This window comes from Nicotiana tabacum, chromosome 2, assembly GCF_000715075.1.
Source record: "Nicotiana tabacum cultivar K326 chromosome 2, ASM71507v2, whole genome shotgun sequence".
Lineage (NCBI taxonomy): Eukaryota > Viridiplantae > Streptophyta > Magnoliopsida > Solanales > Solanaceae > Nicotiana > Nicotiana tabacum.
This window is the reverse complement of record NC_134081.1, coordinates 54,029,401-54,101,489: the sequence shown is the minus strand read 5'-3', so window position 1 is coordinate 54,101,489 and position 72,089 is coordinate 54,029,401. Positions and strand designations below refer to the sequence as shown.

Genomic DNA, 72,089 nt, shown 5'->3' with positions numbered 1-72,089 from the left:
ATTCATATGTCTCATCTCTGTTTGCTCATTCCTGGGTGTTACTCAAGAGTCCTTGAGTACTCTTGTTTATGTGTCCACTCCAATGGGCGATTCTGTTGTTGTGGATCGGATCTACCGGTCCTGCATGGTTACTTTCTATGGTTATGAGACCCGGGCGGATCTTCTGTTGCTTGATATGACCGACTTTGAGGTCATCCTGGGCATGGATTGGTTGTCTCTATATCACGCCATCCTTTATTGCCATTCCAAGACTGTTACCTTGGCGATGCCAGAGTCTTGTTTGGAGTGGAGGGGTTCATCCGCCAGTTCATCTATTCGGGTTATCTCCTTTCTAAAGGCTCGACACATGGTCGAGAAGGGGTGTTTGGCTTATCTCACTTATGTTCGGAATACTACTGCAGAGACTCCGGCGATTGATTTAGTGCAAGTGGTCCGGGAGTTCTCTGATGTGTTTCCTTCTGATCTTTCAGGCATGCCACCAGATCGTGATATCAATTTCTGTATTGATTTGGCTCCAGGTACCCGGCCTATATCTATTCCACCGTACCGCATGGCTCCAAAAGAGTTGAAGGCGTTGAAGGAACAGCTTGAGGAGTTGCTGGCAAAGGGGTTTGTCAGACCGAGCGTGTCGCCTTGGGATGGACTAGTGTTATTTGTGAAGAAGAAATATTGGACTATGCGGATGTGCATTGATTACTGCCAGTTGAACAAAGTTACCATTAAGAACAAGTACCCGTTTCCGCGTATTGATGATCTATTTGACCAGTTACAGGGTGCTAGGGTGTTCTCCAAGATCGACTTGAGATTGGGGTACCATCAGCTGAAGATTCGGGATTCGGATGTTCCGAAGACGGCTTTCCGTACTAGATATGTCCATTATGAGTTTCTAGTAATGTCTTCGGTTTGACTAACGCCCCGACGGCGTTTATGGATTTGATGAACTGGGTGTTCAAACCATATATCTATTTGTTTGTCATTTTCTTCATTGATGACATTTTGATCTACTCACGTAGCATGGGGAGCACGAGAAGTATTTGAGAGTGGTGCTTCAGACCTTGCGGGAACAGAAGCTATATGCTAAGTTCTCCAATTGTGAGTTCTGGTTAGATTTTGTGGCATTCTTGGGACATGTTGTATCAGGAGAGGGTATTAAGGTAGATCCCAAGAAGATCGAGGCAGTTCAGAGTTGGCCTCGTCCTACTACATCGACTGAGATCAGGAGCTTCCTGGGGTTAGCAGGTTATTACCGTTGGTTTGTGGAGGGCTTCTCATCTATTGCAGCACCTTTGACTAGATTGACCCAGAAGGGTGCTCAGTTCCGATGGTCCGACAATTGCGAGGCGAGCTTTCAGAAGCTCAAGACTGCATTGACTTCAGCACCGGTGTTAGTGTTGCCTTCAGGTTCGGGGATGTATACCGTGTATTGCGACGCTTCACGCATTGGTCTAGGTTGTGTATTGATGCAGGAGGGGCGAGTTATTGCATATGCTTCACGTTAGTTGAAGCCCTATGAGAAGAATTACCCGGTACATGATTTGGAGTTGGCCGCGATTGTTCATGCTCTTAAGATCTAGAGGCATTATCTTTATGGGGTGTCCTGTGAGGTTTACACCGATCATTGTAGCTTGCAGCACTTGTTCAAGCAGAGGGATCTCAATTTGAGGCAGCGTAGGTGGCTTGAGTTACTAAAAGACTATGACATCACCATCATTTATCATCCAGGCAAGGCAAATGTAGTTGTAGAAAGGCAGAAAGTATGGGTAGTTTGGCCTTTATTTCAGCAAAGGAGAGACCATTAGCTTCGTACATTCAGTCCTTGGCTAACAGACTTATGAGGTTGGATATTTCAGAGCCCAGCCGAGTTCTTGCATGCATCGTTGCTCAGTCTTCACTATTCGAGCAGATCAAGGCTCGTCAGTTTGATGATCCGTACTTGTTGATTCTCAGAGAGACGGTACTATAGGTGGTGCCAAGGAAGTTACTATTGGATAGGATGGTGTTCTATGACTCCAGGATCATCTATGTGTTCCTAATGTGGATGGATTGAGGAAAAAGATCCTAGAGGAGGCACACAGTTCTCGATATTCTATTCATCCAGGTGCTATGAAGATGTATCACAACCTGAGACAGCATTATTGGTGGCGGTGGATGAAGAAGGACATAGTTGAGTATGTAGCGAGGTGCCTTAATTGCCAGCAAGTTAAGTATGAGCATCAGAGGCCAGGTGGCCTACTCCAGCAGATGACTATACCTGAGTGGAAATGAGAGTGCATTACTATGGACTTCGTAGTTGGGTTGCCGCGAACCTTGCGGAAGTTTGATGTAGTTTGGGTTAGTGTCGATAGGTTGACCAAGTCGGAGCACTTCATTTCGATTGTGACCAAGTATTCTTCAGAGAAGTTGGCCCAGATTTATATTCAGGAGATTGTTCGGTTGCATGGCATGCCTGTATCCATCATATCGGATAGAGGCCCTCAGTTTACTTCACATTTCTAGAGGGCAGTGCAGAATGAGTTGGGGACCCGTGTAGAGCTCAGCACAGCCTTTCATCTGCAGACCGACGGGCAGTCGGAGCGGACAGTTCAGATTTTGGAGGATATGCTCAGTGATGGGCAGTGTTTAAAACCGAAGGGTTTCGTGATTTCTCTCATTTTGGACTTTGAAAACTCGGTCTAAGGCGATATTTGAGAGGATTTTCGAGGGATTTATTGAGGTAAGCCACTTATGAACTTTTTTTTCAATAATCTTGTTTCCCCATTGAATTTTCCACCTAGTTGGTGTGTATTTAAGGTGGAATTTGGAAGTTTGAGGCTAGGGATTTGGAGAGTTTATTTTTGGGGATGAGTGGCGATTTGGTGTCGAATTTTGGTAAATTTGGTATGGTTGGACTCGTGATCGAATGGGTGTTCATATTTTGTGACTTTTACCCGATTCCGAGACGTAGGCCCGGGTTGATATTTTGGGGCGATTTTTCAATTCCTTGTTAAAGTCATAATTTCATTATTTAGATTAGTTTCTTATAGTTATATTTATAGTATGTAATTGCTTTTGCCTAGATTTGAGCCGTTCGGAGTCAAAAAGTTTAGGGAAAGGCATTCTATTTTACTGATTGAGCGAGATTAGAGGTAAGTGACTTGTCTAACCTTGTGTGGGGGAAACTCCCCTTAGGTTTTGGTACTGTTATGGCATTTTCAATACGTGAATGCCATGTACGCGAGGTGACGAGTGCGTACTCGGGTTAAATGTTTAAAAATCCAGTTCTTGCTGAGTAGTTTTCTTTTAATTCCTTAACCGAGTTGATCTAGCATGTGTACTCATCATTTTAGCCTAATGTCGCATGTCTACGTGTCTTAACTCTTACTTGCAATTCGTGCAACGTGCTTAGTTAAATTACCTGCATCCTTAATTTTGTATTCAGTTTTTAACTGTAGGATTCCTTTTAGTAAATTTGTTGCTCTATAGGTTATGAGTTGTGTATTTACTTTTGGGACTACTAGGCGATACCTCGGGAGCGCCCCCTGTTGCATATTTACTTTTGGGACTACGAGGTGGTGCCTCGGGAGCTCCCCTATTGTGTATTTACTTTTGGGACTACGAGGCGGTACCTCGGAAGTGCCCCTATTGCATATTTACTTTTGGGACTACGAGGCGGTACCTCGGGAGCTCCCCTGTTGTGTATTTATGTTTGGGATTATGAAGCGGTACCTCGGGGGCGCCCTTGTTGTTTACCTCTATTTGTTGTGTTGTTACCTTTCGGTAATTTCTCATTGTTTCAGATGACCAGGCACCCACACCCCCTGTTGGAGCGGCGAGAGGCTGGGGCCAGGGTAGAGGCCGAGGACGTCCACGTGGTGCAGCCAGAGCACCCGTACGAGCTGCTACAGAGGAGCCACCAGTAGCTCCAGTTGGAGGGCAGGCACCTGAGATGCCTGTTACTGCACCATCCCTCCAGGAGACTCTCGCCCAGTTTCTGAGCATGTTCAGCACGTTAGCTCAGACAGGGTTGATACCACTTGCTCCTGCCACATCTCAGGTCGGGGGAGGAGCACAGACTCTTGTCACCCGTACCCCAGCAGAGTTGAAAGAATTAAAGGAACAGTTGCAACAGTTGCTCGATAAGGGCTTTATTCGGCCTAGTGTGTCACCTTGGGGTGCTCCTGTCTTATTTGTGAAGAAGAAGGATGGTTCTATGCGGATGTGTATAGATTACCGCCAACTAAACAAGGTTACAGTAAAGAACAGGTATCCATTGCCACGTATTGATGACCTATTTGATCAGCTTCAGGGTGCTAGAGTGTTCTCTAAGATCGACTTGCATTCAGGCTATCATCAGTTGAAGATTCTGGAGCCATATATCCCGAAGACTGCTTTCAGGACTCGGTATGGTCATTACGAGTTCCTTATAATGTCTTTTGGACTGACCAACGCCCCCGCAGCATTCATGCACTTGATGAACAGTGTATTTCAGCCCTATATCGACTCTTTTGTCATTGTGTTTATTGACTCAGAGCAACGGGCCTAGGTCGACCAGGTTCCTGAGGTCATACCGATGCAGCCGGTAGCTCCTGTTCAGCCCGAGGTTAGGCAGCAGTTTCTGAGGGGGGCATCTCAGGCTCGAGAGGTATAAGAAGTACCACCTTCCTACTTTCAGTGGCTTGGCGTCAGAGGATGCCCAGGGTTTTCTTGAGGAGTGCCACTGTATCCTCCATACTATGGGTGTTGCGGAGTCTAGTAGGGTTTCTTTCACTACGTTCTAGCTTAGAGGAGCGGCTTATCAGTGATGGTGAGCATATGAGTTGGGTAGTCCGGCCGAGGCAGCTTCACTCACTTGAACTCAGGTCTCAGATATATTCTTGAGGGAGTATGTCCCCAGAGTCTTAGAGATGCATGGCGCACAGAGTTTGAGCAGTTGCACCAGGGTTCTATGACCGTGTCAGAGTATGCGGTCCGGTTCAGTGATTTGGCTAAGCATGTACCAGCCTTGGTTGCTACTGTTCGGGAGCGGGTTCGTCGATTTATTGAGGGGCTCAACCCCAAAATCATATTTAGCATGGCCCGAGAGTTAGAGATGGACATCGCATACCATCAGGTGGTGGGGATCGCCATGGGATTGGAGGTTATGTTGACTCGGGAGATAGAGGAGAGGGAGGCCAAGAGGTCTCGAGAGTCTGGAACATATAGAGGTACTCGTGCCCCAACTGCAACTCGTTAGGGTAGGGGCTATGTGGGTCGTGCTTTTCATTCAGCACTTCCAGTCGCCAGCGGTACTCCGGCCACTCCTAGGCCCCAAGTTCCTTATTATGCACTGCCATTGTCTAGTGCACCTCTTGTATGGGGTGCTTTCAGTGGTCAGTCCAACCGATCAGGCTCGAGCCAGTCGTAGCAGCCACGTCCTCTGAGAGCTTGTTTTGAGTGTGGGGATACTCGTCATGTGGTGAGGGATTGCCCTAGACTCAGGAGGGGTGCACCTCCACAGACCACTCAGGCACCGCGTGCTCCACCGGGCCCTCAGGCTATGGTTACAGCACCAGCTATCACCCCACCTGCACAGCCAGCTCGAGGTGGAGGTCGGACAGGTAGAGGTTGCCCTAGATGCACTTGAAAGCTTTTGGTTACGTGATTTTACATCACGTTTTCTTCTGATTTGCATAACTTTGGTTTCTTTTCTTTGCAATTGGTGCTCACAGGCTTGCAAGGAAAATTTTGAAATCACATTGCAAGCTTCTTTCTGATTTCTTCTCTTTATTTTTCTTTTTCTTTTCTTCTTGATTTATTTGTTTTCTCTTACTTATTTATGGTATTTCCTGCAAATAAAATATAAATATTAGTATTTAAATTAAAAGTAATAGTTATGTATACGTGATATTTTCTTCCTATCGAGGGGATTAAAGTGGATTCAAAGAAGATAGAGGCGGTTAAGAGTTGGCCCAGACCGTCTTCAGCTACTGAGATTCAGAGTTTTCTCGGCTTGGCCGGGTATTATTGTCGCTTTGTGGAGGATTTCTCGTCCATTGCTGGGCCTTTGACATAGTTGACCCAGAAGGGTGCTCCGTTCAAGTGGTCGAATAAGTGTGAGGAGAGCTTTCAGAATCTCAAAACCGCCTTGACCACAGCTCCAGTTCTAGTTTTGCCTACAGCTTCTGCCTCTTATACAGTGTATTGTGATGCTTCTCGGATTGCTATTGGGTGTGTCTTGATGTAGGAGGGTAGAGTGATTGTTTATGCTTCCCGTCAGTTGAAGCCCCATTAGAAGAACTACCATATTCATGATTTGGTGTTGGCAGCCATCGTTCATGCATTGAAGATTTTGAGGCACTATCTCTACGGTGTGTCTTGTGAAGAACTATGATATTACCATTTGTATCATCCCGAGAAGGACAATATGGTGGCCGATGCCTTGAGTTGAAAGGCGGTGAGTATGGGTAGCCTCACATTCATTCCTATAGGTGAGAGACCACTTGCATCAGATGTTCAAGACTTAGACAACCAGTTCGTGAGGTTAGATGTTTCGGAGCCCAGTCAGGTTCTAGCTTGTGTGGTTTCTCGGTCTTCCTTATATGATCGTATCAGAGAGCATCAGTATGATGATCCCCATTTGCTTGTCCTTAAGGACACGGTTCAACATGGTGATGTCAAGGAGGTTACTATTGGGGATGATGGAGTATTGATGATGCAGGGTTGGATCTGTGTACCCAATGTGGATGGGCTACGTGAGTTGATTCTTGAAGAAGCCCACAGTTCGCGATATTCCATTCATCCGGGTGCCGCAAAGATGTGTCAGGACTTGAGATAGCACTATTGGTGGAGGAGGATGAAGAAAGACATAGTGGGGTTTGTAGCTCGGTGCCTAAATTGTCAACAAGTGAAGTACGCGCATAATAGACCGGGCGGATTGCTTGAGAGGCTTGAGATTTCGGAGTGGAAATGGGAGCGTATCACCATGGATTTTGTAGTTGGGCTCCCACGGACTTCGAGAAAGTTTGATGTTATTTGGGTGATTGTGGATCGGTTGACTAAGTCTGCGTATTTCATTCCAATTGGGACTACCTATTCTTCAGAGTGGTTGGCTACATCCGCGAGATTGTTCGCCTTCATGGTGTGTCGGTGTCTATCATTTCAGATTGGGGTACGCAGTTTACATCGTAGTTTTGGAGAGTAGTGCAGGGAGTGTTGGGCACACAGGTTGAGTTAAGTACAGCATTCCACCCTCACCCTCAGACGGACGGACAGTCCGAGTGCACTATTCAGATATTGGAGGATATGCTATACGCTTGTGTCATAGATTTCGGGGTTCTTGGGATCAATTTCTGCCACTTGTCGAGTTTGCCTACAACAACAGCTACCAATCGAGCATTCAGATGGCTCCGTATGAGGATTTGTATGGGAGGCGGTGTCAGTCTTCGATGGGTTAGTTAGAGTTGGGTGAGGCTAGGCTATTGGGTACTAACTTATTTCAGGATGCTTTGGATAAGGTTAAATAGATTCGGGATCGGCTTTGCACGGCGCAGTCTAGACAGAAAAGTTATGCCGATCAAAAATATTGTGATGTTGCTTACATGGTGGGGGAAAAGGTACTACTAAAGGTTTCACCCATGAAGGGTGTTATGAGGTACGGGAAGAAGGGCAAGCTGAGCCCTCGGTACATTGGTCCGTTTGAGATGCTTAAGAGGATTGGAGCGGTGTCTTACAAGCTTGCATTGTCGCCTAGTCTGTCGAGTGTTCACCCAGTGTTTTATGTTTATATGCTTCGAAAGTATGTCGGTGATCCGTCTCATGTTTTAGATTTCAGCACGGTTCAGTTGGATGGTAATTTGACTTATGATGTGGAGTCGGTGGCCATTTTGGATTGGCAGGTTCGAAAGTTGAGGTCAAAGCACATAGCTTCAGTCAAGGTGCAATGGAGAGGTCAGCCAATCGAGGAGGCTACTTGGGAGACCGATCGGGAGATACAAAGCAGATATCCACTCCTATTTGAGACTCCAGGTATGATTCTAGACCTGTTCGAGGACGAACGTTTGTTTAAGAGGGGGAGGATGTAAAGACCCGGCCAATTGTTTTGAGTGTTATAGTCCTGTTCCCTTATTTACTTTTTATTCTTTACTCAATTGTTTTTATGTGACTTGCTGGGGAGTTGGTTTGGTTTCGGAGATATTTCGAAGTGAATTGGGATACTTAGTCCCAAGGTTGGAAGCTTAAGTTGAAAGAGTTGACCGGATGTTGACTTATGTGCAAACGACTTAGGAATGGATTTTTGATGGTTCTGATAGCTTCGTATGGTGATTTTGGACTTAGGAGTGTGTCCGGATAGTGATTTGGAGATCCGTAGTTGATTTTGGGTTGAAATGGCAAAAGTTGAAAAATTAAAAGTTTTGGAAATTGAGAAGTTTGACTGAGAGTTGACTTTGTGGTTACCGGGATCGGATTTTGGTTCCGGGAGTTGGAGTAGGTCTGTTATGTCATTTATGACTTGTTTGCAAAATTTAAGGTTGATCGGAGTTGATTTTATAGGTTTCGGCATCGATTGTAGAAGTTGGAATTCCTTAGTTTTCGTTAGGCTTGAATTGTGGTGTGATTTATATTTTTGATATTGTTTGATGTGATTTGAGGACTCGACTAAGTTTGTATCGTATTTTTGGACTCATTGGTATATTTAGTTAAGGTATTGGGGGCCTCGAGAATGATTCGGATGGGAACCGGAATGAAATTTGGACTTTGGATAATTTCTGGGCTGCTGATGTTTGGTGCCATCGCACCTGCGGAGTTTTGGTCATAGGTGCGTGACCGCAGAAGCGAAGGAATGGTTGTAGATGTGGTTTGGGCAAAGCTGAGCAGTGGTCGCAGGTGTGAGGGAATTTCGCATCTGCGATCGGAGAGGGATCGCAGGTGCAAGGTTTGGAAAAGGAGCCTGGGGATGCATGCTCAAAAAGTTATCTGCAGATGCGGATGCGCATTTGCGGATGGGCGATCACAAATGCGGAAGTGGACTTGATTCCTTGGATCGCAGAAGCGATGGGAAATTCGCAAAAGCGGAACCGCAAATACGGTTAAATAGAGCATAGGTGCGAAAAGGCCTGGCAATGTAAAAGATTCAAGGGTTCCCAGATTTTATCATTTTTGGACTTTCCAAGCTTGGATTAAGGTGATATTTGTAAGGGATTTCGAGTGATTTCTTGAGGTAAGACACCTTTGATCATTTTTATGCAATAATATTGATTACCCATTGAATTTTCCACCTAGTTTATGTATTTTACAGGTGGAATTTTGGGAGTTTTGAGCTAGGGATTGGAGAATGAAATTTGGGGATTTGAGTGACGATTTGGTGTCGGAATTTGGTAAATTTGGTATGGTTGGACTCGTGGTTGAATGGGCGTTCATATTTTATAACTTTTGTTGGATTCTGAGATGTGGGCCCAGTGATTGACTTTTGAGTTGACTTTTTGACTTTTGAGCTTAGCATTTTCATGTGGAATTGATTCCTATAGCCCGTGTTGATTGTATCGAATATTTTGTGGCTAGATTTGAGGCGTTCTTAGGCCGATTCGTGAGGCATGGGATTGTTAGCAGAGTGATTCGATTTTCTTGATGTAAGTATCATATTTAAACTCGATTAAGGCACTAGTTGCCTGAATTGTTGTGATAGCCACGTGCTTTTGAGTGTGTACATGCATGGGGATGAGATCATGTGTGGGCACCAGGGTTATATATTCATATCTGGGTTGTGCTCGTGCTCTTATAAGCCTAGAATTGACTGTTAAGCTTTAAGCTATGATATCTCACATAGTGTAACAGTTTATGTGATCTATTTGAGCCATGTTGAGGCTACTTAGAGGTTTAACCCCTGAACGAACTTGATAAATGCTTTTCAGTGATGAAATTGCCGGTTTCAGCTATGATAGCACACTTTGCACATGCCTACACTTTAGCATGTCATTTATACCAGCCCAGGAGCATTATAATCTTATTTCATGCATCATATACATGTATACTTATTTTATTGTTTCTGTATGATATGTTTGGACTGGGGGCATGTGACTATGCCGGGCGGATTATGTTATTGATACGTGAGTTGTCCGTGCAGCATGTGAGTTATCCGTGCGGATTCATATACTGATATTATTGGCACGTGAGTTGTCCGTGCAGCACGTGAGTTATCCGTGCGGATCCATATATTGATAATATTGATACGTGAGTTGTCTGTGTCGCACGTGAGTTGTCTGTGTAGGTTTTATTGTTAGCACGTGAGTTGTCCGTGCAGCACGTGAGTTGTCCGTGCAGTGTGTGGAAATTTGTATCTTCTTGATCATTTATCTGATTTAATGGTTTCCTTCCCCTACATACCATAATACTGTTTGAGCAGGGTATTTGAGAAACTGTGCACATGCACACACGGATATTCTTCTCACGAAGCATAATGAGATAGTTTTAAATATTATGTTGTGTTGGTTTAAAAAGGCATAATTACACCGGAATAACTAGTATCCTCAATAATTTAAGTTACTCTTACCTTGCTTTGTTTATTTATGATACTTATTAAGTTGGTTGCACTCACACAACATCATTCACCGCGTGTGCAGATCTAGGCATTTCTGGGCATGGTGGTTGTTGATCGTGGAGTTTTACCTGTTTGGAGATTATCGAGGTAGCTGCTTTAGCGCCCTTATCTCTCAGTTTTACTTATTTTGTTCTACTTTCTTAGATAGTGTATCAGACTACGTCATTGTATAGATGCTCATGTACTCAGTGACACCTAGGGTTTGGGAAATTCTGTATTGAGTTGTGGCATTTTCATCCAGTTTTATGAGATTTTTACTTACTTAAACCTATTTCAGTATATTTTGAATTTAAAAATGTTGGTATGTGTGAGTTGTCGGCTTGCCTAGTATCATGATAGGCGCCATCACGACATATTGAGTTTTGGGCCGTGACATACGGGTGGCTATTGATATATTGTCTGGGCAGAGTGATATGGATGGCTATTGATATATTGTCTAGGCGAAGAGATACGGGCGGATATTTTATTTATTGTCTAGGCGGAGCGATATGGGTGGCTAATACAATATTGTCTGCGTGGTGGGATAAGGGTGGCTATGTCAAGGTTGATACGTGATGGCTTGGGGGCATATTATTGATGATATTCGTGTGATGGTATGGTTTACCATGTGTGGGTTATGCACATTACGTGACTTGTTGTGTTGTTTCCAATGAACTACTCGATGTCTTTGATATTACTTGTTGACTTGGATTGTAATAGTACACTCGCACATGCATTAATCGCCAAAATTTAAAACATAATAGCAACCTGATGTTAAACAAATAAACAACATAAAACAGTGAGGGAAGCAGAGAAAGGGAAGAGGTTCGCCGATAACAACCATCTCCGGCTAGATTTGCACATTTTTCGGCGTGAGAAAACAACAAGAACAACCAAACAATTCCAAGTTCAGAGGTGTTGCTTCAACGGCGCTAACACCAGAACAACGACAAGACACGAGGCTCAAATAAGTCGCCAGATCTAGATCTAAAAGATTCAGCCAGATCTATTCTTTACAGTTAGTCGTTCGGCGATGAGGAGTCCCAACAGTAGCAACAACACCACGAATGGTCGAGAAACAAAGCATCCAGAAGGCAAAGCAAATCGGCCAGCAGTCACCTCCGGCGGGGGCTTTGTAACGGCAGCCGTAATGGAGCAAGAGGGGACGGGGAGAGAGATGGAGTAAGGGAGACAATGGCTGGCCCACCAGTGGTCAAATCCGTCAGTTGGCTGGTAGTAGTGTAGGGAAAAGGTGGTGGGCGGCTTCCCTTCTCTCAAGGGAGAAAGATTAGTGTAAAAATATGAGAGAGGAAATTGCTTGTAAAAAATGAGAGAGTCTAGGGTTTTTTAGACTCTTTAAAGATCTAATCTATTTTGTGTAGTGTAGTGTGTATTTTATATAATAAGTATATGATAAAATGTGTGGACCTAATCATTAGTAAAAATCAAGGAAAATTTAAAAATAAAAATATGTGGCTATAATGCAAACCCACCAATTCAAAATCCATGGGCCGAATACCGGTTCCTCTTTTATTATATTCGTATGCATGTATGTCAGTGTAATTTATTTAGCTTTCAAGAGAATACAAACCAACATTCTTTACCCATTGGGTAGAAAATTTACCCATTGAATGAAAGGGTGTCAAGTCAAATCATATGGCATGTCACATACGATATTTACAAGAATATGATTTGACTGGATTTGATCTGTATTTTAAAATAAATTCTACCGGCTTCCATATAATTACTAGACTGTGTTCTAAATTAAAAGATGATTATTTAATTAAAAAATATGGCATGTAGTATTTATTAAAATGCTAACTACTACAATAATATTGTAGTAATTATTATTTTATTTTTTGAAGGATAACAAATTGATAGAAAATTTTTGTTTTTGAGAATAAGACAATTATCAATAAATTATCTTAAATTTTAGAAAAATACACGAAAATAGTAGTATTGTGCACGAAAATACACATCCCGGATAAAATTATCAATAAATTGCATTAGAGTTAAGAATTGTGCAAAAATGCTATATTTTAATAATTGGAAAGCATGCAGAAGTTAATTCTATATACAGAGGGTCAAAACTGAGTGTCAACAGCTGCCCCTCATCGACCGGAGATGATGTAAGAGTCTTCAGGCAAAGATATTGATGTAGTACTCAATTTTGACCTGACATGACAGAATGGGGAATGGGGAGGTTTCGAAGATTGTGACCGAACTGTGGTGTTTGAGTTGCCTACATATCTTGGGTTGCACGAGAATCAGGTCGTGTGTAGTTCTGGGAAGCGATTGAGTACTACTTATGAATCGTAGCCTCATGAAGTGGAAGACAAAGGTTCGAGGGCGAAAAGGTTCGTGTGATATCGACATTTTTTTCCAAGACTGTCTCATTGTCGAATTGTGGTAATATTGGGACGTGGATGTTGGATGACAGGTAGATTGGTTTGGATGAATTTTGACATGGTACGGCCGGACTCCGTGTCGAGTTTCCTACATATCTCGTATGTAACGAGAATCAGGCTGATTGTAGTTCGAAAAAGTGATGATATGATTTGATTTTTTATTTTTAAGGTTGCCCCAGCATCAAGCTGTGATAACATTGGATTTTATTCTGACTATAGAGGTTCGGATTGCCTACATATCCCATGTCAATGGAACGTAAGATGAACGACATTTGGGACATGCCACCGATTGTTGTTGGAAAGCTCGACGTCCATCCTCAAAATATGCCCCAGTTTATTTGCTAGAAGATAATTCCACGTTGTTTCGCGTCTTTGATTAGGAGAGTTGAAAAAGTGTGGAGTATGCTTCTATTTGACTTGAGAAAACTGGATTGTAATGGCTTGCATGATGTATGTGGATTTGATGCAAGAGTGATGTGATTATTTTATTTTGAATAAAATAGGGTCCCAGGTTGGAACTCTAATTCAAAAGAGATATGGGCTAGATAGAGATCCGAAGTGATCGGAGTACTTTTGATTTTGAAGGAAATTCAGGTTGGGTACCGGTCCGGAGCGATCAGAGCACTTTGGATTTTGATGAAAATCCGAGATGTATATCAGACCGAAGTGATCGGAGCACTTTGGGTTTTGAAGGAAATCTGGTTTGTGTACTGGTCCGAAGTGACCGGAGCACTTAAATATATAAAATCGACTGGTAGTTACGGTTCGTAAGAGATATCGGAGTATTTTATTGTTAGACGAACTCTGTTATCAATTCGATGCAATATTGGAGCATTTAAAATCTAAAATACCCGTATTAGATGGTGGGCGCCTATAAAATTTAATTTTGAAATGAAATGCCCATTGTTCAGGAGGGCGCCTGGAAAAACAAGAAGTTATTTTTCTTATGCGAGAAAATTGTTGAAAAGGGTATTCTACTTAACTCATTTTGTTGTTTTCTGCATTTTGTTGTTTTATAGCTTTGTAGATAATATTTGAAGATTTGAAGAGTAAATAAAGACTGTGATTTATTGATCGATCATTTATTGACTTCAGTTGGTGCCAACAATTAGTTTTGTGCATAAGAATTTCCAATATATACCTTCCAGCAAACCGAGATCAGCTTATGAGTAATTCCTATAGCTTCGAGTGGTACCTCATGTATACCTAAGTCCGACAAGATTTGTTAATCTTGCTTCAATCAAAAGTTTTGAATTCTGCCTAGCCCCATGTTTCGAGTGCCCTCACCACAAAGAAAGTTCTAGTTTACACACATATTTGAAGTATTTATGTTTTTTAGGATATTTTTGAAGTATTTTGATTTTTAGGATATTTTGAGAAGTACACTCACACTTAGAAAGATGTTCAATGCGTGCAATTGAGATACCATATGCTTGGCCTTTATGTGAGTATCCACTAATGTAAGAACACTCGGAATGGGATCATTTAGGGCTTGTTATTGGCTTGTAATATAGGCTTGGGGACGGGTAGGATATTTATTTGGGATGAAAGTGACTAATTCCTCCTTGAGCACTGCACTGTATCCGTGTCTTCGGCATTCAAACCATGCTTTGGCGTTTGATCTTGTTTGGCTCGATGACCCTTTTTTTTGCTTTGACTTCTTATTGAACTTGGAGGAGGTTCTGCTTCCTTTTTTGGATATATGAGACCAAACCCGAGGAAAGGTTCCCCCTATTTTTTGTTTTGTTTTTTTATTATCATTTTTTTTGTTTTATTTTTTTTTTAATTTTTTACTTAATCAATTTTTTGTGATTTTTGATAAAGGGAATTGAATGTAAAACGGGCTTTGTACTTATCGTTCTTAAGCGATGCCGGAGCATTTGAATGTTAGTCGGGCTTTGTAGTTACCGTTCCAAAACAATATCGGAGCATTGAACGTCAGACGGGCTTTGTGGTTACCGTTCCGAAGCGAAATTGGAGTATTTGAATGTTAGACAAGCTTTGTGGTTACCGTTTGGAAGTGATATCGGAGCATTGAGTGTGTGACGGGCTTTGTAGTCACAGTTGCGAAGCGATATCAGAGCATTGAATGTTAGACGGACTTTGTGATTACCGTTCCGAAGTGATATCAGAGTATTGAATGTTAGGGGGGCTTTGTGGTTATCGTTCTGAAGCGATATCGGAGCGTTGAATCTCCATGCGATTGGTGCATTTGACTAGAATCGAAATCTCCACATTATGGGAGTGACTGCAATATAAATCTCCATGCTATGGGAGTAGCAAGAAAGTAAATCTCCAGGCGATGGGAGTGACAGGAAAGTAAATCTACATGCGATGGGAGTATTTTTTTTATTTTGAATTTTTGAAAGATGAGATCAAACCCGGGAAGGGTCCTTGATTGAATTTTTTTTTTGATTTTATTGAAAAATGAGACTGAACCCGAATGTTGCCTACGTATCTCATTGAAATGAGAATCAGGTCAAGCGTAGTTCATGAAGATTAGAAATAGGAGGAGAACATTTTCATATTTTCATTACATTTATTTTGAATTCCCTTAAGGGAGGCTTGTGAAGAAGAAAAAGGAAGATATTTTTGGGATTTTTGAGTTTCCTCAAGGAAGACTTATAAAGGAAAATATTTTGGATTTTGAATTCGACGTCTCAAGGAAAGACTTCTAAGTAAGAAATGGAGGAACATATGTATATATTTTGAGTTTGTTTGACTTTTGGGAGTGATCTTTTGTGAAGATCTCCAGTTAATTGTGCCCTAAGTGGCCAAACTTGACCGATTCGCCTAGCTAAGGACGAGAAAAATCGGACCCATTACATGTTGCCTACGTATCTTGACACAAGGTTAAGAATCAGGTACGCGTAGTTCGTGAATAATAGAGATAAAGGAAATTATTTTGGATTTTTGAATTTCCTCAAGGGGGAAATTATACAGAAGAATATATTTTGGATTTTGATGTCTCATGGAAAAACTTCTAGAGAAGCAACTGAGGAAGATATATACATGCTTCATTTTTATTTTTTTACGTTTTGGAATGATCCTTTCGTAAGGATCTTCGATCAACTCTGACCCAAGTGGTCAGACTTGACCAATTCGTCCAGCTAAGGATGAGGAAACGGACCCATGATAGGTTGCCTATGTATCTTGACACAAGGTCAAGAATCTAGTGCGCATAGTTCGTGAAGGGTGGAGAGTATGAGATATATGGTTCTCAACATTTCTTTTACTCTTATATTTCAAAGATTGCAACTAACAATATTAATGGCATCAGATATATGTACGAAATGCAAGGGTATAGACAAACTCAGGGCGATGCCTCATTGTGTCCGTGGTTGGACGTTGTATCCTCTGAAGTTGAAGAGTGACTCTCTCCGGAAGATGTGTCCCAGTTGCTCTTTCGAACAATTATTTCGATGCCCCTGACTGTTTGCGAGATGGTCATTGTGGTTTTCTCCCGCTTGAATACAGGGAGATCATGTTGCGACCTTCCCACTGTTCACAAGAACCATTTGGTGATTGTCCCCGGTTGTTAACCGGGGCGATTATCCTATCAAGATATTGAAATATAGTGTAAGGATCCGATCGGTCATTTTACTTTCTAGATCCCCGTTCTCCTAATTAAGACTCCCCGTATGTACTTTTACTGTTTTATGACTTGCGGGGATGGTTGGTTTATTTTTAGAAGGGTTCAGGATGAAATCGGAACACTTAGTTCCTTAATAGTGTCCTAAGATGGCTAAGTTTCACTTGAGTCAACATTTTGAGTAACTGACCTCGAAACCGATATTTGATGGTTCCAATAGGTTCGTATGATGATTTTGGACTTGCGCGTGCATTTGGATTGAGTTTCAGGTGATTCGGGGGCGTTTCGGTGCTTAATGTTGAAAGTTGGCTTGAAGTAGACTTTGGTGTAATCCATATCCGTTTAGGATTCTGAGCCTAAGAATAGGTCTGTATGGTGATTTATGACTTGAACGCAAAATTTGGCACCATTCTGAGTTGTCTATGTATGATTCGTCGCATTTGAAGCTAGTTGAAGAAGTTTAAAGTTCATAAGTTGATTAATTTGGTTTTAGGGTGCGATTCTTAGTTTCGAGACTTCGAGGAGGTCCGTATTATGTTTATGAACTTGTTGGTATAGTTGGATTAGGTCCCGGGTTACTCGGGTAAATTTCGGACCACCCAGAGCTAAGTTCAAATTTTTGAAAATTCGTTGTTCTGGTTTCCTTCTTCACGAACGCGGAGAAGACCTCGCGTTCGCGATGAAGGAATTGGGTTGGGGGGAATTTTGTTCTATGCATTCGCGATAAAGAGCTCACGATCGCGATGCTCTGGGCCAATGGCCATCGTGTTTGTGTTCGCGTTCGCGTAGGGTAAGGCCAGCTGGGGAGGGGTCAGGTTGTTGGTGTTCACGTTCGCAAAGAGGCTCACGCATTCGCGAAGGGTAGGTCAGGCAAGACTCCGCGTTCGTGAGGCTTGCTTTGCGTTTGTGAAGTGCATTTTTTTGGGGTAGTAGCATTTTTAAAACACAGGACTTAGGCTCATTTTGTTCATTCTCTTAACTCTTGGCCGATTTTAGAGCTCTTAGGAGAGGGTTTTTTACCTAGCACCTTGAGGTAAATAATTTCTACATAATGTGAGTTTAATACATATATTATGGGTAGATTTTAACATGTAAATTGTGAAAAATTTAAGATTTTGTACCTAGGTTTGAAAATATGGGATTAGACCACGAAAATAATTATGGAATTGAGTAAAAACTATATATTTGTGTTTGTGACGTTATAGGTAATATTTATCTACAAAATTTTTTGGAATCCGGGCACGTGGGCCCGGTGGTGACTTTTAGAAGTTTTCCAAATTGGGTTGGGTAATTACTCTAATAGTTAAATTATAAACTTTTGAGAATATATTGATTAGTTTGTACGACCTTTGGCTAATTTCGGATTGCTTGGCACCAATTTGAGGCAATTAGTATGGTTGAAGAGCCGAGTAGTGAACTTGAAAGCGTGGCAAGTCTCTTGCCTAACATTGTAAGAGAAAATTATCCCTGCAGGTGTTTAAATTGATTATTTGATAATAATTGTGGGTTCTACGTACGCACGAGGTGACGAGTGTCCGTACGTAGCTAAAATTCATGCTTATATCCTTGCAGACTTAGGACTTTACCATGCGATACTTGTATTATTTGAACCCAACTTGTTAGTTTAATTACTTGAATTTATAATTGAAATTGGATAGGGATTTTATGAGACCGAGCTTCATTATCTTGAGTTTTGGCAGAATACTTGATTGTTAGTGGAAATTATGCCTTCTTTGAGTAGAATTCCTATGTGGTAGTCGTTGACCGAAGTTGTAAATAGGTTGGTTATGCCAAATACCTTTTTTGGAGCCATAATTTAAATACGAAATGTAAAAACAAAAATTAAACACACAAATTAAATGCGAAAATGAAACACGAAAAGTAAACACCAAAATAATACGCAAAAATTAAATATAAAAATTAAGAGATGGAATGAGCGCACCGTGATTAAATATTAAAACTTGAAGAAATTGTCCATTAATTTAAAGCTTGAAACTTGCTCCAAATATTTGCCGAAATGCTTGAAACGTAGTTAATTATGAGAAAATTGAGAGAAGAATATAGATAGAAAGTTAGAGATTAGAGAGAGAATGATAGAATTTGTGTGGAAAAATGAAGAAGGATGGAGAGTATTTTTAGTTAAAAATAGGGCCAAAGTATAATTTAATAAACTTAGGGGTTAAATTAAAAGTTTAGGAGTGGTAGGGGTATTTTTGGTTGTTGCCAACGGCTATTTTTAAAAACAATAGCCGTTTTGGCTGTTGCCAACGGCTATTTTAAAAAAAATAGTTGTTGGCTAACGAATACTTTCATTTAAAAAAAATTCAATGGGTTGTCGAGTCGGGACCAGGCCATAACTGCGCCGGGCCGTCGGGACAAAATGGCCATCCCATCCCATCTCGCGCCCCTTGAACCCCCCCCCCCCCCCACACACACACACAACCCATCCCACCTTCCCCTGCCGGTCCGGGATCAGGTCGGGTCTGGCCGCCCCGTTGCTTTGGACACCCATATTCTTGATACTATTGAGCCTCAAAATTTCTCTACTTGTTCAACTACATATTTATCTTAGCCTCATGAAGGGCCCTCGATTAACGGTGCCTATTTATTATGTATAGCTTGAGAAAGAATGAATATTTAGGTTGATGTTGCACAATTTCTAGGTATATAAGAGATCAATATTGCAGGTTTAAAAGTGGGCTTAGAAATAACAAAGCTTTAACATGGTAATAGTGAGCTGAGAGAAATTGCTAGTTAGAGCAGTTCGAGAGAATACATCTTGTAAATTATCGTGATTGATCGAGAGATAAATGCGGTAAGTTAAGGAATCCAATAATTGGGGAAGTCATAACTCTAAACCTCCTTAATCTTGCATATAACTTTGTTAATTAGTTGATAATTTTAGTATATTTCTTTAGTTGCAATAATTTTAGTTTAAAAACTCGAAGTCACCATTTGATAAGCTGGAAAATTGGTTTACTTGACTTCTTGGCGATAGTAAAATTTGTGACGGATACGTTAATTTCCTGTGAAACTCAACCTTGGACTCATAAACCAGGTTATATTTATAGCGATCACTTAGTCCTTTTTATATAGCATAGCTGGGCTTGATCAAAATACATGTTATTTTGACGTGTAACTTAAAATGTAATCATTTTAAAACGGCAGAATTAGCGAAACTTTGATATTAGAAGTGCCAATATAAGCAACCATTTAAGGATCAAAAGAGAGGTACCAATGAAGTTAAACATACCAGAAACTCTAAACGTGTTAGTATTACATATTATCCGGTATGACTTATGCAGAAAGGCTACAGGAACTTGTAAAAAATAAAAACAGCAATAGCAAAAGACTCTGAAAGGTGACTGGTATTTACATTGTTTGGCACTTCTTATAGTGAAGAAAGAAACTGGGATATGGTACTTCCATTCCCTCGTTTGATAATGAAACACTATAACCTATCATAGACCTATCCATCCTTTTACACTGATGAAGTAAACAAGAAAAGAAACCACCTAACCTAAAAAAAAAAGAGACAAAAATCTAATCTAAGTGGAATCATCAAAGTTTACTCTCAACCCTGTAGAAAATATATTCCAGAAGACAGCAGCAGAAAAATACAAGAATGCTGTAAGCAGCAAAAATCCCTTGAATGATCCCACCAGTTCAACAAAAAATCCAGCACCAACAGTTCCAATTATCGCAGCAAATGTACCAGCAGTGTTTGATAGACCTATACAGCGAAAAAAAATAATCTGGTTAGCTCACTGAAACAGCATAAACAAGATATATGCATACAGCCGTTGTCTAGTCCGCAATTGAGCTGCTAACACATGATGTGATTTTCCATAACACAAATTGCTTTCATGGGCAAGCATGCATGTTAGAACATACTAAAAACCCAATATGTTATACTAACATCAGCTCAACACAAAAAAAAAACTAGGCCAATTTACTCGATAAATTGACACTCTGACGTATACCATGAGGTAGAGTTTTAGTTAATTCAATAATACACTATCTGGACACTGTAACGACCCAACCGGTCGTTTTGAGTTCTAGCATCCCGTTCTTTGCTTTGACACTTTGAGTAATTTCGTATGATATTTTATGACTTCCAACATGGGCGGTCTGGACCCCGAAGGGCTCGGGGAAGATTTGAAACCTTATCATGCAATTTGAAAGTTTAAAGAGCTTATTAGATAGAACCTTACCCTCGATTCTAGTAATATCCCTTTGGTTCATGTTTTAAAGTATTAGTTTATATGATGTATTTGGACTAGTATGTATGTTCGGATTAGGACCCAAGGGGCTCGAAAACATTCCACCACTACATCATGAAAGTTGGGATTTTAACAACAACATACCCAGTGTAATCCCACAAGTGGGGTCTCGGGGGTAATATGTACGCAGACCTTACCCCTACCTTCAAGAAGGCAAAGAGGTTGCTTTCGGGAGACCCTCGGCTTAGGAAAGATAAAAGGAAGAGCAACAGCAAGCACATCAATTAGAAACCGAAGCAAAAATACAAAGATACAAAACTAAAACTGAGTACTGCAATCAGAAGGCCGGGGCGAAAGCAACGACAAATAATCACAGAAGCCAAGGAATACGAAAATACATAAATAACATTAACCCATGTACTAAAGCTACCGTCACAGACAAGGACAACGCTAGGCGACCTATCCTAACCCTTTACCTTAATTCTCAACCTCCACACCTTCCTATCCATGGTCATGTCCTAAGTGAGCTGGAGCAACGTCATATCTTGCCTAATCACCTCTCCCCAATACTTCTTTGGCCTACCTCTACCTTTCCTTAGGCCCTCCAGGGCCAACCTCTCACACCTCCTCACTGGAGCATCCGTGTCTCTCCTCTTCACATGCCCGAACCATCTAAGTCTCGCATCCAGCATCTTGTCCTCCACAGGGGCCACACCTACCTTGTCCCGAATAACAACAACAACCCAATATAATCCCACTAGTGGGATCTGGGGAGGGTAGTGTGTACGCAGACCTTACCCCTACCTTGGGGTAGAGAGGCCGTTTCCGATAGACCCTCGGCTCCCTCCCTCCCTCCAAGAACTCCCCACCTTGCTCTTGGGGTGACTCCAACTCACAACCTCTTGGTTGGAAGTGGGGGGCGCTTACCACTAGAGCAACCCACTCTTGTCCCGAATAACATCATTTCTAATTCTATCTAGCCTGGTATACCCGCACATCCATCTCAACATCCCCATTCCAATCAACTTCATCTTTTGGATATGAGAGTTCTTGACTGGCCAACACTCCGCCCCATATAACATAGTCGGTCTGACCACCGCTCTGTAGAACTTATAGGTGGCACATTCTTATCACACAAAACACCTAAAGCAAGCCTCCATTTTATACATCCCGCCCTAATACGATGTGTAACATCCTCGGCGATCTCTCTATTCTCTTGTATAACCGACCTAGGGTATTTAAAGCTCTCTCCCCTAGGAATGACTTGAGAATCAAGCCTCACTTCTCCGTTTACAACCTGAGTCGTACCACTGAACTTGCACTCCAAGTATTCTGTCTTGGTCCTGCTCAACTTGAAACCTTTAGACTCCATGATCTGCCTCCAAATCTCTAATCTCCCGTTAACACCGCCTCGCGTCTCGTCAATCAGAATAATGTCATCTGCAAATAACATGCACCACAGTACCTCTCCTTGTATGTGGTGCGTCAGAGCGTCAATCGCCAAGGCAAATAGAAATGGACTGAGGGCCGACTCCTGATGTAACCCCATCATAACTGAAAAGTGTTCCGAGTCCCCTCCCCCTGTCCTCACTCGAGTCTTAACTCCATCATGCATGTCCTTAATAGCCCTAATGTATACAACAGGAACACCTCTAGCCTCCAAATATCTCTACAGAACCTCCCTTGGTACTTTATCGTAAGTCTTCTCTACGTTGATGAACACTATATGTAAATCCTTCTTCCTCTCCCTGTACTGCTCCATCAACCTCTTAACAAGATAAATAGCTTCTGTAGTCGAACGTCTTAGGCATAAATCCGAATTTGTTTCAGAATATCCACAATCCTTCTCAACCTCAACTCCACCACCTTCTCCCAGACTTTCATAGTATGGCTTAGTAACTTGATGCCCCGGTAGTTGTTGCAACTTAGGATATCACCCTTGTTCCTATACAACGGGACCATCGTACTCCATCTCCATTCTTCGGGCATCTTCTCTGTCCTAATAATGACATTAAATAACCCAGAGAGTCACTCCAAGCCCGCCCTACCCACGCTCTTCCAAAATACCACCGGGATCTCGTCAGAGCCGGTAGCTCTCCCCCTGCTCATCTTACGCATAGCCCCCTTAACCTCCTCGACTCTTATACGCCTATAATACCCAAAGTCCCGACGACATTCAGAGTGTTCTAATTCGCCTAGCTCAATGTTCCTATCCCCTCTTTGTTCAAGAGTTTTATGGAAGTAAGTCTGTCATCTACGTCGAATAAGTGCCTCATCCAACAAAACTCTATCGTCCTCGTCCTTGATGCACTTCACTTGTTCCAGGTCACAGGCCTTCTTTTCTCGCACCTTGGCGAGAGCCGGTCGCTCTCCCCCTACTCATCTTACGCATAGCCCCCTTTACCTCCCGACTCTTATACGCCTATAATACCCAAAGTCCCGACGACATTCAGAGTGTTCTAATTCGCCTAGCTCAATGTTCCTATCCCCCTCTTCGTTCAAGAGTTTTATGGAAGTAAGTCTGTCATCTACGTCGAATAAGTGCCTCATCCAACAAAACTCTGTCGTCCTCGTCCTTGATGCACTTCACTTGGTCCAGGTCACGGGCCTTCTTTTCTCGCACCTTGGCTAGCCTGTAAAACTTCTTATCCCCTCCTCTACCTACGAGTTCTTCATATAGGCGTTCAAACGCAGCGGTCTTAACAGTAGTAACTGCTAACTTCGCTTCCTTCTTGGCCATCTTATACCGCTCCCTATTCGTCCTCTTCACCTCCACGTCCACGCTCTCCAGAAGCTTCAGATATGCCGCTTTCTTGGCCTCCACTTTATCTTGAACCTCAGTACTCTACCACCAATCCCCTTTACGGCCACCAGTTGAGCCCTTTGAGATCCCCAAAACCTCTCTAGCAGCCTCCCTAATACAATTCGCAGTCGCGGTCCACATACTACTTGCGTCCCCACTACTCCTCCATACTCCCATAGCCAGCAACTTATCTCCCAACTCCTGTGCTCTGTCTTTAGTCAAGCCTCTCCGCTCGATCCTAGGTAGACCAAACACAGCCCTCTTTTTTCGCTTCCTCGTAATCTCCAAGTCCATGACCAAAAGCCTATGCTGAGTCGTGAGGTTCTCGCTCGGGATGACCTTACAGTCCGCGCACAGACCTTTATCAGACTTCCTGAAGAGTAGATAATCAATCTGGGTCCTGGTCACCGAACTCTGAAAGGTGACCAAGTGCTCCTCCTTCGGGAAACTAGAGTTAGTTATCACCAAATCAAAAGCCTTAGCAAAATCCATCAAGGACGTACCACCTCTGTTTCTAACTCCGAAACCGAAACCTCCATGCACATCATCGTAGCTCCCAGACGTCAACCCAATGTGGCAATTGAAATTTCCTCCTATGAAAAGCTTCTCAGTGTGCGGATTACCATGCACAACCTCATCAAAATCTTCCCAAAAATGCCTTTTGACCTCCTCGTCCAAGCCCACTTGAGGTGCGTGCGCACTAATCACGTTTAGAGTAAAAACCCCAACAACTAGCTTAATGTCCATCAACCTGTCGTTCACCCTCCTAACCTCCACCACTAGCTCCCGAAGATCCCTATCAACCAAAATACCTACCCCGTTCTTGCCTCCCACGCGTCCAGAGTACCAAAGCTTAAACCCATCTACATCCCGTGCCTAATCACCCACCCATCTAGTCTCCTGTAGACAAGCTATATTGACCTTGCTCTTATGGAGAATCTTCGCTAACTCTACAGGCTTCTTTACTACCCTTACCCTCTTGAGTCATTGTTTTGGTTTGTAGCACTTTGCTTCACGTTTCGAGCCTTTAGACAAGTCCATATAGAGTATTTGAACTTGTCGGATGGTTTCGAGGGATCGAGGGAGGGGGAGAGGGTGAGATTCGGCATTCAGGGAAGGTTCTAAGTGAAAAACCTATGCAGATCTGGCGCATCACGTGGCGCGGCACAACAGGTTATTTTGTCTGCAAATTGTCCTTTTGCATAAATCTATGTTGCTCAGACTCTCCGAAAATATCGTCAGGTATGTGTCAAATACTCCAAAAGTAGTGCATTTTTGGAGGATTCAACACGGGCGCGAAAACATTTTGGAAAGTCGGCACAATATAGGTATAAATAACCTCATTTCATATTTTGAGCTTATTTCATTATTTTTGGAGTTTGAGAGCTCGAGTTGAGGCGATTCTTAAAGCGCTTTTCATTTACAATGTTGGGGTAAGTGATTATAACTCGAATTTGGCTATATCATCAAATTCATCTTGGAAACATGAATTAAAGGGGAAAGCAAGTTGTAAGGCCACGTAAAAGTTCGCCAAGTATATAAGGTTTCACAGTGCCAAACGTCAAGCAAATGTGTTCGGAAGGTTGTAGCTCGCCGCGGTACAGGTTTATGGACTATGCAATGCATCGTGATGTAGGTAGAAGAATTTGTAGAAAATGGCGATTCTACGGTCAATTATGCTAACCACGGATCGGATCCGCTGACCGTAGAACCATCGCGGAACGCGTCAGAAGCAACTTAATTTTGAGGATCATTTCGCAGTGGGTTATGTGGACCGCATAGCCATTCTACGGAGCGCATATCCGTTGCATAATCAGCATGAGAATTTTTGGAAGGAGACTTTGCGGTCCAATATGCGACCGCAGAATCGTTCCGCTGACCGTGGATCCGTCGCGGACCTGACCGGACCCAACCCAAATTTGGAGGCCCATTTCGCGGACCGCATAACCTTTCTGCAATGCATTCCGTGATCGTGGATTTGACATCGGAGGTTATTTTTGAGAATATCTTTATCCGACACTATTTTGATATAAGACCTTAGGGGTTATTTTAGAAGGCATAATCTGGCATATATAGAGAGGGGGGGTGGGGAAAGGTCTAACACTTCTACACTTCAAATTCTTGCACAAATCTTGGGGATTCAAGAGGGAAAACTCATAAGGTCTTCTACTAAACAGGTAAGAATTTATCCCTAGCTCACATGCAATGTTCTATAATGAATCTATGAGTACGATTTTTATGTTAGGGCTTATGGGATGGTGATTGGAAGCCATAAGCCCTTAATTTCGAATTTGGGTATATGTGAAGAGTGGGAGGTGTGATTCTTGAGTTGGGAGTAAGTCGTTAGGCATGCATGTGCCGCTGAAGGTGGTGTGGGGGTTGTTGAACTGTTATGGGTGAATTGTTGACTTGGGTATTGGTTGTGGGGTGAAGATATCTCATAGTAGGGAGCTGTAGTCAAGAATGCACACTATGGGGAATGGCTCAATATTATTATGTTGTTATAGATTGAAGTTGCTAAAAGTAGTGGAATGTTGTATGATCCTAAGGAAAGCTTAATCAAGGTATGTTCGGCTAAGCTCCTTCCCATAGAATTGATTTCTATGAGGTTTTCCTTGATCTTCCAAAGTATGATTTCCACATGCTTCATGCCTTAGCTTCCAAATTGCTAGAACATGATTATGGGTGAGAAGTAACTATATGATATCCATGTGTTCCTTCCCAAGTCATGACTTTTATGCTACGAAACTACGTATTTGAAATGCTTTAAAGATTGAATTACCAAATGCTCATGGAGCTCTACATATTTCGTATTGCTAATGCCATGCTCTATTCCTTCAAAATATTTCAACGTCATTAGTTTTCAAATGCACATGAACATGAAGTTATGCATCTCTATGATTTCAATGACGCAATGCATATGTTATGAAATGAAAGAAAGCATTTGATATGTGGCCATTGCACCAAGAATGAAGATTATCATGTATGGCCAAGAGTGCTAAAGAAATTAAAAGATTCTATGAAAGGTTAGGAGATGAATGCATTTCTTTTATATAGAAATGGTTTTTGGTAGTATTGTTAGGTCACCGAGAAAGGGTGGGTTATAAAGGCCCAAGCTCGAAACTACACGTACCGGTGTAGGAGATGATTGAGGAACATATCCCCTTTTGTATTATGTTGAAATTATTTCCCCTTGATTGTGATGAATTGATTGCTAGCAAAGACTATGTCGACCCACACGGCATTGTGGAGAAACGGCCTAGCCGATCGGGCCGAGATCGGACTCCATGCCACGTGCATGGTGGTGTGTCGGTAACCAATGAACTCCCAACCAAACATGTTAATGCTTATATGAAAATTGATTATGTCTTAACTTGGCATTTAAATATTATTGATTTTCTTACTGCTTCCATATTTCTATCTTCTTACGTTGACATTCCATTCCATGTGAGCGTACTTAGCTTTACATACTAGTAGTAATCCATATGCACTAACGTCCCTTTTATCGGGGACGCTATATCTTTAATAGATGCAGGTGGTTCCTTAGCAAGCCGCACAGGTTCTTGATAGGTGTACCCTCTCCTCATCTGACTTGGTGAGCCCTACTCCACACCGGGGTCTTATGCTGTTTCGATTTCTAGTACATTATGTTTTGAGGTATAGCCGGAGCCTTGTCACCGGCACTTCCATACTATACTCATGTTTATTTAGAGGCTCCGTAGACATAATGTGGGACGTGTCTTATATGGGGAAAAACAAACTAAAAATGACGTTTTGTCGGATGTTTCCACTTCTAACTATGGACTTGTAATATTTTGGTAATTATCAATGAAGTTCCTTTAAGTAATGAAAATTTTGTGTTGTACATTTACATCCTCCCGATTGTCTTACTCTTGTTTATTCTTGAATCATTCATGGGTAAGGTTGGGTAGTAGGCATCAATAAAGCGTGCTTGACTAGGATATCTCAGTTGAGCACCGGTTCCGCTCTCCAAGGTCGGGGCGTGACACACGTGAAATTTTATAGAAAACCTTAAATCATCTAAATGAAGATTTGAATGCCTAAACGACCTTAGATTGAAAATCGAAGCATAGATTTGGACTCGTGAGGTTATGGTCAATAGGATTTGATATTAGTTTTCGAGTTTGACCATGTGGGCTCAGGTTTAACTTTGAGTTGACTTTTGACTTAACCTTAGATTTTGATTGATTTAATGAGTGGAATAGCTTTGTTGACATCCTTGAACACCCTTATGACTAGATCGAGGTAGTTTGGCGGATTTGAACCGAGGCAAGGGTGTTCTTGAGAAGTAGAGTTTGCTTGGACCGAGGTAAGTTGAGATTTTGACCTCAATGAGGAAATTTTCCCAAATTATCTTGTTTTCTACAGGCTACGTGTTTGGGGGTAATATATATAAGAGGTGACAAGCGTATATGTAAACGCCATGTGATTCCATGTTTGGGTAGAATAATAAGCTTTGTATGCTATACCTATTACTTAATTTGTTTCATGACTATTTCTGCAGCTTCCCATGCTATTATCATGCCATAGGCATCACTCATATACTAGTTTAACATGATTGAACATTGTATGCCATGACTAGTTGTAGCATGACTATCTAAGCATTTCGCTTATACTAGTATAATGTAGCAGGGATCCTTCACATGCTAACATTATAGTTGATGTGTATGCCAGATTACATGTTTAAATTGTTAGTCATGCATGGAACATGTGCATATTATCATTTGCATGTGAGTTTTACACATAGATGTAGTTATGGCACATTGAGTTATCCGTGCCGGTTATGAGATGCACATTGAGTAGTACGTGCAGATTGCTTTGTGTATATTGATTTAGCTATGCAGTTAAGACGTGTAGATCCTCGTTCTTGTTGAGATATTAGTTAGGACATGTTACATCATGTTCCGGTAGCGCGTAAAGGATTTACAATCCTATTTGCGTGTGGATTAGGATCCATCACTCTAGAGTCGTCCTCCCTTGTTTCACTCTTGGTAGCGTAACGCGGGTTTGTAAGAATCTAACGAGTTTTTAGTTTGTTGGACATTCTGACGATATCGGTTGATGTAAAGTTCGAGTCTTTATCATGCATATGCATTCGTAGACTCTTGTTGCATTTTTACATAAAGGTTAACTGGTGCATATCATTAGATATATGTTTTTTCAATGTATTTTTACACAGAGGCGTAGCTAGGATTTGAAGCTTATGGGTGCAAGATTCTAGTTCAATTGAGTTACTAAGTTCTAAATTAATAATTTGTACAAATTTAATGAATTTCATAAGACAAATACAGAAGTTGAACAAAAGCTATTGGGTTCGGCAGAACTCGTAAGTGAAGAGCTAGCTCTGCCCCCTGTTTTTACACATGCATTAGGTTATTTGATGAGAAAGCATGTATCATTACATGCTTAGACTGTGCATATCATTATATATGTTGTTTTGATGTATTAATACATGCATTGAACTTGTTAGTTGAAATAGGGCGCATCACTTTATATGCTCTATCTGTGCATATTATTATATGTTTTGGTTGTGATTAGCTTATTGTACTGCTTTTATGCACTTTCTCTATTGTTGCTATGCATTTGAACTGCACTGGTTAATAAGAGAATATTTTGACTAAACCATCACCACTACTTTCTTAGGGAAATAGTAAGTGATACTTACTGAGTACTGTGTCGGTGTACTCATACTACAGTTCTGACATTGGAGCTTCCATATATTGGAGCTGAACGGTGTACTCATCACCTCCGTTTTGTATATTTCAAACAGATGTTGTATTTTACATATCAGCATTGTATTCCTATTCTTAATCATGACTTGTGACACCAGTTCTTGGGGTAGTTTATGTTAAATTTCGGATTTTAACTTTATTATTTATATAATTATCTTTCGCTTGAGTTATATCTGTGTTGGTTAGTTCTCCTAATGGATTGGGTTAGGTGTCATCACGATTTGATGGGATTTAGGTAACCTCGAGGCCAAAAAGAGTTCTATACACGTCACGCTTCACACCATTGAAGCAATGGTAGCTTTACCTTTTCTTTTTCTTTTTTCATTGGCCTTCTTAGCTATTTGGAATAAAGGGGCTAAACTATTAAGACTTGAAGTAGTAAAATAGATATACCAGTGACATAATGAAAACGAAAGAAAGAAAAGACAAAATGGCCCGAGTAAAGCAAAAGTGTTACCTGTAAGGCTGTAACAGATAAGTTCCTTCATACTTTTGTGAAATGTGCACTATCTAAACAATTAATTTGAATGCTTTGCTCTGATTTTCCAATGTCTAAAAGTAAAGTAGTAGAGGTGACCTTAACAGTGCTTTCATTGAACTATCGAGGTGTGGCTTAGTTTGCATATAGAGGTGCAAAGAGATCTTCTGCATTTGCACCTCCGAATATTCCATGGGCACATGAAGAGGAGAGAGGAGAAGGGAGAGAGTTCGGAACCAAATAAATAGGTAGAGTTGGATTCAAGTACAATTTTCGTCGCAAAGACCGAAAAGCCACCTTATTAGTACGTTGGCAATGAGATGTTAGAGGTAAATTGTTAAAAGAAGAAACGGATACATTGCTATCCTACTACATCGATGGAGTAGGTTAGCAAACCCTATATATATATATATATATATATATATATATATATATATATATATATATATATATACACACACTCCCTCCATTACAATTTATTTGAACCTATTCCTTTTCTAGTCCGTTCCAAAAAGATTGACTTCTTCCTAAATTTGGAAACATTTTAACTTAAATTTTTAATTATATCCTCAATGAGAATCTTTTACAGCTACACAAATACTGTGGCACGTATAACACCACAAGTTTCAAAAGAATTATAACCACACAAATGTTATGACTTGTTTAGGACCACAAACTTTAAAAGTCTTCATTTCTTTCCAAAACTCCGTGCCCAATCAAATTGAGACCGAGGGAGTGTGTGTGTGTGTATATATATATATGTGTGTGTATATATATATATATATAGATTGTTTTAGACCACAAGTTTCAAAAGCATTTCATTCTTTCTTAAACTCTGTGCCCTGTCACATAGGTTCATTCTTTTTTAAACTTAAGGAGTAGTACATAAAGAAAACAGAAGAGGAACAAGGAAAGGAAGAAAGAAAGATGAAAGTATATCTTGAGGTTTTAGGAATGGACTTTGGTGAAGGTGCAAAAAGGTGCTGCAGCAGGAGTGTTAGGGATTTGGGCAGTTGGGGTCAGATACAACCATTGTGATTTTTCCTGATAAAATAGACTGATAATGACTTGGGTGACTGGGATATGGATTCATTATTATTATAATTATGTTACTTATCCATTTTGCATTCAGATATAGAAAAAGAATAGGGAAAAGGACCATCCTTAAATTTTGATAGAAATATCTTCAAACTCGAAAAAAATAGGCAGGGGTGCAAATGCTTGAAAAAAAATGATTTTAAGTTTACAAAAGATCTAAATATATAATCTCACTTTGACCAGGTATGGATCTCTAGAGCAGAGTCCGAATTATTGGGAACTTAGGGGAGAGGGGTGGCACAAAATTATGACATTGTTATGTTACATGGAAAAATTGAATTTTCATAAGATAAAAGTGGCGTGTACCTAATTTTTGAAATAGAATAATTTTTTAACCAGGTTATAAATTTGTATGTGATACAGATATTACTGTAAGATATAGAGAATTCTAAGTTTAGAGAACCCCTAATTTGCCTTAAAAGGAAGAATTACTTAGTATTTGACTGATACCGGTCGAGTAAACTGAAATAGATATAGAGGATTCATATAGCCAACCCTTACTAGTTTCGGATTGAGGCAAACTTGACATAATAATGATAGTAGAAGAAAAAGGTATCTATTTGGGATGGATGGAGCACAAAACCCAAAATAGTTTACCCTAAAGTAAAGACACCAAATACAATTGAAAAAGTTAAAAGCTCTAGGAGAAACATCAAGGGAAAAAACAAGAACAAGATCTGTTAAAGAATTCACGATTTAGTACTCCGTTCAGTTAATGTTATATGCACTAGACATGGTTTTTAAGACAGAAAGGAACACGCTTGACATATAAACTAAACATATATAATTACCAAAAGTGCCTTAAGTAGCATCTAGTGGTTTTCAACATGCCTGTCAATTCCTAAAAGAGCATGTCAATACGAACAAATGGAATTTTTAAAATAGAAGAGTTTCTAGATAAAAGAAGATGTTCATATGTTTGACCAAAGGGGAAACAATGCTATATAAGATGGTGTTGAGGTAGTAATACAGCCGTTGTACAGTTATGCGCCAAGGAAGCATGTTAAGCTTTTACATGATCATTAATTCAATTGAAATAATCAAATCAGACTTCCTTATTAAATGTACACTGATCTGCTAATAAGCTGTTCAAAGTTAAACCCAGTAAAACGAAAAACAAAAAAGAGAACCAAGAAAAGAGGAGTAAAAAGATCACAGCAACAATGGCAAACAATGGCCATACGGCAGTGGCATAGAGGTGCCATGAAATCTTGAATAACCTGGTTGTGCATATATACCCTTATCTGGGGACAATACTAAGTAAACAACTAGGAAAAATAATTGAGACCAGAGAAAATACTATGAGGGTGTTGCGGACATCTCTTTGAGAATACTTTCTGCACAATGACCAAAAAAATAATCTTTGAAAGATCTTGGCCATGTTTTTCTTTCTTATTTTTCTAGTAACCTCTTCCAAAATGCTCCTGTTTTCTTTCACTATTTATCACATGAGAATGTCATTTTTAGGACATCTAAAATGCCCGAGGAATGGAGGTGGAGTACGATGATTCCGCTGTACAAGAACAAGGATGATATTCAAAATTGCAACAACTATATCGGAATCAAACTGCTAAGCCACATTATGAATATTTAGGGGAGGGTGGTGGAGATGAGGGTGGGGAGGAGTGCGTCTATTTTTGAGAACCAGTACGGCTTCATGCCGGAGCAATCGACTACAGAAGCCATTCATCTTATATGGAGATTGGTGAAGCGGTATAGGGATAGGAAAAGGGACTTGCATATGGTGTTCATTGGTCCGGAAAAAAACGTACGACAAAGTCCCAAGAGAAGTTCGATAGAGGTGCTTGGAGGCATAAGGTGTTCCTATAGCGTACATTATGGCGATTACGGACATGTATGACGGGGTTAAGACCCAAGTAAGGCCACTGGGAAGAAACTCGGGACACTTCCCAGTTGTGATGGGGTTGCACCAGGGGTCGGCTCTTAGCCCGTTCTAACGCCTTGGCGATGGATGTATTGACGCAACACATTCAGGTGGAGATGCCACGGTACATGTTATTTGCAGATGACATTGTGCTGACAAACGAGACGCGAGGCGGAGTTAACACTAGGTTGGAGGTCTAGAGATAGACCCTCGAGTCCAAAGGCTTCAAGTTGTGCAGGACTAAAACCGAGTACATGGAGTGCAAGTGAAATAACTCAAGAAATTGAAGTGGAAGTGAGGCTTGATACACAAGTCATCCCCAAGAGAGGAAGTTTCAAGTACCTGGGGCCAGTAATCCAAAATAGCGGGGAGAGAAGATGTCACACACCGTATTGGAGCGGGTGGATGAAATGGAGGCTTGCATCCGGTTTTGTGCAATAAGAAAGTTCCACCAAAACTTAAAGGTAAGTTCTATAGAGTAGTGGTTAGACCGACTATGTTGTATGGGGCGGAGTGTTGGCTAGTCAAGAATTCTCATGTCCATAAAATAAAAGTAGCAGAAATAAAGATGCTGAGATGGATGTGTGGGCATACGAAGAGGGATAGGCTCAGGAACGAAGATACTCGGGAAAAGGTGGGGGAGGCCCATGGAGGAGAAGATGTGGGAAGTGAGGTTGATATGGTTCGGACATGTGAGAAGGATATGCACTAACGCCCTAATGAGGAGGTGTGACAAGTTGAATATGGGGGGTCTGAGGAGATGTAGAGGGAAGCTGAAATGTATTGGGGAGAGGTGATTAGGCAAGACTTGACTTACCGAGGACATTACCCTTGATAAGAAGTTGTGGAGGTCGAGAATTAGGATGGAAAGTTAGTAGGTAGTAGAGCTTGCTTCCTGCCCTTACCGGCGGTTTTAATATTACTCTTATTTTGTCTTATTCTTGGATGTCTATCCGTATCTGATGTTGCTTCTGCTCCGGCTTTGTTACTATATCACTGTTGTTATGTAACAGCTCAGCCTACCAGTGATATTGTCCGCTTTGGACCTAGGCCCGTAGTGTTTTAAAACACGTCATATGTGACATCCCAGGTGAATCCCACATCGACAAAACACGGGAGAGATGCTGGGTATATAAGTAAAACAAGCCTTAGACCCTAGTGACGCGTTTTAAAACCCTACGGGCCGAGGCCCAAGACAGACAATATCACTAGTGGGCTGGGATGTTACATGTTACTATTTTTTCCAGGACTTTTTCATTACTATTTTTCTTTTGCTTTATTGCTGTGGCTATGCTGGCCTGAGCGGGGTCTATCGGAAACAGTCTCTCTACCTGCACAAGGTGGGCATGGTCTGCGTATACACTACTCGCCCAGACCCCACTTGTGGAATCCCACTGGATTTGTTGTTGTTATTGTTTGATTTATCACGTGAGAAGCGGATGCAGACAGACAGAAAATGTGAAAACTTCTCAACCAGTATAAGCTCACATTATACAATAACCACAATATGCTGTTTCGTGTGTGCCAGATAAATAGTTGCATAAGAACAAGTAACTAAATTCAGGAGACAGGGCAAGATCATTCGAGCAACTGGCACAAATTGCACGAGTAAATGGACAAGAATTACCGTGGAGAACGCCAGAATATTGTGGTGAAATATCCTGTTAATGGATGTAAATGGAAGATCAGTTCCATAAATGAAAACTTTTGCTTTACTGATTCATAAAATATATATTTTTACATTCTAACCTGAAGGTTGACAAGGAAGCCACAATGACTAAATGCTTTCAGCCCTACAGCTAAAGTAAGCCAAGCAGATGCGATGGAGGGGCTTGGTGCCATAGTTAAACCAATAAGGGAAAAACCAGCGCCAAAAAACCCAATTGACTGCAAATGGAAAAGAAAAGTTGTGTTAGATGATAGTCTTACTTAGTGTGTCACAAAAACGAAACAAAGCAAAAAAAAAACAATTTGAATATTCCATTGAATCAATAACATTCAACAAGCTTTAACTGAGCATTGAACAAAAATTCATTTATCAAGAGGTAAAACAACAGTTTCTACTGAGTAGGGCTGCTTTCAGCTAACACTTTGACCTGAGTAATCCCGCGGAACCAGTGGTTTCGGTTAACCAGTCATTTTCTGTCAACATGCTATTCGAAAATATTCAACTTTTGACACGTAAAGAGATGTGCCTCGAAATAACTGTGAGCCCCATTTTTTAGTAGCCAGTGTTTAAAAGGTGGAGCCACAAGGGCGGAAACCATTTTTCCTATAAAGGGGTTGGACATTCCCGCGAGACAAGATGTAAGTCTCATTTAATTTTTATATTAGTTCTTTTAGAAGAATAAAGTTTAAAAATGTATAAACTATGAAAAATTATGAAATGCATTATAGGTTGGATAAAACTCAAGCGCAGAAAATGCATATAATATTAAATATATATAGCAGGGTAATACAATCTGATGTGGCATCTCTCAAATGTCAGGGTTTCTATTTATCTCCTTTCTTAGAGCTTTGCCTTTTTAATGAAGAAAATATAGTCCTATGTTGGAAAAAATAAACAAACAGTCCTGTCTTTTACAATTCCATTGGTTACAATACTCTGTCAAGGTGAAAAACCCCCAACAGGCCAACAGACGCTTCTTCTTAAATTCCTTTTCTAACAGTCACTCACTCTTGCCCTCTTAATTACCATACTTGTCTTTCTCTTCATCTTCTGTTTTTGAGTACTCTTCTTTTTTTCCACTTGCCACAGAGGAGTTATTTCTCTCAATTCTCAAGGTAAATCTCTTCTTTATAATTTTGGAATATAGTTGTTCTCTTTCATGTTTAGTTTGTTTTCTCCGCATTCAAGATGAAGAGATGGTATCTCTGATTATTATCTATTCCCAATTTTAATATTTAAGATTTTGCCTTTTTGTTATTCCACTTCTAGCGTATTTCACAAAATTTTGTGATTAGTTTTCTGCCTGTTACGTTTATTCATTGATGTGTATCATAGTCTAATAATTTGTGTTTGTGATCTACCAAAATCTTTCAACAATGACATTTTTGGCAAAATTCAGTTTACTAATTACCGAAAGAAATGCCAGTACTCATCTATTCATTATGGAAAGAAGATAGAAGCTGCTATCCTTTATAAATAAAAGAAGATAGAAGCTGCTAGAAGCTGCTATCCTTTATACATAAAAGAAGTAGGTAAGCTTGGCAATGAGCGAGCAAGCATCGTGATTACCCTTGAGATGGAAAGAAGTGGAGGTTCAGTGTAGTTTGAACTTGCAAGGTCATAAATATCTTCTACGTAGTCCATTGTATATTAGCTAGTAGGAATTACACAAAATTAACATTTGGTTCCTTCTCTTCTTTAAAGTCTATTTGTAAACTGATAGGACTATCTTTGTAAGAATTAGTGAAATTCATGATTATTTGTCAAACAATAATTGTTTTTTTACTTTTATGATGTTCACAAACTCAATTACTGTAGTTTTGATTCCGTTACTTATTCTGAGTTCATCTTTTACTGATTTTTTTAAAATTTTGAATGTTATGTGAACACTTGATGGTTTTTATTCCTCAATTAACTTGTGTATAATTATATCTTTAATGCTGCAGTTACTCAATTGATTGTGTGCATCATCAAAGAATGTTTTAAATGGTAGTACAATACTTTACTCCCTCAATCTCAAATTATTTGTCGTGTTTCTCTTTTACACGCCCCTTAAGAAACATTAATTAGGAGGGGTTGTTGACTATTTTACCCTTATTTATATCTTAAGATATAATCTATTCATTGAATATTTATTCTATTTATGTGTCATCTCCATCTTCAAGAACAATTACTACTAAGGGTAAAATGGGGGAAAATAACTACTTTTGTCTTGAACTTCTAAAATGGCAAATAATTTGAGACATCTATTTTTAAAAGTCACGACAAATAATTTGAGACGGAGGAGTAAATAACTTTCCAACTGCAAAGGGTGTTGTAAACAAAGGGTAAATGCTAGGAACTTGAGTTTTTAATCAAACAATAGGTGCATGACATTGTTTGTACATAAACTTTTCCCAGCTAATGGATGATTAATATATTTTCTCACCTTGTTATATCACTAAACTATGATAAATTGATATGATTTGGTGTGAAATCTGAGTATTTTTTGAAGTTTTTTGCAGTGTCTGAAAGTTCCTCGACTATCTAATCCTCATTGTTGCTATGACAATTTGCTGTGAAATCTGACTATTTTTTAAAGTTTTTTGCAGCATCTGAAAGTTCCTCGACTATCTAATCCTCATTGTTGCTATGACATGATTCGCTTTGGGGACGTTCTCTTTCCAGGTTTGCTGATATAAATTTCATCTAAGGTCAATAAAAGAGTGACTTGTGGTTGGTGCAACTTCACGGCTTCGTATCTCTCTGTATATGACTATCTAATAGGGATGAAACTGTTGCAGATAAAAGGACACATGTTGATACTAATAAGGATTTACCATGGACTACATACTTAAGAGAGGAAGAACAAAGGAACAATATGAATATAAAGCTCGAAGAAGCTTCCATTAGTTTTGATTTGAACTCAAGAAGCAGCTGTAACTTCTTTGGCATGAATACAGCTACATTAGAAACCATTGGAAATAGAATATTTTAGTTTTTTTTTCTAATCATACAAGGCCAAAAGTTCTGTACTCGACTCAAAAAAGTGCTAGTATAACTTTTTATCTGAAGCTCCTATTCAAGGTATATTATCCTTTGTCTATGTAATTAGTGATTTATTTTGTGGTAAGGAGAGATAATTTGTAGTAACTAATCTTGGTTAATTTAGTTACTAAAACCATGCCAGCTTCAGTAATAGAAGACTGAGCAAAATGATAATGATACAGTTAAATTGATGAAACAATTCCCTAATGCTGTACGGCTATTCCTTCTACACCTGTAGAGAATTTAATTCAGGTCATTTCCTTTTGCTTATGAGCTTTTGTTTGATATTGTCGTGTTTACATGATAACTTTTGTAATGAATTTGGGTATACTTTGGTGATTAGCTCTCCATTTGCTAGGAATTGGAAGAATCTAAGCATGGTGAAGAGAAGTGTCATTGGTGTAGAAGTAGCCTATATACTGAGTTCGGATCAAGCAATTTCTCAATTTTCTTTTGCTTCTTTCTCCTTAGTTAAGCAATTTCAGTTTTAAATCTTGGCTTTTGCTCGTATCGCCATTCTCACCTTCTTTTCTCCTTATATCACTATGCATTTTCCCACTTTTAATACATTTAGTTCTGTGTTAACTAATGAAATACCTTAGGATGTAATTAGTAATTAAATCAATAAGAAATTCAATAGAGGGTCAAAAAAAATGATGGACTAGAAGGTAGCATGGCATCTATCTTTTGAATGAAATTTTTTTTTCCTAATTTTTTGGTTTTCCCCCTTTTTTGTTTACTTTATTTTAGAAATCTCAAAAAGTCTCCAAATAAAATTACTAATAAATGTTACTTATGAACAATATTTAAATGTACGTACTATCACTAATAATTATTATCATTTACAATAATTAATACGCTTATTATTTAACAACATTTAAATAGGAAGGGAAGGCAAGAGGACTTGTGTTACATAATCTTTTTCTCTCCAAGTAAGAGGGTAATTTTTGCTTGTATTCCTCTTCGACTTGCTTAGGGCTGCGACATAGTTGTTGTATGACTTACATTATGTAATTTGTTTTTTATTCTAATATTATTAATGTAGGCGCAGCTTGAACGATTGGGAAGTAAATTCAGTGTCCTCTCTTTGCTCCAGTTGCATAACAGTAGGCCTTTAAGCTCCAGAACTGATGCTATATTGAGGAAGGGAGATACAAATGGGAAATTCACTGTCAAGGCTTGCTATAAACACTTAAGGGACTTATCTGCCTCCATTCCTCTTTGGCCATGGAAGTGTATTTGGAGGAACAAAGCACCTTTAAAGGTGGAATGCTTTGCTTGGTTGGTCACATGCAGCATGTTTAACTCAAGAGAATCCTCAAAAAAGAGGGATCAATATTTGTAGTAGATGCTCGCTATGCAAAAGGCAAAATGAGGACATTAATCATCTCTTCATACATTGCTCTTTCACAAAACAAATCTGGGATTGCATTTTGAGCATTGTAGGAATTAATTGGATATGCCAAGTTCATCAATGGAGTTGCTGCAACGCTGGAGCATTAAAGGGATGGGAAAGGCAAAGTTGTAAACATGGAATTCAATTCCTTCAGCAGTCTGGTGGGTCATTTGGATGCAAAGTGTAATAATTCGAGGAGACGCTAGTTTAGGAGACTTACGGATTTTCTCCAAAGCGTAAGCAGATTGAGTGCAACAACTTGGCTCGAATCATTGGTCGTCGGGAATCCTCACGTGGTGGAATAACCCCCTATTGCCACAACCTAAAACCCTCTTTGTTGGATGCAAAGAACTACTAACCCTAGTCACCCTTTTATTGTGTGTATCAGACTCCAAATACCGATAATGGTGTTTATATAGACTATATTTAGAATTAGGGTTAGATTGCCTAATGGGCCATCTTATTAGCTAGCACCCCTTCCCAAAAGGTTATATTTTTCCAACATCTCCCACTCACACATAAGGGAGTGCTTAAGCTCCATCAAGCTAAGGGAAGAACACATTTTCCTTATCTTTCTCTTGCATCATTCATACCGGATAAATAGGTCATGCGACCAGCACACTATGAGAGCACGTTGCTATACATCTGTTAGGAATATATAGCCTCTCGTCGTCATCATGATAGCCTTCAAGTAGATCATATGAAGTATGCTCAGTGCCCTAGATCATTTGAATCACATCGATACATCCTCGAGATCTCATGTATCATAGTTTCTTGTGTTCACAATTATGACTCATAAATCATAACAGGTACCAACAAACACAAAATGAATGAGATTCCATCAAAGATCTTCCTCTTCGCACGAGTCTCTCAACTTGAATTCAATTAGCTTTTCTAGTCATGCTCTGCCAAACCAAATCTTCCATGGTCATTTCGTAACATGCTAAGATAACGAATATCGAACCAAGTTTCGTGCCACTAATAAGAGTACTCAATTTGGGGTGCTCACACAGCAATAAGTTGAGATAAAACTTATGTTAACCCTTTTGTGATGTGATTCTTCGAGTTAATAAAGAACCAACCGACCAGAATCAAGATCTTGAAATGAAAACGTGGTTTGTGGGCCGATTTCAAGAAACAGCGTATCTCAAATTTTAGGACTCGGAATATGATGATTCAAAAACGAGGTGAAAGATGACGATTTAAACTATAAGAAAAACTATTTACTCGTTCAAAACAAGTAAATATTGGTGCTGCACCAGTTCAATGAAAGCAATGATTCTATGATATCAAAAGAACGAAGTTAGATCAAGAAACGTGTTCTTGAATAATCAAGAACTAAAAAGTTCCTCAAGTCACCACTTGGAATCAATTAACATGATAAAGAAACACCATACGCAATTGAAAACTAGATAAAGACTATCGCCACCTTGCTTGGAACCAAAAACAAGGATAAAGAAGACAAAATAGAGAAAAACACTCTATTGCAAATTAGGGCAAACCTCCAAAAACGTGAATCCTCTAGGAAGAGCATGAGAACCCTTTATATAGGCCTATGGTCTCTTCTTTGATGACTACAATTCCTATTCTAATAAGGAAATAAAATAGCTAAAGACAAGGAAAGTAAAATCCCTATTCTACAAGGAAAGAAACTAGAATCCTACTAAAAGGAAAATCCTTATTCTAAAAGGAAGACAATAAAGAAAGTCTAAACCTACCAATAAAAGGAAACACGAAATCCTTTCTTGTAAAGAAACAATAAATCCTATTTTAAGAAGAAAAGAATCTTGGCTTCTTAAGATCATCCTTGAGCTTTTTGGACTTCTTGCGCTTCTAGAAAATAAGTCTATATGTTTAGACTTGAGCTCTAAAACATGATCTTGGGCAAAACTAATAAAATCTAACATAGATTCTTCCTTTTCATCATTTTAGTTTGACATTTGCACGCATGGTATGAAAACATGTGCTACAATATTTTCTCCTTTCACATGGAGCATGTCTTTATCTCACACGATAATGTTGTACAGATAATGTTCAGACACCATATGTATCCGAACTGAGTTCCTTGATTTACTCAATAAATGTGAACTCACATCTGGCCTCTTAAGGTAGATTAGGTGAAACCTATTTTCACCAAAAACACTAAATGACCTTTGCCATTCCTTTGTGCGACGCTAAAGATTTTTAAGACGTGCTCTCAAATAATCCGTATGATAATTTGCCTAAAATCTCGTCTCATCTCCCATCAATACTAAATTGATGGAAGGGGCCACATGTGTGAGAATGTTGACCTCTATCTACCTGATATACCTTTCAATAATATTAAGAAAATACACAATAAGAATTTATAATACAAATGTATAATAAACATTCATAATCAGAATGTACATAAACATTTAAATAATAAGTTTATACAAAATCAAAACTTTATTTGACATCAAAAAACAATAAACATCTGAAACGTTTGGGAAAATGAAATAATAAACCAATAACATATCAAAGCCTATGTAACCCTTGAGATCTAGCATGTTCAATAAACACATCTCTAGGAATTGGCTTAGTCAAAGGGTCTACAACCATTTCTTTTGAGCAGATATATTGTACGTTCACTTCCTCGCGTGTTACTTTGTCTCTCATATAATTGAACTTGAGATCAATGTATTTGGTTTTTACAGTGATATTTCGGATCCTTGGTGCTTGTAATCGCAGCTTGACTATCACAATCGACAGTCATTGGATCAGCACTTATTGCATCACCAATCAAATGCCCCAAGAATCTTTTTAACCAAATATCTTCTTGTGCAGCATAGGAGAGAGCCACAAACTCGGCTTCTATTGTGGATAAGGCCACACATGATTGCTTCTTACTATTCCGTGATATAGCACCATTATTGAGCAGAAAAATATATCCAGAGGTGGACTTTCTCTCGTCCATATCTCCTCCATAATCAGCATCAGTGTATCCCCTCAAGCACATGTCATTGCCTTCATAACAAAGTGCATAATCAGAAGTTCCCTTCAGGTACCTCATGATCCTTTTAACTGCTTTCCTTTCCAGTGTGCTGGGCCAGCATTAGATTGATATTTGCTTACCAAGCCAACTACGAAACAGATAGCAGGTCTAGTGCACAACATGGCGCACATTAGACTACCAACTGCACTGGCATAAGGAACTCAGCTCATTTGCTCCTCTTCTTTTGGAGTCTTAGGATACATTATAGCACTCAAGGCATTGCCTCTGTTGATTGGAGTATCAATAGGGTTACTATTATGCATATTGAATCGTTCAAGAACCTTTCTGATGTAATTAAGAGACAACAATTTCCTTGAACGTTCTCTCAAAATCTTTACTCTGAGAATATATGTGCTTCACCCATGTCTTTCATTTCGAATGGGATGATAACCAGGCCTTAACCTCGTTTAAATACTCCATATAATTTCCTGTTATTAGTATGTCATCAACGTATAATGATATAATCACAAATTTGCCCTTAGATCTTTTGCTATAAACGCAATGATCCGTAAAGACTGAGCTTTAGCGTTTCATTCGGTGGTTTGAGACTTTGAGTAGCTTCATATGATGTATTATGACTTGAGTGTATGGTCGGTATTGGTTTTCGAGTGGTTCGGGATTGATTTGGAAGAATGACTCTCGATTTGGAAGTTTTAAGTTGGAAGAGTTGACCAAGGTTTGCCTTTTGGATAAACGGACTCGAAATCGGGTTTTGATTATTCAAATAGGTTTGTATGATGATTTTGGACTTGTACGTATATGCGGATTTGGTTTTAGAGGTTCCTAGAAGAATTCGACACTATTTGTCGAAAGTTGGCAATTTGAAGAACTTAAGAGTTCATAAGTTTGACCAAGAGTTAGACTTTGATATTATTGGACTCCAATTGGTGTTTCGAGATTTTGGATAGCTCTAGTTGAATTGAACTTGTGTGCAAAGTTTGGAAGTAATCCGAAGTGTGTAAGTGTGATTCGGACACTCTTTTGAAGGAACGAAGATTTAACAACTTAAGAGAAATTCTATTCGGTTTGAGCCTCGATTCTTTGTTGTGATGTTCCCGTGGGTGTTTTGGGCCTTTGGATAAGTTTGGATAATGTATTTGTACTTGTTGGTATGATTGGATAGGGTCCCAAGGGGCTCGGGTGCGTTTTGGATCGCTGATTGAGAGACTAGTTAAGTTAAAGATTTGGAGTTTGACCATGGTCAATATCGGGTCAAGACAACCTCTTTTCGGTGTTTTGAGTGCGCGAGCAGGTTCATAGCGTGTTTTATGATTGAAATGCATATATGGTTTGTGTACGGGAAGTTCCGAATGAGTTTTGGATGCTAAAACAGAGATTTTGCGATTGCTGATTTCCTGGTGCAACAATTCCGAAAATATCGGTTATGTCCCTGAAATTTTCAGACTTCGTTTAAAATTTCAAAACATCATATCTCCCTCATTTTAAGGCCAAATTGGGTTATTCAAAAGGCTATTTTGGATGTAATCTCGCAAAGATTGTGTTGGGCTAATCAAATGTGAGTTTCGGGATAGATCTGATTCGAGCTGGGACAGCTGCTGCGTTTTTTTTCTTGTTTTGAAATTTAGTTACTTTTTCTTACAAGGTTTTGGAGCTCAGGAAGAGGCGAGTTTTGAGGAAGTTTTCATCTACTTCATTGAGGTAAATAAACCTAACTCGAATTTATGATTATAACATGAATCTATCATTGATTTTGGCTCCAAATCAAGGAATCTTAAAGAAGAAAAGAATGTTTTGGCTTGAAAGCTAAAAAAAGTGCATTTTGGGGGTTGTGACAAAACTTTTCTAAAATGAAATATGGAGCTTTGGACCCCAATTTGGAGTCAGTTTTGGATGAAACTTGTATTTGGACTCGTATTCAAATGGATGTTCGAGATTTGTGAGTTTTGTCGGGTTCTGGGGTGCGGGCTTGGGTTGACTTTTTGATTGACTTTGAGTATTTGACTAATGATTCGACTTTTATCGTTTTGGTTTGATTCCTATGGCATTATCTTATATTATTGAGTTGTTTTTGGCTAGATTCGAGCCGTTCGAAGTCGATTCGCAAGGCATTTTTAGAGTATTGATTTGGCTCGTTTGAGGTAAGTGTCTTGCGTAGCTTTGTTGAGGGAATTTTTCCTAATAAATAATATTATTTGCTACATGCGGGGGTGATGCATATGCGAGCTGACGAGCGTATATGCATATGCCAGGGTTATCCATACTTGGGGTAAATTATATGCTTCTTTGTGCTTTGTTGAATTTTGTGACCTTTTGACTTATGCTATATTTACTTCTATGACTAAGTGAGTTAATTTATCCATCCTAGAGATCCTGTTAAAACATATGACAACTTAAAGGAATTTAATGAGCTATTTTTGAGATTGTTGACGTACTTAACTTGGCAGGAGAAATTCTTACATCATGAAGACACATCTGTACCTGTTATTTTCATGTTACTTGAGCTTCTTTATCCGTAATAAGAGACTACGATTTGGGCCTTAGGGCAATGTTTGGCACAATGGGTATTTCCATGCGATTGATATGATGTTGACATGATGGGTATTTTCGTGCGGTTTGAAATGAGATTGGCACGTGGATTGTTTCCATGCGGAGAGGATGGGTGTTGGACCTTACGTTATGGTTACTCGTTCCTTAGACACATACATGTACTCTACCTTGGTTTACATTTATGTTTTCTATCTTGTGTGTTACTTTCATGTCTATGTTTCCTTACTTAGTTTACCTCTATGTTCCTATTTGGTATGTTACTACAGATTTATGTCCCTGCCCTGTTTGTTACCGTTACATCTACGCTTTTTACTTGATTTATTATTGTTACATTTTCTTACCTATTTCATGCCTTTACTTGTTACGTGCTATTACTTGCCTTTACCAATCACCAGACTTTACCTGTCACATGCCTTGCCACACGTCTTCACTTACTACATGCATTCACTTGACAAGTGAGGCTTGCTCAGTTGGTAAAGCACCTCCACCCACGATCGTTAGGTCCTGGGTTCGAGTCACGCTGGAGGGGAAGTGTGGAAACACTGTAGATCCTCCTAAATAGGGGGGATTTAAAAAAAAAAAAAGGTCATGGGTTCGAATCACGCTGGAAGGGAAGTGTGGAAACACTGTAGATCCTCCTAAATAGAGGGGGATTTAAAATTAAAAAAAGACTTACAATATGCTTTTACTTGCTGCATGTCCCTACTTGTCATATGATCTCACTTATTAAATGCCTCTACTTGATACATGTCTTTTTACTTGCCATACACCTTTACTCGTTTCATGTCCTACTCTTCTATGCTTAGTCGGATTGGGTGACTATTAGACTGGTTGTGATGCTTTGTGGAAGCCTTGTCATAATATATAGGAGACTAGCTCTAGGGTGCTGGGTTGCTTATCTTACTTTGTTTGAGTGTGTAATTCCTAGTTGAATTTTGCATGTTCGTTTTCTTGATGTTATGTTATGAACTTTCCTGTGCTTGGTTGTTCTTGAATAATTTCATATGAACTGATATATATTTAGATCGGGTTGCACGCCGCAACGGTATATGTATTGATATATGAATCGAGTTGCACGCCGCAACAGTATATATATATATATGAATCGGGTTGCGCGCCGCAACGGTATATATATTTGGATCGGGTTACACGCCGCAACGGTGTGTGTGTGTGTATATATATATATTGATATTGGAATCGGGTTGCGCGTTGCAAAGGTATTTGTTAGTGATATTTGGTTATGATCCTTGCGCATACTTCATGATTATTGTTTCCTTTGTAGAAATGGTTTATACAATTATGTCTTGTTTGCCATATTTCTTAACTAGCTCCATAGCTCTCCAGTTAATGCTCTTACCATTATTCGACATATCTCTTGCCTTGTTTTCCTGCTTATTATTTGCACAGGTACATAGTAAGTGAATATCTTTTGACTTAAAACCTCGTCACTACTTCACCGAGGTTAGTCAAGATACTTACTGAGTACATGGGGTCGATTGTACTCATACTACACTTCTGCACCTTGCGTGCAGAGCTGAGTAGCTGTGGAGGACGAAGCCTTGCATTGAAGATGTACTTGCGTTCCGGATATAAGCTAACACTTGTTCTTGATAGTTTCGGATTGTACTTCTGTTTATGTATCTCAAACAGATGATGTATTTATTTTTGTACCAGTTTTGTAAATCTAAATCTTAGTGGTTCATGACTTGTACTACCAGCTCTTGGGATGTAGTATAGAATTCAGTCATTTTTATTCCTTGTTATTAATGGTCTTTCACTTGAGTTACCTTATTCTATGTTTGGCTTACCTAGCACTGGGGTTAGGTGTCTATCACGACTAGGCGAATTTTGTGTCGTGACATGATCTTCATGAATCAATGTGAAGCCACTAGAAGTGATTACACTATGAAAGCGTATATACCACACCACTGCCTTGAAGATTGTTTAAGACCATAAATAGACTTCAAAAGTCAACAAACCTTATGTTCGTGGCCTTTTTGGATAATACCCTCATGTTGTTCCATCTAAATCTCTTCACTCAGTTCTCTTTTGAAAAAGGTAGTTTTTACATCCATTTAATGCAACTCTAGATCCAAGCTAGCAACAATAGCCAGAATAAGGCGAATAAAGGTAAATTGTACAACATGTGAGAAAGTCTCGTCGTAGTCAATCCCTTCCTGTTGTGGTTACCCTTTAGCAACTAATCTCGCCTTATATCTCTCAACTGTGTCATTAGCCTTGTACTTAATTTTGAGAACTCATTTGGTTCCAATAGCCTTTGGGGAGATCAACTAGTTCCCAAACTTGGTTCATTCTCATGGACTCCATTTCTTCTTCCATTGCATTTATCCATTTATCCTTCGAAGGTAGGAAAGAGCCTCTTTCACATTTCTTGGCTCATTTTCCTCCTGTAGGAGCACCGTGAAAGTTCTCCCCCTTCAATGCCAAAATGACGACCGGATTCTTTGACGGTTACTATGTCTTATTTGGGATTGGTTGAATCTCAAATTTTCCCCGTTTAGACCAACTTCATCCCCACTTGGACCAAAATCATTTGTCTCGCTCCCACTTGGAACGAGATTATGTTCACTCCCGTTTGGAGCAGGATCATTGTTCATTCACATTTTCTTTCAAAAGAAATCAGAAAGAAACTACCTCAAACTTGTCCCCAGAGAATAAGGAAAAAACTGAAGCAAATCACTGTTTTGCCGGAAATAGTAGGTCTGCCTCGCCAGAACCCAGCTCCGGTGATCAAAAAAATTATGAACCTGACTGGGGTAGGTTCGGAATAAGCCTGCGAACCACGGGGAGAGAATTTACTCCAAAACTGCCAGGAAAAGAATTTCATGAGACAACTTCTTAAGGTCACCGGAAAAAACTGTTTTGAGGGAGGAAACTCCTACAAATATGAAACCCTATTACTGGGGGAGAAAAACTCACCTCAAAAGGTAGCAATGGCTCTGATACCATGAAGATCTCAAGAAGTAGAAGACTTCTTGTATTTCTGTGCGACTTTACATCCTATGAGCAAGGGAACTTATACAAAGCTCCTACTGCTAATTAAGCATATGGACCACTTTTATGCTCGACTATTGTCATTTTCACCAATTTCCATGTCTCTTTTTGTTTGATTGGTAAACCAAATTCCACATTTCTTACATGCTCTAGATTTACTTCCTTTCTTTATCTGTTGAATCACTTGCAAGTCTGAAAACATTTTGGTCCATTCTAAATGCGCCAGCAATTCACCAAATGGATTGTTTACTGTCATTTATTTTCATTTGTTGCAATGTGATTGGGTCATTCGGAAAGAGGCCTGCACTGATTAGAAGCAACACCATCATTTCTGGCTCAGAGCAACAAAGTGCATATTCTTTGGAGCCAGCAAGCCTCATGACTTCAAATGAAGTTGAAAGCCGCAACTCTATAGTATTCTAGATGGCTCCTTCCTCTTAACATTAGACTCACAACCAGAGAATTATCAGCATGACTAATAGGCAATAGTTAGCTATTTCAGCAGGTTCTCCCGGATATCTGGTTTTTCTTCTCCTTCAAACCTCTCTCTCCATCCCCTTACTCCTGAAAAAACTTTACCATATAATTTGTAGTAATGAAGTGATTAGATCTCCATTGTGAGTTAAACACTTGATCCCCACCAACCTAGGTGGTTATTCCAAATGTGCATGAGTCTGCACTCAAGGTTAAAATTGCTTTCAATTTAGACATATAATCTGCTAATTCCAACTCTCCATTCCAGTTAACTACCAAATGAAGAGAGAATTTCCATTTATCCTTTTGGAGGTACCATAAATATAAAATATCTCCACATGTCTTTGCTTCCACAATTAAGCACCTGCCAAGCTCAACATAATGTGACAGACAATTGTGACGAACTTGCAAGATGTTGTGATTCTTGTCTGAGATACTTTGCTTACTTTTATCTCTTTTAATTGTGTTGGGGGACGCAGAGATGTTAACACCTATTCTACTATATGGAGCAGATATTCGAAGCAGTGGGGAGACTAGCTCAATGTGGTGAGAAAAGCACAAATAATGTGTTATCAAAAATGGTGATCCAAAGGGAAAAAATAACAAGGGATAGAGAGAAAACATACCTGCATAACTTTCCGGGTTAGGGTCACACTTATGCCTCTTTGGATCATCATGTCCGACAGAACCCCAGCAAAATAGCCAGTCAATGCCATCATACTCCATGGAACAGCACTAAACCATGCTGCTTGTCTAAGATCAACATGATATATCTATAAGGACAGAAGCAGCTATATCACTACAATCATCACAAAAAATATATTGAAGTCTATCTGAGGATGTACTCACAGTTTTAAAGTAAATGGGCATCCATGATAGTATAACAAAGAATCCCTGCATAGAGCAAAAAAATTTACCAAGACTGATTAATCAAGAAACGAAGTATAAGATATAAAAAGTACATATAGTTCAACTTAGATATGGTTGCGGGGCAATAGACACATGCATAAGCAAAGAGCCACTTGCTGCAGAGTTTTAAAGTTTGGCAAATCAGAAGACTTCGACAGATGTTCAGAAACAGAAGTGCAATAGATACATATTGCACTAAGAGGAGACATACAGGAAGTGCCTTACAGCAAGTTATGAAACTCAATAATTTGAAACAAAGAGAACTTCCTTTAGGATACAATTAGTTCTCAATTTTTTCACCCAATACCATGGTGCTTTATAGATTCTTGATCCACTAAGATATGGACTTCTGGATAAGGCACTGTAGATTAGCACCTCTATAAAGTTAAACAAGCTAACATAGAAGTAGAAAATGGTGCATTGTTAAAATGCTAATTGTACTATTAGAAATAGATATATGTACCCAGCTATGCATGGCATTTGCAACAATTATAGACCATGTCGGTAGTTTGGAGAGTAAACGCCTGAAAGGAGGGATCCCTTTGCTGGTCTTGGATTTACCCTCAACTACAGTGCGGATCTGCCCCTTGTTCTGTATATACCTCAACTCATGAATGGATATCTGCCGACTTTGTTCGGGAGTACTAGAAGTAGCAGAAACCCAGACCAAAACCCATAGGAATCCGGACAAGCCAAATATCACAAATGGTCCAAATAGACCACCTTGTGACATAAGAATAGGAGAAAGGGTAAGTCCAATAGCACTGCCAAGCTGAAAACCAGCCATGGCAAGTCCGACAGCCCTCGAGCGCTCAGTAGGAGGAAACCATCTACAAGGAAAAGCACCAATGAATCTTAAAGCTATAATAATTAATAAGTTAAACCAGATCATTCAGTTGTGCAGACTACTACTGAATAGTATATCATAGAGATCATATTATAAATTCAACAGGTTCTTGACTTCAATACCTTGCAATCATATTGTTCATGCAAGGAAGAGCTACCCCTTCTGCAACACCCAGCAGCATCCGCACGGCAAGTAATGCCCATAACGATGCTTCTGCTGCCCAAGGAGTTAGAAGAGTGGCCATGGACCACAAAGCCACACCCCATGCCATGACTAACTTACCTCCATAGTAATCCACCAGAGTCCCCCCAGCTATTGGCGAGATCAAGTATCCCCAGAGAAATGATGACTGCCATTAGTGACTATTTCTCAATCAAAACATTGATTATCAAATGCAAGGTCATAATAGAAATTGTAACACCATTCATACTATTTCTTTTGTTATAAGTTACAGACTTTGTACGTGTATTATTATAGCTTCTGTAGTAACACATGAATTCAGAAATAGGTCACTACCTCTGAAAATCTAGTTCTTTGGATGATTCTAGAAATGCATATTTATTTTTATTTTTATTTTTTTGATAAGGTAGAAATGCATATTTATCAGGAAAATATTTTACCATAAAAAGACTCCAACAATCAAATTCAACCCACATTTAGTAGGTGTCCAACATAAGAGGTAATTGGAACAAAAAGGTTTAGCTTTGAAATTTTCACACCAGAAAATACGAGCATTGAAACAAATACAATTTTGAGCAATTTTTAATACAAGCGAATTCAATTGGTTGGGATGTATTCCCACTTTTCTACCAAAAAGTATATGAAATTCTTTTCGCATTTATAACATATAAGTTGAAGTTGTTCAATATAAGTGAATTCAATTGGTTGGAATGTCTTCCCACTTCTCTACCTAAAAGCCTATGAAAAGCTTTTGGCATTTATAACATGCAGGTTGCCTCATGTGAGCGTCGTTCCATGGAAACCATTGGATCTTGTAAACGGAATCAAGAAACCCCTCCCCCTCTCCCCTCCCCCAAACACGGACTTTATACGGTGAGGTGGGCCGTGGGGAAGGTGATTGTTTGGATTTGATTTATGTTGTATTAGCAGTTTATAGATTGTTCAAACAGACATGTGCTAGAATATCTAATTTGTATCCTTAGATTTTGTCACATTTAATCCCTCCTCCCGTTCACCCTCTCCTCCCCCATAAGGAAAGAAAGCAGAGAGAAAATATAAAATGTTAGATCAAATCGATCATGAAAGAGCCAGACCACAACAAAAGAAATTAATTTTTGTTTCTTTTAGAACATTAAATTTGGATCTAAAAATTAATGAAATCAGATTATTTTATAAGATACGTTACACCTTGACAATACTTTAATACCATTTCTGACTTGCATTCCAAGTAGGTAGTCACCTAGGATCTAAGAAAAGGTAAGACTTTAAGAATCAAACCAACTTTTCTTACACCAGATCCACCATCTAATATTTCAAAGAAACAGTTATTAGTGTAAAAGATGAATGACGCAATATCATGACTTTAAAAACGTAGCAGAGTAAAAGATGACTCACTTGACTTGATTAAATTTTGACTTGCATTGTTGACGAATAAATATGAAAGTCAGCACTGACACTAAGCCAATGTAGACAGAATATCCTAGTTGAATTTTTTTCTTTCTTTCTTTCAGTCAAGAGAATGCTGCATCTAACATCTTATGCCAATAGACTTGCGGACTCAATTTTCTAAAGCCAATATTTTGAACTTGCTAGTTTATACACTAGACATTTCAGAGAATAAGTAATTCAATATATACTCCATATTCTGAAGCCAATTAACTGCAGTCGGTGGTTTGTATTAGTTATCTATCCAAGAAATTACATTTATTGGATGCTTATGTTTCATGAGAAAAGTCACAACTAAATCAATTCAGTTTACCTGAACGACGCCAGCAAAAGATTGACGCCAACCATGAGAAAGGGATAGGGGAACAATAGCGACAGACATAACAACTCGATCGGCGTTACATAAAGCCAAAGACAAGCCTAACATTGCCACTACTTTCACTCTCTCCGATGTGATGAACTCCCCAAAGCTCTCTTCGACTGATTGAGCATTATTTGAAGACGAAGACGCTCCTCCTATTCGCCAATACCCAATACTCTGATGAGCTGCAAACTCGCTTCTGTTAGCAGTAAACGATTTGAAACAGTTGTGGTTCGACGAGAATTTGCAGTTTGAAGGCAACTTCACGTTGCATACTAATCGTCTGCCAGAGTAATTAGGTTTCCTGAAGGTTGAAATAGGGCTATGACCTCGGAGAGTCGCCGGAGAATTCATTTTTAATTTAGTCCTAAAAAGCGGAGGCACAGTGCTGTCGACGCCGGTGTGTGACGACCACAAATATAAACGGAAACGGAAGATACATCGTTGAAGGCATTTAACACGAGTGGATAAAACGGCGGCCGTTTAAACTTGAATCGTATTTCCACACTAGGAGTACTACTGATGATAACCATGATTATATAGTTAATATACACCTCAAACATATACTATTTACCATTCGTAGCTATAAATTCACCAAATTTATCATTGGTAGAATGTATACCAAATCCATAAAATAAGAGATTAATTGTTTGGAACTAAAACAAGAGCAACAACAATTGGTTAGAGCACCCGCTTAGTTAGCGAAGGTCTTGAGTTTGGCTCTCAACAAAAATATTTTATTTTTTTATATTTCTATATTTCGCCTTGATTGTATTTATTGCGTAAAATGAATACAGTCAATACAGGTTATATACTTTGTATGTATCCGTGTATTTCATCTTGGTTATAATTGATATTGTATTCGTTGCGCGAACGAATATAGTTGACACGGGATTTATTCGTTGCACATTTGAATACAAGTGATACAAGCTGGTAACAATTGAGCAGTAGCTACTAATGGTAATTAGATAAACTATTGCTAGGCTCTAAACTATAGTGCTTTATGAAAATTTCTATATTTGAAAAGTACTTTTATCAAAAGTATTTTTCAAAAAAGTACTTTTAAGGAGAGATAATTTATATTTGGCTACTTAATTTAAAAAATACTTTTGAGCAGCAATTTAGCGTATGACCAAACTCTTAAAAATTAGTTTTTATTTGTATTTTCAAAAGTAATTTTCAAAAAGTATTTTCTGGGGAGAAACTATTTTTCTCTGCTTCTCAAAAACTATTTCTACTTCTATGCAAAAGTATTTTTTTTCCTTCTAAAACTATGGTCAAACACCTTAATTTTACGGAGAGGGAGCACTTTTGGCCCAAAATAATATTTTTGGCAAAAACAAAAATTGACTAAACAGTATTATAGTGCCATTACATATAATATTTTTATTTAATAAAGGAAGAGAGAGTAAAAACCAAAAAGGTATACTTACTGATAACTTTATCGTACCCTACCTTTACTTTTGTTGATTAAACAAATAGACTTTTCGGTTAAATATATCTACCAATAAGTTAAGAAACATTATCTCCTAAGATGGTAACAATTGTCCCTTTAAAAGTGACTTCTTAAGATATTAAGATGCAAAACCATTATATTACTTTTTTAGTTTTCACGATTCATGATAGGGAAATATTTTCTTGGACGAGAGAGATATGTGATAGCCAAGTGTAATGATAAATGATGAAAAATGCATGATTTTTGGTATAGCTTCATATTATTTTTAATGTGAGTTGCGGGATATTACATGTTTATAAACATAAAATACGATCATTATATGTTTATTGTGTGTAGGAATGAGTTTGAATGGAAGTTGGTGAAAAACGGATGATTTGATGCAAAATGAAGTTGAGAGGCAAGAGATGGGAGCATGCCACCATTGGTGCATTGCATAAAAGGTAGGAACAAAATGGCCTAGGAAGTGAATCAAAACCAGTGAAGTATGGCACTTTGTTACCAACCCCCAGCACGCGAAAGAAACAAAGAAGAAGAAAAAAGTTGGGAGTATGTCAGGGGTCGCGCGTTGCACCAACCCTTAACACGCAACTCAACTTCTCCTTTTCGAGATAGGAGTGCTCAAGGTCGCCCCATACAAAACCTAATTGATATAAATGCATCATAAAATATCCTTTTGAAGCGAGAGACACTACTTTAGGGTTAGACAACACCTAAGGAGGGGAGAACACGCTAGGAGCAAGGAGGAAGATTCAACCACGAGTTTTTCCTTTCTTCTTCTTCCTATTTTTCATTGTTGGTTATGATTTTAATATTGTAATTCTACATACTATTATGAGTTGCTAATTTATTATCTAGATTTTTTATGGAACTTTTGGAGGATGAATTCTTGTTACGTTTTATTATAATTTTGCCTTTGAATATACCTACTTGTTCAACTACGTGCTTATTTTAGTTCATTGAAGAGTTCTCAATTGACTGCGCCTATTTATTATGTATTGCTTGAGAAAGAGTATATATTTAGGTTATTGTCGAACAACGTCACTCCCATGGTTGGGCGTGATCATGCAACGATTTAATCAGTTGCATTGAGTTTCCTAATTTGAGACTTCCCGCAGGTTTGTATAATAATTTGGGACTTGCGGGTATGGATGAGTCGGGTCTCAAAGGGCTCGAAAGTGTTTTGGTACACTTAAATGTTGACTTGAACTTTAGAAGTTCATAAGATTGACTTAGGTCCCTAATTTGAGTAAATGAGCTCTATTTCGTGTTTTGAGACCTTGAATAGGTCTGTATAGTAATTTTGGACATGTACGTATGTTCGGATTAGGACCCGAGGGGCTCGGGGTATTTCTAATTTAGAAGCAAGTTGGAAAAGCTAAAATTTACTGGTGCACAACAGTGCCTCGCGGTCGTGGAGCTCTATCTCGCGATCGCGTAAGGTGTTCAAGCGATGGCCTTCGTAGTCGTGTGGCCAGTGGTTGCGATCACATAGGATCCACCTAGCTTCTCTTCGCGATTGCATGTCCCTCTATGAACTTCTAAAGTAAACAAAACTTTCAAAGTTCGAGAGGATAGAATGCAAAGGTATTTGGACAAGCTACAGGTAACCTTGTACCGTTTCAAGGAATGGACTTTACAGCATGTACCTTGAGAACAAAATAGCGAGGCCGATGCACTTGCAAGTTTAGGGTCATCGGTCGAGGAAGATGAGATCAGCTCGGGGACTGTCGTTCAACTCTCTAGATCTGTGATCAGGGAAGGTCACACCGAGATAAACTCTACAATCTTAACCTGGGATTGGAGGAATAAATATATTGAATACTTGAAGAACGGAAAGCTCCCATCGGACCCTAAAGAGTCAAGGGCCATACGAACCGGAGCTGCTCAATTCACATTGGCTGAAGATGGAATATTATACAGAAGGACATTCGATGGACCATTGGCAGTATGCTTAGGACCAGGAGACACCGATTATGTTCTACGAGAGGTCCATGAAGGCACTTGTGGGAACTACTCCGGCACCGAATCATTGATTCAAAAAATCATTAGAGCAGGATACTACTGGGATAGCATGGAAAAAGACACTAAGGAGTTTATTCGAAAATGTGATAAATGTCAAAGGTTTGCACTGATGATCCATCAGCCCGGAGAATAACTTCATTCAGTCCTATCCCCATGGCCATTCATGAAATGGGGGATGGATAACGTCGGCCCTCTGCCATCGCCCCCAAGTAAAGCCAAGTTCATTTTATTTATGACTGACTATTTCTCTAAATGGGTTGAAGCACATGCATTCGAGAAAGTGAAAGAGAAAGAGGTTATAGACTTCATCTGGGATCACATCGTATGTCGATTTGGGATACCTGTCGAAATAGTGTATGAAAATGAAAAATAATTTATCGGCAGCAAAGTGATAAAATTCCTCGAAGACCACAAAATAAAAAGGATATTATCAATGTCGTATCACCCTAGTGGGAACGGACAGGCCGAGTTGATGAACAAGACTATTATTCAAAACCTAAAGAAAAGGTTGAATGGCACTAAGGGAAAATGGAGAGAAATTCTACCCGAAGTCCTTTGGGCATATCGAACAACGTCAAAATCCAGTATGGGGGCAACCCCGTTCTCCTTAGTATATGTCTCCAAAGCCTTGATTCCAGTCGAAGTCGGGGAACCTAGTGCCAGGTTTTGACATACAACAGAAGAGTCAAATCACGAGGCTATGAATACTAGCCTTGAATTATTGGATGAAAAATGAGAAGCCGCACTCGTTCGAATGGCTGCACAAAAGCAACGAATCAAAAGATACTACAATAGGAGAACCAACCTTCGCCACTTCAAAGTCGGGGACTTAGTCCTGAGAAAAGTCACCATCAACACTCGAGATCCTAATGAAGGAAATCTCGGCCCAAATTGGGAAGGACCCTACCAAGTCCTCGACATTGTCGGAAAGGGATCTTATAAGCTCGGCACGATGGACAGCGAACAACTGCCAAATAATTGGAACATATCTCTTCTCAAATGGTATTATTGCTAAGGTATGACTTTATTCCCTTTTTTTCATTTATATATTCGACACTAACTCACTGCAGATGATCGATCGAAGATATCAAGACCTCAGGTTTTAAAGCATGTGTTGCACTCTTTTTCCCTTAGATCGATTTTTGTCCCAAATGGGTTTTTCTGGCGAGGTTTTTAACGAGGCAATAATTATGTGCTACCCGAGGACGATTCAACAGTATCCAAGGCTTCTTTACAATCAACCTCGAATATTGGGGGGCATCACCCTCGGATGTTATATTTTCGAGGAAAATACTTCGTGTCAGAGGGTCTCGATAGAGAAACTTTGTAATGGGCCAAACGGTCGAATGAATTGTGTCCGTATAGATTAGTCGAACCCCGATGGAAAAACATGTACGCATGTATAAATTATACAAAGAAGCATTATTTCTATATCAAACACCTTGTGTCTCAAAGAAAATTTTCTACTATACAAGCTCCATACTTATGATTTTGTGAGAAATGGCTCAAAGGCCAAGTGAAAATATACCTCGTACACTCGGGGACTGCCATCGACGATCGACATATTCGAGTAATCTAAACTCAAATTCATAAGACCTCAAAGAGGCACCCCTCGATCTATAGGCCAAGGGCATCACTCTCAGGGACTAACACTTCGAATAAGTTCGAAGTATTATTGGGAAATAAGCCCAAGAGGCATACCTAAAGGCTAAGGCCAAATTAAAGTGGCTCGGAAACATCCGAATTCCGCAATAAAAATAGGCCTTTGAATTCTTTGAAAACTTGGTTAAAAAAGGCTATACTCGGCATGTAATCAAAAGGGTTTCGATAAAATCAGCCCTCGAAAAACCTTAAGAGGTATCAAATTATCTTAACACAAACGTGCTAAGGCACAAAAAGCAAAGGGGTTTCAATCGGCATAGAACCCTCAAAAAACCCAATGGGTAAAGAATACGTGTTAAGACATAAATGAATTTTTTTTTACTAAGTCTTCTAAGCCGAAAAAGGAAAAAAATAGCCATCTTTTAGAGGCCATATCGGCCCAATCTAAAGAGCCTAAGGGCCAATACACTTAGAGTTCGAGATTTTGTTCTCACTCAATTTGGACCTAAGGGTTCCACTATTTCGAGCTCAAATAAAATATAGCTCGAGGATTCATCATTATTTGATATAAAACCTTAAGGGGTATGTTACTGTGAGTTCGAAACTTACTCGAACTTGGCTATAAAGGCAGTACATTTACAGCTTCGATCAAGCCATCAGAAATTAAAATCCCGAACATATTGTTAAGCTCGGGGACTCGCTCTCTCTTAACTAAAAAACCTAAGGGTTTGTTCTACTATGAGTTCGAGCTATTGCTCACTCGATTATAGAGGCTATAGTAACCCGATTGCAACAAAGTTTTCACAAGGCAAAGGCAAAACAAAATTTATCATAAATCAGAAATCGGAGACGAAATGGAAAGAAAAGAAATCTTTCATATATGCAAAGTATTTACAAACACCACTCAGGGTCTTACACAAAAAACAAAAGGAGAGAAAAATCCTAAATGCCCAGTCCGCCTCGGGAGCCACATCTTCAGGAGCTTCATCTTCATCTCCGCTCTTGGATCCACTCAGAGAGTCTTCTTCATAGGAAAGCAAAGCTCTGGCCTCGTCCTCTAAAACTTTCGCATTCTCGATATCAGCCGTGAGGTCGAAGCCATGAGCATGTACCTCCTCAAGAGTCTCTCTTCGAGACTGGCGACTAGCATGCTCGGCAACACGGGATAATCTAACCTCAGCAGCATCAGAAATTTCTTTTGCCCGAGTGTTAGCGGCTTCGGCGTCAGCTCGATAGGAGGCCACGAGCGCCTCTGCCTCGGATGTGGCCCTTGCAAGCTCAGCGGCCAATCGAGTCTCGAGCTCTTCAACCTTCTGGGCTCGGGCCAAGTTCTCCTCCTTCACACTTTAGAGTTGATGCTCAACCGAAGACAGTTGGGCCCGAACCGCTTCTTTCTCCGAGGCGAGATGGTCCATGTTCTGCTTCCACCCCAAAGTCTCTGCCTCTTTCATCTTGGCCTCCTCACAAAGCTGCTCAACTAATTCGGCCTTCTGCTGAACCTGTAGGATCAAAGTGTTAGTTGCCAATATCAAGTTAATACGTAACAAGCTCCCAAAATTTTACATTACCCATTCAATGAACTTGGTCTGATCTCGATGAGTTCTTGTCAGCTCGGCTCGAATGCTCATGATCTCCTCCTCTTTTTGCACATAGAGGATTTTGAGGGCATTTCTCTCCTCCGTAAGCTTTTTGAGATCAGCCTCACATCGGGCCAGCTCAGCTCGGTACTTGGAAGATGTTTCTCGATGGAGCGCTGTAGCCTGTACAGAAAGAAAGGAAATCAGACTTAGAGAAATAAGAACAAACACAAGCATGGTAGCATAGGCTAAAACTCACTTGGTTCAGAAGTCGCTGAGCCTCATAAAAAATGAGTGATGCGTCAAGGTCGGAAACATCATCGACCCCCGTGAAGAAACCATGAAATATATCATCCCCTTCGGGGGCCGTCCCCACATCGGGGGTTCCCCATGGATCGGGCACCCCGAAACTACCCCATAAAGAATGTGGGGCCGGGCGGTGAATCGTCAGTATCTTCTCCCTCCTCGTCTTCATCTCGTAGCATTTGGACTACATCGGCATGCAGAACGGTGAGATCAATCTTCGACTTTCGAGCCCTGTTTTTCTTGGGCCTTGGGGTATCTGGTGGCGAGGCCTTTCTCCTTTTCTTATCTTCGGTCGGCTTCGGGACCTCCTCTTCCCCGAGGGGAGGGGGCCTCATAACGACATTATCTGCAAGACCTGTATGAGAAGAAATCAAGTTAAAAGGAAGTATTTCACGGGAAAGCATCAAACACGGACATGGGAACTTACCATGATTTTTGGCCTCCCATCGACCCTTGGCCAAATCACGCCACGAGCTCTCAGCATACGAAGAGGTTGAAACCAGTTATCGAACCCAACCTGCAGGGTCCGGGACTGCACCAGGAAACCAGGGGGAAGCTGCACCATAAATAAGAATATAGATGAGAAGAGGTAAAGGAAACATAACAAGTAATCAAATATTATCGGTGAAGTTCTACTTACGCTTCATGTTCTATTCTTCGGGGAATGGCATCTTCTCGGCGGGGATTAAATTGGAGGTCCTGACTCGGAAAAACCGGCACATTCATACTCGGTCCTTGTCCTCGTCTATGCTCGAGAATAGAACCTTCGTGGCCCGGCGCCGAAGCCTTATTAGTCCATCCCGATAAAGATGGGGGCTGTATAGCCTAATGAGATGACCGAGGGTGAAAGACATCCCTTCGATCTTGCTCGAGAAGAATCTGAGCAAAATGACAATACGCTAAAAAGAGGGGTAGATCTAGCCTAGGGTTACCCGATATTGGTGGCAGAAGTCGATTATGATGGGATCAACGGAACCCAGTATGAAAGGGTAAGTATACACACTTAAGAACCCTTTCACATGAGTGGTGATGTCCTCTGCGAGGTAGGAATCACCACCTCTTTATTCTCCCAGTGGCAGTCCTTTTTCACCTGCTTGAGATTGCCTTCAGATATCGAACAGATATATCTATACATGGGCTCGCATCGGCCAGGAACCGAAGAGGGTTTTTTGACTTTAAAGTCGGAAGTAAGTTCACATGGTCCGGGGATGCACTCTTCGATACGTGGCTCCACCGATGTTTTGCCACCGGCCGACCGCGATGAGGAGGCCTTTTCTTCTTGAGGAATGGTCTTTGATGTTTTTGCCATTGCTATATAAGGTTTAAGGAAGGAAAAGGTGGAATTTGCGTTTTAATAAGAGATTGGCAAACGGAAACCGACAAAGTTGATGGATTTGAAGAGAATAAAAGAGATTTTGAAGATTAGAAGAAGTTTGAAAGTAAAGTTTGAAAAGATTATGAAGGTGGTCTATTTATAATAGCCACTTTGGCGGTTTGAAGGCACTGGTGGCCGACCATCAACTGGTGTTAATTAATGACCTTGGGAACTGCACAGACGCGACGCTTCAATAGCTTCTGTCGCTTACGTCATGATGTTGACGTCATAATTGATCGAGGTACTAAATCAAAGGCTCAATTTGTTTCTTCTTGTTACACTCCAAGAAATGAGGGGACTATCTATATACGGTCAAATCGGGCCTACCCGATTTTGCTGTTTGATCGAGACAAGGGAGTTGCATTAGGGGTAGCCTCGTAATAAATCAGACCCGAGCTCAAAGATGAGACATCAAGCCTAGAGATCAAAGTGTATGTTGAGACCGAGGCCGGCAACAATCGAGATCAAGTATGACCGACTTCGAGGGGAGCATAATAACGGAATGGCGAGATATCAGTAACCGGTCGAAGATCACGACGTGATTCTCGGGATGGATATCCGTGATTGGTCGAGGATCATGGCGCAAATCTCGGAACGGACCAAATCAGAAGCGGTTAACTAGCTGTTTATACGATTTTCTTCTGTAATTAGAGACATACCATAATTAGGTTTCCTTTACTATATAAAGAGGAGTTCCAATCATTTGTAGGGCATCATGATTTACTGATAAAAATATACATATACGCTGCTTTCTTTGTCTTACTTACTGTCCATCCTCTGCTGTTCTTATTAACTAACCTCGAGACTATCTCGAATCGAGGTCGAGGCATTTTTTGCAGACCGGTTTGATTTATTTTATTGTCCAATTTATCTATTTAATTCGTTGTTTATCAATTGATGCTGGTTTAAATCGCATATCTTTAAAATCACAATATAAGTTTAATTGTTACTCAATTTTTAGGGTAAACAGTTTGCATGACATGAATTGAGGAAGACAACGAGAACATTGATAGGTAGTGTACTATCCATGAAAGGAGATGGAACTTGACTTCTATATGAGTTATTATAGTTTCAGCCCTAAGTGGGGGACTGTGCCATGGTAGATCGGGCCTATTGTGTATGTATGGCCACAGTTCAAGCTAAAGAAAGACTTGAGATTTCACCAAATTAGATTGATTTCACTAGATTGGAGCTTAGCCTCATATGAAAATGAGTTCACAGTTGCCTACAGGCAAGGTTGATCCTTTTATGACAAGTTTAATAAGGTTGAGAAGAATGTATTTGATATATATGTAATTATATCTTGGACAATAGATTAGAGTTTTGACTCTTGAGACGGTCCTATAGGTTACAAGTGTTCGAAGGGAATACTTCGGGACTTACGTGATATTTCATCTAAAGAGGTAACATAATTCTAACGTGATGTGTTGCTAAAGGTTCAACATATTTCTATACTGTTATATAAATATTTTTCGTGAGTTGGAAGAGTTAGTGGATCAAATACGTGGTTGATTGACAAGGATTTAACAAACCTAATATTTCACCATGGGGTGTGATCTACCTCTTTGAAATCAACATTAAAGTTGGTTATAACTAGCAAGAGTTAAAAAGAGTTGGAGGTCGTGGAGAGTCACGACCCAAATCTCATTAAGTTGTGATGGCATCTAACCCAACCCGCTAGGCGAACCAACCAATAAAATTATAATCCGAACTGAAGACTATATATACATAATAAAGTAAAAGCTATTCAAGAATTGGTGTCACAAGTCATGAGCAAATAAGAAATAAAATACAATGCTGATATGAAGAAATATATTATCTGTTTAAATTTATATAAATAGAATACAAGGTATTTATCTACCATTAATAAATGGTAGCTAAAAACTAGAACGATCATATATCTCTAATGCTTGCACTCAAAATTTGCAATAACTCAGCTTCAATATTTGCACGCATGGTGTAGAAACATAGTATGATTACACCGGCACAATACTAAGGAAGTATTTCTGACTATCCCCCAACAAAGTAATCATGATTTAGTCAAAATACTTTCTTATTCTATAATGACCCGACCGACCGCTTTGAGTATTTTAGCCCCGCTTCTCCTATTTGATACTTTATTTATGTGTAATTGTGATTACATGACATTCCAGTGTGGTTGGTTTGGTTTCAGGGACACTTAGTCCCAAGGTTGAAAGCTTAAGTTGTAAGAGTTGATTGAAGTTTAACTTCTGTGTAGACGACTTAGGAATGATATTTTGATGGTTCTAATAGGTTCGTATGGTGATTTTGGACTCAGGCGTATATCCGGATGTAGATTTGGAGGTCTGTAGGTTGATTTGGTGCTATTTGGCTAAAGTTGGAAAGTTGAAGGTTTAGAAGGTTGATAGGTTTGACTGAGATTTGAGCGGATTAATGACTGAACTAGGGCCATAAAGCCGTATTAATATTGATATTGTTGTAACGCGTACGCCAACCCTCCCCACACTGGGCTAAGTGGTATTGATTTTTAGGTGATGCATGCGCCAGGCCATTTGGGCTGAGTTATCATCATTGACTTTTGATACGATCAGCGATTGAGCTAGGATCCGCCCCTCCGGAGTTAGGTGATAACTCATATTACTTTTGGCCCTGTGAGTACATGCACTTGGTATGTGCTGAGTGAGGGGATTTATGCCAGACACCCGTACAATGCTGAAATTGTGCTTACTTGATGATTTAAGTATAAATTCATTGATTTTGGCATAGATACTTGTCATGCTAGCATAGAGATGTATCTTCCTCATTTTAATTGATACTTTATATCTTGATATTGATGACTTAACTGATTTGATTGGAAAACATGCCTATTTCCTATTAATGTGAATAAGTTGAAATTGTTATTCTTGAGCTGCTTTCCCTTTATTGATATCATTATGCTATTACTGTTGTTGTTTATTGTTGAAAGTGAGTAGCGGAATTTGACAATCTCGTCACTATCTTGAACCCGAGGTTAGCCTTGCTACTTACTGAGTACATAGGGTCGGTTGTACTCATACTAAATTCTGTACTTCATATTTAGATCCAGGTGCTGCTGATAGAGCTGATTGCTAGAGAGTTGTATCATTACCATTGGTGATTTCAAGGTAGCACTGTTGTTTCCGTCCGCAGGCCGTGGGGTCCCTTTTATTATTATGTTTGTGTACTACGGACAACATTGTATTGCCATTCAGACCGTTGTACTTATTTACTATATAGAGCTCATGTACTTATTAACACCTGGTTCTGGGATGATATTTCAGTTGTATCACTATTGGCTACCTGTATTTATTTTATCCTATTTTTGAAAACTATTCCTTATTGCTATTGAAGTTTATTTCTGTATATTGAATATTGGCTTGCCTAACAAGCAGTGTTAGGTGTTGTCATGACTTCGGTGGGATTTCGGGTCGTGAGAAATTGGTATCAGAGTAGGTTGCTTAGGTTTCAAGAGTCACATGCAAGTTTAGTAGAGTCTTGTGGACCGGTAAGGAGATGTTTGTACTTATATTCTAGAGGCTATAGGGCTGTTAGGAAAACTTCTCTAATTCATTCTCTATTGTGCGGATATGTTTATCCTTATGTCTTAACCTTTACTCTTCTATTTTCTCATAGATGGCGAGGACACGATCATCGGGTGCAACTGAGCAGGCGCTAGTACCCAATATAGGGCCGTGAGAGGCTGGAGTCGAGGAAGAGGTAGGGGAGGAGTATGCGCCACAACTAGAGCCCCTGCTCGAGTGGGTGCTGTGGATCCACCAATAGCTCCAGTTGAGGAGCAGGTTCTTGACAATGATGACCCAGAGGTACCAACTCAAGTTCCCTAGGGCCTATTTGTTTCACAAGCTATTCAGGATGCTTTGGTCCGTATGGTTAGCTTGTTCGAGAGTTTGGCTCTGGCCGGGACATTTCTACTGTACTAGTTACTTCCCAAGTAGGGGGCGGAGCGCAGACTCTAGCTACCCGTACACCAGAACAGGTGGTCCATGGTTATCAGACTCTTGAAGTATTACCAATTGGGGGAGTTCAACCTATTATTGCTGCACACCTAAGGATAGGCTCGCGATGTCAGCTGATGAGCTGAAGAGACTAGATAAGTTCAACAAGTTGCATCCTCCTCACTTTAGTGGTACACCTTTAGAGGGCGCCTTGGGATTCTTGGATCATTGTCATGAGATTCTGCATAATTTGGGACTGGTCGAGTTAAATGGAGTTGATTTAATTGCCTTCCATATGTACGGTCTGACCAAGAAATGGTGGCAGGTTTATGAGATGGGCAGACCTGCAGGATCACCTCCTCTTACCTGGAATCAGTTCTCCAGGGAAGTTTTGGAGCATTTCATACCCTGCACTAGGAGAGAGGAGTTGAGGAGGCAGTTTGAGTACCTTCAGTAGGGTCTGATGTCAGTTATTGAGTATGAGATGAGTTTCACGGAGCTGTCCTGTCATGCTACTATTTTGATAACCACTGAGGAGGAGAGAGTGAGGAGATTCATTGATGGTCTTCACCATGGTATTCGCATTGCTATGGCTAGAGATGTAGAGTCCGGGACTGCATTTCACTAGGTTGTAGAGATAGCACATCGTATTGAGTGCATTCACATTGAGACCAGAGAAATGATAAAGGGTATGGACAAGAGGTCCTAACGTTCATGGAGTTTCAGTGGTGCATCATCTGGAGGCCATTCTATCAGACCAACTTATCATTCACCGCCATCCAGTTAAGGAGCTTCTGTACAGTCTTCATTCGTGTACTTCCAACATAGAGTTCTCTCCACACTCCATCTATTTAGGGTTCATAGGTACTAGGTTCTTCTAGTGGTTATTTTGGTTCACGAGGTTCGATTCAGGCCTCGCAGTCATTTTCAGTCAGAGGTTGCTATGAGTGTGGAGAGTTGGGGTATGTTAGGAAGTATTGCCCCCATCTTCGCAAAGGTCCAGTGCAGCAGGGAGGTCAGACTATGATTCCTGCACCAGTTGCTACACTACCTGCTTAGCCAGCTCGGGGTAGAGGTCATCCAGGATGTGGTCAACCTAGAGAGGGAACTCAGTCTAGTGGAGGCCGAGCTAGATGCTATACTTTCCCTAGAAGGACCGAGGGAATTGCTTCTAATGCTGTGATTACATGTATTGTTTCTATGTTCCACAAGGATGCTTCGGTATTATTTGATCTTGGTTCCACTTATTCATATATGTCATCATACTTTTTTTTCTTATCTGGATATGCCTCATGGTTCTCTTGATGCCCCTAGGCATGTGCCTACACCTGTTGGTGATTCTATACTAGTGCATCAATCTTATCGGTCCTGTATGGTCACTATTTGTGGTTTTGAGATGAGAGTGGACTTTCTATTGTTAGATATGGTAGATTTTGATGTGACCTTGGATATGGATTGGTTGTCTTCATACCATGTTATTCTTTATTGTCGTGCTAAGACCATGACGTTGGCGATGCCGAGGTTTCCGAGGTTGGAGTGGACGAATTCTCTTGGTTGCACTCCTAGTAGAGTGATCACATTTTTGAAGGCTCAATGGATGGTTGAGAAGGGATGATTGCCGTATTTAGCCTTTGTCAGTGTTGTTAGTGCAGATACTCCTATTGTTGAGGCAGTTCCAGTAGTGAGGGAGTTTACAGAAGTGTTTCCAGCAGACCTACCGGACATGCCACCCGATAGGGATATTAATTTCGGCATTGATTTGGCACAGGGAACGCAACCTATCTTTATTCCTCTATATTGTGTGGCTCCAGCAAACTTGAAGGAATTGAAGGAATAATTGTAAGAGTTGCTGGATAAGGGGTTCATCAGGCCTAGTGTTTTACCTTAAGGTGTGCATTTGTTGTTTGTTAAGAAGAAGAATGGGTCTATGAGAATGTGTATTTACTATCGATGGTTGAATAAGGTGACAATCGAGAACAAGTATTCACTGTCGCACATTGATGATTTGTTTGATCAGCTTATGGGTGCCAGGGTGTTCTCGAAAATTGACTTGAGAGTCAGGGTATCACCACTTGAAGATTAGGGCTTTAGACATCCCTAAGATTGCTTTCCGGACTCGCTGTAGGCATTATGAGTTCTTGGTGATGTCGTTTGGGTTGACTGATTCCCCAATAACTTTAATGCATTTGATGAACAATGTATTCCATCCTTACTTGGATTTGTTTGTCATTGTATTCATAGATGATATATTGGTGTATTTCGATAGTATGGAGGAGCACGAGCAATATTTGAGGACCGTGCTTCAGACTTTGAGGGAGAAAAAGCTATATGCTAAGTTCTCTAAGTGCGAGTGGTTGGACTCGGTGGCATTCTTGGGTCATGTGATATCTAGTGATGGGATCAAGGTGGAGCTGAAGAAGATTGAGGCAATTAAGACTTGGACCAGACCTTCTACCGCTATAAAGATAAGGAGATTCTTGGGTTTGGCTGGTTACTGCCGTCGCTTCGTAGAGGGATTTTCATCTATTGCATCCCCATTGACTAAGTTGACTCAGAAGGGCACTCCGTTTAGGTGGTCAGATGATTGTGAGCAGAGCTTTTAGAAGCTCAAGACAACTTTGACTATAACTCTAGTGTTGGTTTTGCCTTCAGGACTATGGTCGGTTTATTGTGATGTTTCGCGGTTTGGCATTGGGTGTGTGTTAATGTAGGACGGTAGGGTGATTGCCTATGCATCACGCTAGTTGAAGCCCCATGAGAAGAACTATCCAATGCATGATTTGGAGTTAACAGGTATTGTACATGCACTCAAGATTTGGAGGCATTACTTATATGGCATGTCTTGTGACGTGTATATAGATCATCAGAGTCTTCAACATCTATTCAAGCAAAAGGATTTGAACTTGAAGCAGTAGAGGTTGTTGGAGCTATTGAAGGACTATGATATTGCTATTCTTTATCATCCGGGGAAGGCGAATGTGGCAGTAGATGCCTTGAGTAGAAAGGCGAAGAGTATGAGGAGTTTAGCATTTATTCCAGATGGGAAGAGGCCTTTGGCTACGGATGTTCAGGCTTTGGCCAACATGTTTGTAAGATTGGATATATTGGAGCATAGCAGAGTTCTTGCTTGTGTTGTATCTCAGTCATCCTTGTTTAAGTGCATTATGGCTCGTTAGTATGATGATCTCCATTTGCTTGTCCTTAAGGACACGATGCAACAAGGTGGTGCTAAGGAAGTGACTATTGGTGATAATGGTGTATTACGACTTCAGGGACGGATTTGTGTTCCTAATATGGATGGGTTGATAAAGTTAATTCTTGAGGAAGCTCATAGTTCACGATATTCTATTCATCCAGGTGCTGCAAAGATGTACCGTGATTTGAAACAACATTAGTAGTGGTGGAGGATGAAGAAAGACATTGTGTTGCTCGGTGTTTGAATTTTCAGCAGGTCAAGTATGAGCATCAGAGACCTGGTGGGTTGCTTCAGAAGATTGAAATACCGGAGTGGAAGTGAGAGCGCATCACTATGGACTTTATGGTAGGTTTGCCATGGACATTGAGGAGATTTGTAGTTGTTTGGGTCATTGTGAACAGATTGACCAAGTCTTCGCATTTCATTCCAGTCACGACTTCCTACACTTCGAAGCAGTTGGCTAAGATCTATATCAGGGAGATTGTCCACTTGCATACTGTTCCTGTGTCTATTATCTTGGATCAAGGCACTTAGTTTACTTCACACTTCTGGAGAACCGTTCAACGTGAGTTGGGCACGAAAGTTGAGTTGAGCACCGCATTTCACTCTCAGACAGATGGGCAGTCCAAGCAGACTATTCAAATTTTGGAGGATATGTTGAGAGTCTGTGTCATAGATTTCAAAGGCTAGTGGGATCAGTTTCTTCCATTAGGGGAGTTTGCCTACAATAACAACTACTAGTTGATTATCCAGATGGATCCATATGAGGCCTTATATGTGAGGCAATGTCGTTCACCGGTTGGTTGGTTTGAGCCGGGTAAGGCTAGGTTGTTGGGCACATATTTGGTTTGTAATACTTTGGAGAAGGTGAAATTGATTTAGGAGTGACTGCATACAACACAGTCCAGGTAAAAGAGTTATGCTGATAGAAAGGTTTGGGATGTAGCTTTCATGGAGGGTGAGAAGTTTCTTCTTCGAGTTTCTCCTATGAAGGGCGTAATAAGATCTAGGAAGAAGGGCAAATTGAGCCCTTGGTATATTGGTCCATTTGACGTGTTAGAGAGAGTGGGAGAGGTGGCCTACAGACTTGCTTTGCCGGCCAGCTTATCGGGAGTTCACCCGGTGTTTCATGTTTCCATGCTTCAGAAGTACTATGAGAATCAATCACATATGTTGGATTTTAGCTCGGTGTAGTTGGACAAGGATTTGACTTATGATGAGGAGCCAATGGCAATTTTGGATAGGCAAGTTCAATAGGTAAGGTCAAAGAATATTTCATCGGTAAAAGTTCAACAGAGAGGTTAACCGGTCGAGTAGGCAACTTGGGAGACCGAGCAGGATATGCGGAGCAGATATCCTCACCTTTTTTATATCCCATGTAGGATTCTAAACTTGTTCGAGGATAAAACTTTGTTTAAGAGGGGGAGAATATAACGACCCGGCCGATCGTCTTGCGTACTTGAGCGTTGTTCCCCTATTTGATGCTTCCGGTATGCTTATTTATTGTTTTATGACTTATGGGGATGGTTGGTTTGGTTACGAGAAGGTTTTGGAGTGAATTGGAACACTTAGTTCCATGGTTGGAAGCTTAAGTTATAAGAGTTGACCAAGGTTTGACTTTTGTGTAAACGACCCCAGAATGGTATTTTAATAGTTTCAATAGGTTCGTATAGTGATTTTTGACATAGGCGTATGTCCGGATTTGGATTTGAAGGTTCTAGGGTGATTGGGCTCTAATTGTATAAAGATGAAAAGTTGAAGGTTTGGAAGGTTCATAGGTTTAACAGAAGTTGACTTTGAAACTTTTGGGGTCGGCTTGTTGTTCCTGAGGTTGGAGTAGGTTCCTTATGTCATTTGGGACTTGTGTATAAAGTTTGGTTACCTTCTGAGTTGGTTCGATAGGAATCAGATGTTGGTTCAAAGTTTAGAAGCTTATGAACTTAAGAGAAGCTCAGTTGATAGTTTGATCGTTGATTTGTAGATGTGGTGATCTTACATGTGGTTAGAGGATTTGGATAGTTACGGGTAGTGTTTACGGATTTGTTGGTATGGCTGGAAGGGGTCCCAGGTTGCTCGGGTGAGTTTTGAACCACCTAGAGCTTGGTTGGAATTGCTAATGACTGCTGGTGTATGGTGTGCTTTGCGATTGCGGAGCAAGCCTCGTGATCACGAAGTCTCCTTTTTGGGCAGCTGAGTTTTTGTCCTTTGCGTTCACGAATAGGGTGTTGCATTCGCAAAGTGTTGGAGTCTTAGTCTTCATGTTTGCAGACGAAGGCTCGCTTCACATAGTGGAGAGCCTGGCTGGAGTTAAGCCTTCGCATTCGCAATGGGTTGATCGCGTTCTTGTAGGCCTGAGGGTCTTATGCATCACGTTCATGGGGTAGGAGTCACATTCATGAAGGGTTAACTGGACGCTGAGGATTTTTGTGCTTTGCGAACGCGAGGCAGTGACCGCAGACGAAGGCTCGCTTCGCATAGTGGAGAGCCTGGCTGGGAGCCGGCTGGAGTTAAGCCTTTGAGTTCGCAATGTGTTGATCACGTTCTCGTAGGCCTGTGGGTCTTGTGCATCGTGTTCATGGGGTAGGAGTCATATTCGTGAAGGGTTAACTGGACGCTGAGGATTTTTGTGCTTTGCGAACGCGAGGCAGTGGCCACGTTTACGAAGGTATCACTGGGTAGACTTTTAAGAGTCCTTGTTTTGGGACTTAGACCCATCATTTCATATTTTGAGCCCTAGACTTGGAGATAGGCAATTTTTGAAGGGGATTTTCACACAAGGCAAGAGGGTAAGTCATTTCTACTTGATTTTAACATTATATCTTTTTATCCATGGATTATTACACATAGATTATGAGATCTGAAAGAGAAATTTGGGGATTTTGACTATGGTTTTGGAGAGTGAAAATGATGATTTGAACCCCGATTTGGAATCAAATTTTGAAGAAACTTGTATGTTTGGACTCGTATTCGAATAGGTAGTCGGGATTTGTGACTTTTGTTGGGTTCCGGGGAGCAGGCCCGAGTTGATTTTTTGCAATTTGATAAAGATTGGAACTTTATTACTTGGAATCAATTCCTATAGCCTTGTTTGACGTTATTGAGTTGTTTTTGGCTAGATTTGACCCGTTCAGAGGCAAGGGCTTTTTGGAGTATTGATTCTCTCGCTTTGAGGTAAGTATCTTTCCGCTTGAAGGTATTTTCCCCATAGACTACGATACTTGCTATGTGATGGGGGTGATACACGTGCGTGGTGACGAGCTATATGCATACACCATAGTTATTCATGATCAGGGTAGACTCTGGGCTATTATGTGCCTTGTTTTGCTAACATATCTTCGTGTTATTGTGTTTTCTCTACTTGTATGACTACATAAGCTATTATTCATGCTAGAAATCATGTCTAGGCTTTGCCATTATCCGTTTGAGACATGATAGTGCTATTTTATTATGTTGAGATGTTTGCCTTGATTGTCGTCATACTTTCTTAAGTCATGATAATATATCTGCATGTTACATCATCATCTATGTATATTTTTCACATGTTATCTCGCATATTTTTGGCGCCCTTACTTGTGTGACACGGGTTTGAGTGGATTTGTGGCATGTTGGTATTATTTGTGTGGTATATTGATTTCTGATACTGTGAGATGTTGGTATATTAAGATTTGAGCGGAATAATGCTAGAAATGGGGCCATAGAGCCGTGTTAATATTGATATTGAGGTGACGCATATGCTAGGCCCCCCTATTGGGCTAAGTAGTATTGAAATTAAGGTGACGCATGCGCACGACCATTTGGGCTAAGTTATGATCGTTGACTTTTGATCTGATCATCGCTTGGGCTAGGTTCCGCTTCCCCGGAGTCAGATGATAACCCATGTTGCTTTGGGCCCTATGGGTGCAGGCACTTGGTATGTGCTGAGTGAGGGGCTTTATGCCAGGCACACATATAGTGCTGAGATTGTGCTTACTTGATGATTTAATTGTGAATTTGTTGATTTTGGCATTGATACTTATCATGTTAGCATAAAGATGCATCTTATGCTAATTGATACTTTATATCTTGAGATTGATGACTTAACTAATTTGATTGGAAAACATGCCTATTTCCTGCTAATGTGAATAAGTTGAACTTGTTATTTTGAGCTGCTTTCCCTGTATTGTTATTATTATTATTATTATTATTATTATTATGTTGTTGTTGTTACCATTATTGTTGACTATTGAAAGTGAGTAACAGACTTTGCCAATCTCGTCACTATCTTTAACCCGAGGTTAGGCTTTCTACATACTGAGTACATGAGGTTGGTTGTACTCATATTATACTCTGCACTTTACGTATGGATCCAGGTGCTGCTGATCGAGCTAACTGCTAGAGAGTTGTACCGGTACCCATTAGTGATTTCAAGGTAGCATTGTTGTTTCTGTTTGCAGGCCTTGGAGTCCCTTTTCCTTACTTTTGTTATTAATATTTATGTATTTCAGATAGTACTGTATCATTATTCAAACCGTTGTATTTATCTATTCTATAGAACTCATGTACTCGGTGACACCTGATTTTGGGATGGTATTTCAGTTGTATCAATGTTGGCTACTGTTATCTATCTTATTCTGCTTTTGAAAGTATTCCTTATTGCCATTGAAGTTTATTTCTGTATATTGAATGTTGGCTTGCCTAGTGTAATGGCCCGACCGGTCGTTTTGAGCTTTAACATTCCGTTCGGTGGTTTGAGATCTTTAGTAGATTCATATTATGTATTGTGACTTGTGCGTGTGGTTGGTTTCAATTTCCGAGCGGTTTGGGATGGATTTGGAAGAGTGATTTCATTTTAGAAGCTTAAGTTGTAAGAGTTGACTGGAGTATGACTTTTGTGTAAACAACTCCGAAATGGTGTTTTGATGATTCCAATAGCTTTATATGGTGATTTTGGACTTAGGCGTATGTTCGGATTTGTATTTGGAGGTCCATAGGTTGATTTGATAT

The 72,089-nt window shown here is 40.0% G+C and overlaps 1 protein-coding gene across 6 annotated transcripts; it reads right to left on the bottom strand.

The window, feature by feature from the left end:
* Positions 1 to 19,765: 19,765 nt before the first annotated feature.
* On the bottom strand, positions 19,766 to 52,141 carry LOC107764125 (putative anion transporter 4, chloroplastic). Of its 6 annotated transcripts, none has more exons than XM_016582655.2 (8): positions 51,569 to 52,141; positions 49,752 to 49,978; positions 49,246 to 49,612; positions 48,723 to 48,767; positions 48,500 to 48,646; positions 34,521 to 34,658; positions 34,399 to 34,432; positions 19,766 to 20,264 (listed from the first exon to the last, which is right to left on the bottom strand). In XM_016582655.2, the coding sequence occupies exons 1-8, from the start codon at positions 51,968 to 51,970 to the stop codon at positions 20,080 to 20,082; spliced, it is 1,545 nt and encodes a 514-aa protein (XP_016438141.2). In that variant the 5' UTR covers positions 51,971 to 52,141; the 3' UTR covers positions 19,766 to 20,079. The 6 variants fall into 6 exon arrangements, 3 of the variants coding, with proteins under 3 accessions (XP_016438141.2, XP_016438142.1, XP_075089184.1); XM_016582656.2 differs by having other exon boundaries at positions 49,752 to 49,941; positions 51,569 to 52,136; XM_075233083.1 differs by having other exon boundaries at positions 49,752 to 49,991; positions 51,569 to 51,705.
* Positions 52,142 to 72,089: the final 19,948 nt, after the last annotated feature.

Excerpts from the sequence above, each read along its gene's own strand:
- LOC107764125 (XM_016582655.2), bottom strand. The coding sequence starts at position 51,970 with ATGAATTCTCCGGCGACTCTCCGAGGTCATAGCCCTATTTCAACCTTC. Across the intron at positions 34,659-48,499 it reads TAACCCGGAAAGTTATGCAG|TCAATTGGGTTTTTTGGCGC; the intron begins GTATGTTTTCTC and ends TTCCATTTGCAG. Across the intron at positions 20,265-34,398 it reads ATATTCTGGCGTTCTCCACG|GTCTATCAAACACTGCTGGT; the intron begins GTAATTCTTGTC and ends TTCGCTGTATAG.